The 70,876-nt window shown below is 48.0% G+C and overlaps 3 protein-coding genes across 9 annotated transcripts in view; 1 reads left to right on the top strand and 2 right to left on the bottom strand.

Annotated features, from left to right (window-relative positions):
- The window catches only part of LOC136577239 (3-oxoacyl-[acyl-carrier-protein] reductase FabG-like), a 15,592-nt gene extending 7,609 nt beyond the window's left edge, over positions 1-7,983 (bottom strand). Inside the window, exons 1-6 of one of the 2 annotated variants that reach the window (XM_066577053.1) lie at positions 7,922-7,983; positions 5,309-5,479; positions 2,312-2,490; positions 1,850-1,943; positions 1,435-1,504; positions 845-881 (exon numbers count right to left, since the gene is read on the bottom strand). In XM_066577053.1, the coding sequence (XP_066433150.1) occupies positions 845-881; positions 1,435-1,504; positions 1,850-1,943; positions 2,312-2,490; positions 5,309-5,479; positions 7,922-7,960 (590 nt within the window). In that variant the 5' untranslated portion in view covers positions 7,961-7,983. Of the gene's footprint in view, positions 1-844; positions 882-1,434; positions 1,505-1,849; positions 1,944-2,311; positions 2,491-5,308; positions 5,480-7,455; positions 7,593-7,921 lie in introns of those variants that run through there. The other variant, XM_066577054.1, reaches the window with a different exon arrangement.
- Positions 7,984-27,984: 20,001 nt separating this feature from the next.
- LOC136577240 (3-oxoacyl-[acyl-carrier-protein] reductase FabG-like) lies at positions 27,985-48,909 on the bottom strand. 2 transcript variants are annotated; one of them, XM_066577055.1, is made up of 8 exons: positions 48,744-48,909; positions 37,564-37,734; positions 33,498-33,676; positions 33,028-33,121; positions 31,922-31,991; positions 30,743-30,779; positions 28,258-28,321; positions 27,985-28,181 (listed from the first exon to the last, which is right to left on the bottom strand). In XM_066577055.1, the coding sequence occupies exons 1-8, from the start codon at positions 48,822-48,824 to the stop codon at positions 28,023-28,025; spliced, it is 855 nt and encodes a 284-aa protein (XP_066433152.1). In that variant the 5' UTR covers positions 48,825-48,909; the 3' UTR covers positions 27,985-28,022. The 2 variants fall into 2 exon arrangements, with proteins under 2 accessions (XP_066433152.1, XP_066433153.1); XM_066577056.1 differs by lacking the exon at positions 48,744-48,909 and adding an exon at positions 40,960-41,060.
- LOC136577238 (uncharacterized) lies at positions 46,429-68,525 on the top strand. 5 transcript variants are annotated; one of them, XM_066577049.1, is made up of 16 exons: positions 46,429-46,484; positions 56,152-56,233; positions 58,442-58,470; positions 58,584-58,652; positions 59,098-59,163; positions 60,723-60,818; positions 60,905-60,988; positions 61,492-61,765; positions 62,695-62,886; positions 64,900-64,928; positions 65,020-65,076; positions 66,359-66,430; positions 66,850-66,924; positions 67,654-67,743; positions 67,821-67,898; positions 68,269-68,525. In XM_066577049.1, exons 2-15 carry the CDS (start codon positions 56,203-56,205, stop codon positions 67,881-67,883), a joined length of 1,227 nt encoding a protein of 408 aa, XP_066433146.1. In that variant the 5' UTR covers positions 46,429-46,484; positions 56,152-56,202; the 3' UTR covers positions 67,884-67,898; positions 68,269-68,525. The 5 variants fall into 5 exon arrangements, with proteins under 5 accessions (XP_066433146.1, XP_066433144.1, XP_066433149.1 ...); XM_066577047.1 differs by lacking the exon at positions 46,429-46,484 and adding an exon at positions 46,643-46,754; XM_066577048.1 differs by lacking the exon at positions 46,429-46,484 and adding an exon at positions 49,440-49,613.
- Positions 68,526-70,876: the final 2,351 nt, after the last annotated feature.

The following is a 70,876-nucleotide window of genomic DNA, read 5'->3' as shown; positions in this document are numbered from 1 at the left end:
TATGCTTTAGCAAGGTGAGTGCAAGTTAGTTAGTTTTCTTGCAGCAGTTGAAGAGTACAAGTTAGTCTTGCAAGCAAGTGAGAGAGCCTAGTCTGCAAGTGAGTGAACCCCACAGACGCACATCAATCTGTGTGTGGACCGAATGGAAGAAGCTGAGTGATTCCCTGTTGCTTTTCCTGGAACCAGCCTACCCAGGATGTGCCAGTGTTACCCCTAAGCACTGAGTGAGAGGAGCCGCCATGCAGTGCTCAGTGGCTTTTCCAGATGCGAGTGTGTACCAGTAGAGAGAAGGAGAGTAGCCGGGAACAGAACCCCACAGATAACTAGGACTGTGGACTGGTCTGTCATCCTCTGAATCCTCTCTGTTGCACCACTTCTGTGTTTGCACCGTTACCCTGCTGGCATATGTAAAGTTTGGACTGTACATAGTGCTTTTTCTGCAAGTAAAGGAGCTCAACCGACCGTTCCCGGTTTTGCTAATAACGTTATTCCTGCGTGTGGAATACTTTATTACCCACATTGGATTCACCACAGATGATGGAATGGTGGCGTCACGAGTGGCAAAAAGGACCGAAGGTAAACTGCATATTGGGTTACCCTGTGAAACTCCCCCAGCAGTAACTTGGTCAGGTCCCATGCTACCCTCAGTGTAGGAGATGGGAGAGCCCCATGACAAAGCCTCCATCTACCCCGCTGTCTCCTCAGCTGTGGGCCCGCTCCTTTGGCGCTGCACTGCAGTCACAATTCTGCTATGACATCATGTCTCATTCTGTAGTCACATCCAGAGCTGCAGTCACATCTAGACTTCAGACCAGTATGTAGGACATGTGATGTTTCTACTCACCAGACGGCATTCACTCGAACTTGTTTACTCGCCAGATCTGCGTAGAGAGAGGGATTATTAGGAGCAGCAGATAACATATGATACAGGTCATAAGCAACGGCATGTAGACCAAACGGGACTGAAATACACCCTGTCAAACGACTAATTAAGGGTTTTCTTTTTTTTTTACCGTAGTCTTTAAAAGTGGGCGTGGCTTGACAGTTGCCCTCCTGTGATCCACGCATCATCCTTATTCCTCCGACGGCGCACAATAAGCACTGGCAATGGTGTCCAGCCGCCCGCAGCTGACTCACAGGAATCCATCGAGGTCGGATTTAAGACTGTTGCAGATGTCGCCTTTCATAGGCAAACTCCACACGAACACGACCGCCTCCCAGAGACTCGCCCCACATGCAGACGCCAATATTTACCGCCAGTCATATGATCGGTCATTTATTATTACATGATGGATCCCGAGAGAACAACTAATGACCGAGAGAATCAGCGAATCAATCCAGCAATGGATGGACTAAACATTTTATCACCACAAGTGCTAGTGCCAGCTGGTATCAACCAGTAGGTGTATCTATGGATTACAGGAAGTTACTCACCCAGAGCTGCACATCTGGTCAACTGGTCAACCGCAGCCTTGGACATACAGTAGACGACGGCCCCCGGGAACTGCAAGACAAGAGCGTCCAATGACTGGTGGGAGGGGGCCGGAGGAGGAAAACATCACAAGGAGGTCATGCCGCTGTGCTCTATATGGTGGCTGTACTTGGGATGTCTTATGCTGCAGTAACCTCTAGAGCTGCTGTCACTATTCTGATGTTCCATCTTGTCTTATACTCCAGTAACCTCTAGAGCTGCGCTCACTATTCTGCCGTTTCATCATGTAATACTCCAGTCACACCCAAAGCTGCAGTCACAATTCTTTAAAAACCCTTATTTCACTACTGCTGAGGATCCTTTCCTGTTTTGATCTTGCCAGAGGGGCGGAGCCTGGGAGGATCCGTCAGCGCTCACCGATCTCAGTCCGGCGACGCTGGAGACGTTCACGATGTTCCCCTTGGTCTTGATGAGATGCGGGACCGCCAGCTGAGTGAGGAGCAGCAGGGACCTGGGGGCAGAGGGGCAGTTATTTCACCGTTACACCCACATCCTGAAGAAAAGCAGGAAACGCCATTCCAGAGCCCTCTACTGCCCCTTGTATATGTCTGTGACAGACGGGCGGCCAAGACACCCAGCGTGCCCAAAACCGCCACCCTATATAAGACTATATAGGAGACTCAGTCCAGGGATGTCATGACAGATGCCAAAGAATAGCGCAGGAGAATGACGGACACCATGATGGAAACCTGATGGAGGCCGTTATAGTCAGCAGGCTTTATTTAGTGCCGTTGGTGTCCGTCTTTTGATGGATCTGCCACCAGTATGGTCATGTGACCAGCGTCGCTCACGATGGAGCATCCAAGCATCTCTTCTCACCGGACGTTTACGTTCATTGCTCGGTCATAGTCCTGCAGAGTCGTTTCCTCAATACCCTCCATGATCAGTATCCCTCCGCTATTCACCAGCACATCCAGCTGGCCAAAGTGCGCCACCGTCTGCTCCACCATCCCCCGAAGCACCGTCTCATCAGTCAGGTCTCCGGGAACCAGCAGAGGCTGCGGGAGAGGGGAGAGTTATACACTTGTAGTACCACATCTCAACACTACACCAGCACCAAAGATTTCCTATAGACAGCAATGCAACAGCGCCCCCCCAGAATGAGGTATCAGAGAAAAATACAGGAAAGAAAATAAGTGAGCCCCTCCCCCATGTTATTTAGGATACAAAGTGCCAAGCTCCGCCCCTACTCTTATACAAGCCACTACCGCTTTACACTCGCAAGGGGTCAGACAGGCATTACAGCCAGGCTGTTCATCATTTTCCGACACAGCGCCCCTTGTGTTACATTTGATGCAAACAGAAAGTGTGGGTATCTTACAAAGTATTATACCCCCATCCCTCCCAGGGAGGCCTGAGTTGTCCCTGTATAAAAAAACATTATTACTCGATTAACTAAAAAGCTGGTGGCTAGATGATCCCTCCAAAGATTGGATCCAATATGACCGACTACTCTGAACTTATAAACCTTTATAAAGTGTCCCCCGTCCGCCTCCCCAACAGCATCCGACACATTATCCTCCCTTCATGACTTCCTCCCTCTTTGAATATTCAAAATACTCTTAGAGGCGATCCAACTATAAATCCCAGATATAAGCCTGACATCTGGCGTGCCGGAGGCATCTCCAAGATGGAAGATCTGTTCGAAGGACCAACCATGAAATCTTTCATACAATTACATGAATCCTTTTAACATACAAAGAATTTTATAAATACCTTCAATGATGACGTTGTCTTCATCACTCACCCCCTGGACTACAACCTTACTCACCAAATACAAATCCTTTATATATATCCGTGGGGGGCAGGCTGAAGGCATCACTAAGGCCTATACAGCACTATTATCTCTCCCTTCTCCATCCACCCTCCCTTTTCAAATCAATTGGGAAAAAGACCTCCAAGAATCTTCTAATGCAGATCAGTGGTCACCGGCACTCCAGCTCTAACTGGAAACCTCTCATTGTACAAACCATCTGGAACTAGTAGGATCCTCCTATGGGTGTTTCCGGACTCCATAGCATTTAACCAAAATCTCACCACAGCACTCCAACATCTGCTGGAGATGCCATAAACAAATTGGTTCACTGATACATATCTGGTGGTCATTAAACCACTACGGAAACAAGTACACCTAGCACTACCCTCCATTCTACCTTTATTGGAGGCCAGGTATGGCACAACACTTTTATAAATGATCTGGAGGAGGGAATTGATGGAAAACTGATCAAATATGCCGAAAACACAAAGCTGGGAGGGACAGCTACCACAAGGGAAGAGAGAGAGATAATTCAAAAAGATCTGGAAAACGTGAACAGTGGTGGCAACTAAAAGAATGCATTTCCCCTTGTTAAATACAAAAGTCCTACATCTGGGCAAGAAAAATGAAAAGCACATACAGAATGGGAAGAATTGGGCTGAGCAGCAGCAGCACATATGAAAGAGACTTGGGTATACTCATAGATCATAGACTGAACACGAGTCAACAATGTGATGCAGCAGCCAAAAAGGCAAACACAATTTTGGGATGTATTAAGAAAAGCATAGAGTCCAGATCACGTGAGGGAATTATCCCCCTCTACTCTTCCTTAGTCAGACCTCATCTGGAATACGTTGTCCAGTTCTGGGCACCACACTTTAAAAAAGACATAGACAAACTGGCGCAAGTTCAGAGAAGAGTTACTAGGATGGTGAGCGGTCTGCAAATCATGTCCTATGAAGAAGGGTTAAAGGATCTGGGAATGTTTAGCTTGCATAAAATAAGGCTGAGAGGAGACTTGATAGCTGCCTACAAATACCTGAAGGGCTGTCACAGTGCAGAGGGATCAGCCCTATTCTCAACTGTACAAGGAAAGACTAGAGGCAATGGGATGAAACTGAAAGGAGAGGGGGAAGGGGAAGATTAGATATTAGGAAAAACTTTTTTACAGTGAGGGTGATCAATGACTGGAACAGGTTACCATGGGAGGTGGTGAGTTCTCCTTCAATGGAAGTCTTCAAACAAAGGCTGGACAAATATCTGTCTGGGATGATTTAGTGATCCTGCACTGAGCAGGAGGTCGGACCCGATGACCCTGGAGGTGCCTTCCAACTCTACCATTCTATGATTCACTTATCAATGGGCACAGAAAACTCCCCCGCCTCTGACCCGTTTATTATGTCCTACATGTTAACGGAAACTAGAATGTCTATTGCCAGAAAATGGAGATCCCCGACGTCCCATCATTGATGGAGAGGTTTCTAATAGTCAAACACAACTGCTTGATGGAACATTTGATGGCTAACAGATAAGGCCAGTTGGGAAGGTTTGGGCACTACTGGGCGAAATGGCTTCTTTTTTCAGGATATACATGTTAATGTCCTTCTACAATTTAACAACCATTGGGTACCAAAGGAGACGCGCTACTGGCTACCAAAGGTCATTCTTGGTAATTACCCCTATTCTCACCTTCTTTCCTTCCCCCTCCTCTTCTGTTTCTTCTCCTCGAACCCTACCTATTCTATCTCCACAATCTATATAGGGTGGCTATCATGGGCAAATATGACTCTACACATTCTGGAGGACGGGATGTACATCCGACTCACGTTGGGCTAGTTATTGTAGTCCTGTCCACACATCTAGAGAGGAATGTAGAGAGAAATATACGAGCATTGCTTGACCCAAACTAACGGACACAATATATACTGGACCCACTTCTCAGCGTACTACCTGCATTTATATTGGGGACTATAAATTTTGTAAACCTTGTTCTTTATACTACAGCTGTTCTCACATATTAGACAAAAATTCAATATAATATATGTGAGTAGTAACGCCACCTTCTGGTCACAGAACTCCTCACAGCGCCGAGCTGTCTCCTTTAAGTTCTCTTCATTTCTTCCATTAAGGGCCAAACGGGCCCCCAGACGGGCAAAAACCAATGCAGTACCAGCACCAATCCCAGAGCTGGCTCCAGTTACTAGACACACCTTGCCTGGCAGAGACACCACCTGGGGAGTGCGAGAGGAGGGAGAGCATTACAGGAGGGAGTCAGCAAAAACAACCTCCAGATCGCAACTTGTAGGGGAGACAGGTCATGCCTAGGGGCCAATCGAGGGCCAAGGCGTGCCACGTCCAGAGGTCCATGGTGGTGGTGGGGAGGGCGCACGCGACGTCCGAAGTGCCATGGGGAAGGGACGCGCCACGCCCAGAGGGATGTAGCGTGGGGACGCGCCACGCCCAGAGGGATGTAGCGTGGGGACGCGCCACACCCAGAGGGCCATAGAGTTGGACGTATGCAACATTCAGTGGGCCATAAGGGTGCAGGGGGGGGGGGGACCCACGCCACATCCAGGGGGCCATAGGGGGGGGGGGGCACGCCACATCCAGATGGCCATTGGGTTGAATACATGTAACATCCAGTGGGCCATATGGGAGTGGGTGACACACACACACCACATCCAGAAGACCATCACCACAGACAAAGGGGGAGGGTGATCAGGAGGTCATCAAGTCCATCACAGAAACAATGGGGCATATTTATAAAATAGTGTAAAAGAGACAGCTGGTCTGTAGTCCCCGGCGATCAGTCCCTTCACCGCAGCAGCGCAAGACGTGAGAGCTGCACTGCGATAGGTTGTCAGGGGCAATGAGGAGAAATTTTCCTTTACACTATTTTAGGAATTCCCCAAAAATGTTTCCAGGAGAGAAATACAGAAGACTCCTCTGAGAGACCCCAAGGCAGACAGCAGCAGGACGCACCGCAACATGTCTCCCCTACCTTCAGAGACCCTCAAATCACCACATTCCCCACCTGCCCCTTGTCCACTCCTTATGTCTTCCCCTCACTACTCTGCAGCCCCTCATGCACCCTGTATGTCCTCCAGCTGTGTATTCCCTCGTACTCCCCATATGTCTCCTCCCTGCAGCCCCTCACTGTCACTGTACATCTGCCCCCTGCAGCCCCCCATACACTGTGTACGTCTCCCCCCTACTGCCCCCCATACACTATGTACGTCTCCCCCCTACTGCCCCCCATACACTGTGTACGTCTCCCCCCTACTGCCCCCCATACACTGTGTACGTCTCCCCCCTACTGCCCCCCATACACTGTGTACATCTTCCCCCCCGCAGCCCCTCGTGCACCCCGTACATCTTCCCGCTGCAGCCCCTCATGCACCCTGTACGTCTCCCCCCTGCAGCCCCTCACGCACTCCATATGTCTCCCCCCTGCAGCCCCTCACGCACCACGTACCTCTCCCCCCTGCAGCCCCCCATAGACTATGTACATCTCCCCCTGCAGCCCCTCACACACTCCATGTCTCCCCATGCAGCCCTTCACGCACCACGTACCTCTCCCCCCCTGCAGCCCCCCATAGACAATCTACGTCACCCCCCTGCAGCCCCTCACACACCCGTACCTCTCCCGCCTGCAGCCCCTCTGTCACTGTACATCTGCCCCCTGCAGCCACCCCCATAGACTATGTACGTCTCCCCTCTGCAGCCCCCATACACTATGTACGTCTCCCCCGTACTGCCCCCCATACACTGTGTACATCTTCCCCCCGCAGCCCCTCGTGCACCCCGTACATCTTCCCGCTGCAGCCCCGCATGCACCCTGTACGTCTCCCCCCTGCAGCCTCTCACGCACTCCATATGTCTCCCCCTGCAGCCCCTCACGCACCACGTACCTCTCCCCCCTGCAGCCCCCCATAGACTATGTACATCTCCCCCTGCAGCCCCTCACACACTCCATATGTCTCCCCCCTGCAGCCCCTCACACACCACGTACCTCTCCCCCCTGCAGCCCCCCATACACTATGTACGTCTCCCCCCTGCAGCCCCCATACACTATGTACGTCTCCCCCATGTAACAGCCCTTCAATGTCACTGTGCATCTCCCCCCTGCAGCCCCCCCATACACTGTGTATGTCTCTCCCCTGCAGCCCCTCACGCACCCCGTACACCTGCCCCTGTAGCTCCTCACTTGCTCCTGATCTCCAGCCGCTGCCATCCCTTGCTCTGGAGTGAGAGTTGTGTTTGCTTTATTTCCTGTCTAACTTTCGTGACCTTCTGGGTCCTCCTGGACTTCCTACTTGTCTGCTTGTGTCATTTGATCTGCTTGGAGATTAACCCTTACAGCACCAGGCCAAACTTTGAAATGGAAAGAAGTTTTTCCTTCTTGCACTTATCCTCAGAATCCCTAGTTGTTGCCCCGCAGCGCTGAGGCTTCTGTACTTCGTGTTGGTGCCAGTGCATAATTAATTACATCACTTTGTCTTTTGCAGGAAAACAAAGTATTTCCGTGGCCAATAATTATTATTATTATGTTTGGGACGTAAAGGTCGTGGCCCAGAGTTTGGGCTTACATCTCTCTTGGATGAAACTCTCTCAACTGGACGGATTCCAAACCCATTCACACTCGTGGCCATCATCATCAGGTGGTTACTCACCACATACATTGCGATTCTGCATAGGAACATGCGGTTCATGCCGGAATTCCTCCTTATGAGAAGCTTGCCCTTTTGGGGTTTTGGAACCCAGGACATGCCGAGAACGCAAGGGTGTAGGAGAGCCATTAGTAACCACCTGATGATGATGGCCACGGGTGTGAACGGGTTTTGGAATCCAAGACATGCCAAGAATGCATCAGTGCTCCTATGCAGGACCGCAACTTACTAATGTGAGAGCAGTGAGTAACCACCCGATGATGATGGCCACGAGTGTGAACAGGTTTTGGAATCCTTCAAGTTGAGAGAGTTTCATCCAAGAGAGAGATCCATCAGATAACTGAGACTGAGGACATGTGTGCCTTGGGAAACCCGAACTGTACGAGAATAAGAAAAGAGGCGAGTGATGTAAGCCTACTAATAATCTACTGCTGTTGAAGTTACTATGTACAAGTGATTTCCTTATGGAAGAAGAGAAGTTTAAGTAAAAGAACAAGACCGCATGTTCTCGGTTCTTGTTGAAAAAGTACATTCTGTGTGTGGACTACTCTTTATTCAAGATGGGTAATCCACTGCTGAATTAGGAACGTTGGCGTTACTGTGACAAAACAGGAACTTAAGGTAACCCAGATTACTAAACGTGATCTCCCCCAATTAGTAACGAGGTTGGGTTCTTAGCCAGCCATTGGGAGGAGACAATAGAGGCTCCGTGACAGGTTGCTATTTTGTTACCCCTCTGTCTCCTCGGCTGAGGGCCTCGGATGCTGCGGCTCAGAGCTTGGCATCACGAACAGGATAAATACCTCCGCGCCAAGTGAATTAATAAAAAGTGGGTTAAATTTTTCCCCCTGCGAGATGCAGAGATCAAGTGAGAAACTTTATTTGAAGCCGAAAATGTATGTGGCCAGGATGCATCACTGGTTGGAGAGACACTGTGTGATGTTACTAGACAAAGTTGAGTTGCCCGAACGGAGAATTTGGAATGGAGAATTTTCGAAATGGCGCCTAGCCTTCATTTTCCTTCTCTAAAGAAAAGCCCACCAATTATTTCCGCCAAGAAGTTCCCGCCATTGGTGAAGAAAAAGTAGGGGTGTGGGGGCACCGCCCTTTTCAGAGCTGAGTATGGAGAGTGGCTGGATCCGCCAAAAGGTGTAATCTGAGGCTGTGAAAGAAGTGCAACAAGTGAAGCCTCAGCAGAGTGAGGAGAATGTAGCAGAGACATCCATGGCTACAACTAGAGCGGGGAGAGGAGTGCCAGCAGGATACCCACCACCAAAGCCACAGTTATAGTTCGGAGATGAGAGAGAGGTGATGAACTTACTACCCTTCCTTTCTACAGGGTCTCCCAGAGCAGCAGCTGTTGAGGAGAATACTCAGGAGTCGGTGAGCTCTACTGCAAGTATGGAGCTTGGAGGAGTGTCCATGTCTGATGCCGCAACTGCTGTCGTTCCACGAGAAAGTGGCCAACTATAGTTGGATTAAATGCTGGGAATACGGTCTGTAGAAATACAGCTGCGGGAAGAAAACCAGACTGGACCATGAAGTTATTTTCTACTCATACTGGATTTGTACCATCTTTATGTCCACCAGGACAATTCTTCAGCAAAACAGGCTTTGCCGAATCATTTGTTCCCCTATGTTGTGGAGTACGGCGATAAGAACTTTTCCTTTGTGTTTTTGCATGACTGAGATGATCGCCCTAAGGGACTGCGGCGGAAGTCTCCAGACTTTTCACAGGAGGACAGTACAGAGGAGGACCGAGAGGTGAGAGGCTGTACTCAGGCGAGCCCTTCTTTGTGCTCATCAATAGGGATTCGTTCCATGGAGAGTGCTGTAACGCCGACGGGCCTTTGCACCGAGTAGGAGACAGAGGAGCCTACCCGACCCGCTAGGGTGACGTGGTGCTGAGGACTTTCTTTTCCCTGTCTTAAAGGGGTTGTCCCACGCCGAAACGGTTTTTTTTTTTTTTTCAACCCCCCCCCCCGTTCGGCGCGAGACAACCCCGATGCAGGGACGTTAAAAAAAAACCGCTAAGCGCTTACCTTAATCCCCACGCTCCGGTGACTTCTATACTTACCGGCTGAAGATGGCCGCCGGGATCCTCTTCCTCCGTGGACCGCAGCTCTTCTGTGCGGTCCATTGCCGATTCCAGCCTCCTGATTGGCTGGAATCGGCACGTGACGGGGCGGAGCTACACGGAGCCCCATTGAAGAAAGCAGAAGACCCGGACTGCGCAAGCGCGGCTAATTTGGCCATCGGAGGGCGAAAATTAGTCGGCTCCATGGGAACGAGGACGCTAGCAACGGAGCAGGTAAGTGAAAAACTTCTTATAACTTCTGTATGGCTCATAATTAATGCACGATGTACATTACAAAGTGCATTATTATGGCCATACAGAAGTGTATAACCCCACTTGCTGCCGCGGGACAACCCCTTTAAAGAAATAAAAAAAAGACATTTTGGACTTTCCTTTCCTTTTTCCCCTTTTCATTTTTACCCAGAGACTACAAAGTTCTATTTCGCCATTTCATGCTAAGTATCTCTGCTTGATGGTCATTCATAAAATTTTAAAGTAACGCTATGCTAATTAAATATGCTGATGTGCAGGAGTGAGTGGAGTGATGGGAGTTAAGATTGGTGTAAATAGCCCTCAAAAAGCACAAAGATGGACAACGTCTGGTAAATAATCCGGAAACAGCCGCTGGCAGGAGGCGACACAGGAGATTCCTCATCCACCGGCAGAGAACTTCTGAGGATAAAGAGAATCAACCACATTCCATCCAAGGCCTCATTCACACGGCCGCAGGTCACACAGCATTCTCTAGCCGTGGGAGCCGCGTATGGTAGCGAGAGCACTGTGCATGACATCGTATCTCACGCACGCGGTCCTCTGAAGTGTGACTTTTTTTTTTAATTCCCTACCCTGACTCATAGCGGAGTTGAATATGTAATGTCGCCCATACGCAACTTATAGCATTGCATATGCTAGCCATAGAAAAATGTAGGGCTCATGCTGCGTGATACGCGGAGAAATAGAGCACGCTGCCACAGAGTTCACACACTCATATGAACGATCAATGAAAATTCATGTACTTTGACTCCATTCCCGCGTATCACGTCATACATCACATGCGCAATACGCGGCAACAACACGGTTGAGTAAATGAGCCCTTAGACACACGAGGAGGATGGACGGAAGACATCAGGGTGAACGGACGCTGGCAATGAGTGCATTTAGATGGAATGGATAGCATTCAAAGGAGTAAAATTGAGCGATAATGAACGACGCATGAAAATCATGCGCTTCTCGTTTGGCGGTCAGTTTCAGCTCGTTAGCGTCTTGTTGCGTTTAAACACTTCTCGTTCGCATACGAATGTGAAACACTGACGAGAAGTGCGAATGGGTTGCTGATGATGTCATCAGCGCGTTCACTCGGACAAGCGAGAATTGCTCAGTGTAAGAGCATTAGTTCCCCGGCTCTAGGTGTTTCTCGCTCCCTTATTTCTGACTAGCTCATCGTGAGCCACATATAAATTCTGCAAAAAAAATCAGAGCATGAAAAGTGTGTGTGTAAAAGACCGCCCATCTAAAAAGCTGAGAATGCCGCCCATCTCAGAAGGAGGCTCAGCGCTGTGCCCCAATCAGGGAAGCAGCTGGCAGGCTGGGCTGCGTATATCTATATTGCTCCTCAGATGCACACCATTCGGGACCTGATTGGTTATTTTGATTTACTCATTCCCGGTGATTGGTTATTTGAGTTGCCTGGTTAATAGTGATTCGTTGTTTAGGTTGGCTCCTGTAGAAGTGCTGAGTAATAAGCTAATATGCCGCAGGGCTCCACGCCCAACTCCCGTGTCAGAAGTAAGGAACTGGGGAATGTGTGGAGTCGGGGAACTTATACATCTTTTACACTGAACGTTTGTCTGAGTGAAAAAACTCACTAGAAACAGGAGGGGTATAATCTATACCAGCTGTACATATATAATTATATAGAGGAGATACCCAGGTTATACCAGCATGCTCCATATCACTACATACAGGAGATGTATAACCTATACCAGCTGTACATATATAATTACTAGCAGATATACCTGGCTTCGCCCGAGTTAATTTGGTACTGGTGTTTATCTGGTGTTCACACGGAAAATCTTATGAAGTCGTGGTTGCCTTAGAGATACCGAGGAAAAACCATTTTGCATAGTTCTCTGCGTTACCCAGGAAACACCACGGGAGGTAACCATGCAACATTTCCTTTATATAAAATGACATCAGCAAGTGAGAGAATTAGATTCCGTACGTAAAATTTGGACGCTAATTCTTTTGCACTTAGAATTGAATAATCGAGTTGGGACCCATTAACTTTTCCTATTTATGACATAATCAATGCCCTTGCCAAATTTCAAGTTTCTATGACATCGGGAAGTGAGAGAATTAGATTTCGTACGTAAAATGTGGACGCCAATTCTTTTGCGCTTAGAATTGAACAACCGAGGTGGGACCCATTAGCTTTTCCTATTTATGACATAATCAATGCTCATGGCAAATTTCATGTTTCTATTATATTGGGAAGTGGGAGATTTAGATTATGTACGTTAAATTTTGACGCCAATTCTTTTGCTCTAGAATTGAATAATCGAGTTGGGACCCATTAGCTTTTTCTATTTATGACATAATCAATGCTCATGTCAAATTTCAAGTTTCTATTACACCAAGAAGTGAGAGAATTAGATTTCGTACGTAAAATGTGGACGCTAATTCTTTTGCGTTTAGAATTAAACAATCAAGTTGGGACCCATTAGCTTTTCCTATTTATGACATAATCAATGCTCGTGCCAAATTACATCGGGAAGTGTGAAAATTAGATTATGTTCGTAAAATTTGGAAGCCAATTCTTTTGCGCTTAGAATTGAATAATCGAGTTGGGACCCATTACCTTTTCCTATTTATGACATAATCAATACTCGTGCCAAATTTCAAGTTTCTCTGACATCTGGAAGTGAGAGAATTAGATTCCATACGTAAAATTTGGACGCTAATTCTTTTGCGCTAGAATTGAATAATCGAGTTGGGCCCCATTAGCTTTTCCTATGTATGACATTATCAATGCTCGTGCCAAATTTCACGTTTCTATGACACCGGAAAGTGAGAAAATTACATTGCGTACATAAAATTTGGACGCTAATTCTTTTGCGCTTAGAATTGAATAATCAAGTTAGGACCCATTAGCTTTTCCTATTTATGACATAATCAATGCTCCTGCCAAATTTCAAGTTTCTATGACACCGGGAAGTGAGAGAATTAGATTCTGTACGTACAATTTGTACGCTAATTCTTTTGCGCATAGAATTGAATAATCGAGTTAGGACCTATTAACTTTTCCTATTTATTTTTTTTATAAATCAATCTTTATTGAGTTTTATATTTTTCTCCAACATTAAACATTAAACTCTGAGGGTCTAGACATAGTAGCACATTTACATGACATCCTTCACTGGAATGTAATACATCAAACTCTCACCTTTGTCATCCGCTGTTGTGCAACTATAATGAGGCATGTCTGTATCTCAATTAACACAACTATGTCTGCGCTACAATAGTGTTCTAAACAATTGTAAATAACAAGACAAAGGGGGGGGATACTCTCAGGGTGAGAGGTTGGGGGGGGGGAAGAGAGGGGGGGGAGAAGGGAGGGGGGGGGGGGGGATAAATACTCCTACCCTCTGTCTTCGGTCTCCTTGTTTCCAAGAGTTCCTGGGGCTCTCCCATCCGACTTGCTCAGTACTATTAATGTTCACTTCGTCCGTCTGTCCTCTGTCCGGGGCATCTCCACATTCAGCTACCACAGGAGAAGGGGTGGGATCTCTGTCCCTTACCCCTTATCCTTTCTTTGTGGCCCAAGGGGCTCTCTAATAGCAACTTTGTTATGTTTTGTTTGATTGCTTCTTTTTAGGGTATCCGCTTCCAGGGTGTCCACATCTCCACAAAATAATCCCGTCTCCCGCTTTTCCAGCTGGAGAGTTCCTCAAGGTTGCAAATTAAATCAACCTTCTCTTTCCACTGTGAGATTGAGGGGGGGGAGATTTTTGTAGCCACATTAGGGGAATCAGTGCTTTCGCTGCGTCAATAAGAATTGCAATTAATCTGTCTTTGAGCCGATGGAAATCCGCAGAAGCTTTCCACAGGAAAAATTTTTCTGCTGTTAGGACAAAACCGGGTTTTATAGTCCTCAGTATATCCTCCACCTCTCTCCAGAAATTAAGTAGTTTTGTACAGTCCCACCAGATATGTCGGAAGGATCCCGTTGTGGTGTCACACCTCCAGCACCTGTTGTGGGGCGCTAGATTGTATGCGTATAACCATTGAGGGGTCTTGTACCACCTCGATAGTAGTTTGTAATGTCCCTCTTGAAGAAGGACACACGGGGAGAGGCCGAAGGATAGCTTAAGGATGAGTTTTACCTCTGCTTCTGATAAGGATATGTTTAGTTCCTTCTCCCATGAGTTAACAAAACCCGGTCTAGAGGTTGTTGATGATGAGATAAATTTCCTGTGGATGTGTGAGATTATTTTATGACGCGGGAATCCCTTTTCTATTGCTTTTTCAAATGTAGTTGTTGGTCTAGTGGATTTGTATGACTTAAGAAAATTCTCTAGAGTCTTTAACACGTGTGCTTTCTGTAGATACGGGAGTTGAACATCCGGGCATAGTGTTTGTAAGATTTCCCCCGCTTCTTTGTGTGCTAATACCTGTATGTCTCCTACTCTTAGCTCCGGCAGTCGCTTCCAGATCCCTCAGGTCACAGGGTCAGTGGGGATGTTCATTAGTTTGCATAGGGTTCCTACTGGGGCCACTGGGGATGGGTCTGGGGCTAGTGTATTTTTCAGTTTATCCCAGGCCTCGCAGGGGCCCTTCAGCAGAGGGTGCAAATTCTTGGAGTTATATTGGCTCCTTCTTGGGAGCCAGAGGTCTTCTACCAGGGTCTCACCGTATGTGCTCTCTGCTATTTGTTGCAGCATTGGGTCTCTTACAGGTCTCACCAGCTCCAGCCAGTAGCTCAGCTGTGTGGCTCTATATACATCGTAGACACATGGCATGTCAATCCCCCCCTCCCATCTCCTCTTGATCAGTGTGTTGTGGGCTAAACGGGGTCTTTTCTGTTTCCATACGTAGCTGGAGAATGTCATGCGTATGTTTTTTGAAAAATACATTGGGTATATGGATAGGGAGCATGCGTGTTTTGTAAGTAATGGTTGGCAGAACGTAAGATTTTATAATATTTTTTCTTCCAAACCAAGATATATATGGAATATCAAATGAGCGGAGCAGGTTCCTGACCTGTAAGAGGAGTGGTTGAAAGTTCACGGCAAAGAGGTTTTCGGCTTTTTTAGTAATCTTTATACCTAAGTAGTCTATGGAAGATTCGGACCACACAAATGGTGAGTTAGCTTCTAGTATTTCACTCCGGGCCTTTGGGACCGAAATGTTTAGTATATTGGATTTGGAGTAGTTGATCTTAAAGTCTGAGATCTCACCAAAGTTCTCCAATAGAGATATTAGATTCGAGATCCCTTTTTCCGGTTCCGTGAGCAGAAACATAATGTCATCCGCAAACGCAGCCAGCTGGAGCGAGTACGGTCCAATAGAGATCCCTTTTATTCCCGGGTGAGATCTCACTTTTTGTAAAAGGGGTTCCAGTGCTAGCACGAAAAGTGTCGGTGAAAGAGGACACCCTTGGCGTGTGCCATTCCGTATGTCGAATGTGGGGGAGAGAATATTGTTGATACTCAGTCTCGCATGTGGGTTGCTATATAATGTGAGTATTGCTGATATGAATGCTGGGGGAAAATTAAATTTCTCTAGAGCGCTCTTCATGTACAACCAATTGACACGATCGAACGCTTTTTCAGCGTCTGTTCCTATCAGTAACATTGGGATCTTTTTTGATTGTGCGTATCTGACCGCGTGAAGCAGTCTGTAACAATTTTCTTTTCCTTCCCTGCCTCTAATAAATCCTGTATGTTCCCTATTTATCAGGGAAGGGACGAGGTCCTCCATTCTCTTAGATAAGAATTTGGCCCACAGTTTTACGTCCAAATTAATTAAAGAAATGGGCCTGTAATTAGCACATGATTCTGGATCCTTGTTATCTTTATGAATGAGTATTATGTGGGCTTCCTGTGCTTGCATGGGTAATCTACTTCCTTGTAGTAGGGAGTTAAATAGTTCTTTTAGTCTTGGGGCTAGTGATGTTTTGAAGGTTTTGTAGTAAGCCGATGATAGACCATCAGGTCCTGGGGATTTACCTGGCGGACTTGACGTAATTAAGTCTTCAACTTCCTGATCTGTCGCTTGGGACAGCAGGAACTGTGAGGCCTCTTCCCCTAATTTTGGTAATTTGACTGAGTTCAAGAATAGATCAATTCTCTTTTTGAGGGCCACTTGTTCGGTCTCTCCTTCCCCCTCTCTTATATTGTAAAGTTGCGAATAATAGTGCTGGAATGCTTTAGCTATTTCATGGGATGAGGTAACCTTGGTTCCTGTTTGGTTTTTAACCGAGCTAATGAAATTCCGTGACCTTGATTTTTTGAGCATGGCTGTCATGAGCCTGCTCCCTTTATTTCCATGCAAATACACCGCCTGCTTCAGGAAGAGGTGTCTCTTGTTGAACCTTACCTCCAGTAGACGCTTAAGGTCACGTCTCCTGGAAGTCAGTTCCTCCTGTGCCTTTATGGCATGTGACAATTTTGAGGTTTGCTCCAATTTTGCTATCTGCGTTAGCAGGCTATCAATCTCCCCCTGTTTAAGTTTTTTCAATCTGGATCCCAGTGATATGAGGGCCCCCCTCAAGACGGCTTTATGAGCCTCCCACACCACGGGATATTCCATATCCTCGGTAGCGTTCACGTGGATGTATTCTTCTATTAATTCAGTTAACTTGGTTCTCTCCGTCTCCGAGTCCAGCAAGGACTCGTTTAATCGCCATCTCCATTCCCCGGGCCCTTCCCAGCCTATTTTAACATCTACATGTGTGGGGGCGTGGTCTGAGATTGAAATTGTATCGATATTTGTTTTTACTACTTTTGTCAGGAGGCTCGAGGTGATAAAAACATAATCTAACCTCTGATAGGATAGATGGACTTGTGAATAAAATGTAAAGTCCTTCGAGGAGGGGTTTAGCAATCGCCACGCGTCTACGATGCCCAATTCTTGTAATGCTTTGTTCAATTTGTTTAGACGCCCCTGCGAGACCTGGGATTTCCCCCTTGATGAACCTAGGATAGGGTTCAGGGTTACATTCCAGTCTCCCCCGGCTATTATATACCCCTCTGCAAACTCCTTCAATACTTTAATCTGTTTGATTAACCACTCAGTTTGGTTGACATTCGGGGCGTACATGTTGGCGATGGTTATTTTTACATTATTAATTGTGCCTTTTAGTAGGAGGACGCTCCCCAATTCATCTGAATATTCCGCTGTAGGGACAAAGTTAATGGATCTGTGGAATAGTGTGAAGACACCCTTGGAAGCGGAGTGAGGATGTGAGCTGTGGAAGGCCTAGGAAAATGCGTTGCCTGGCATGGCAATGCATCTTCCCCCCTTAAAATGTGTCTCCTGAAGAAGGAGGATTTTGGTGTTGTACCTTTTCACAAGCTGTGCTATGTTGAATCTCTTCTGTGGCGTATTGAGGCCCCGGACATTGAAGGACGTGATGCGAAGTGCTTCTGTGGACATTTCGTTCCGAGTTGGACGGGACAGCCGGAGGAAGTCTCGAATCCTGTTCAAGAGATACAAAAGTTATAGCAATAAAATACTATAAAGGTATTGTTTCTGTGCTCTCCTATCAGGTTGTTCTAATCCTTTGTTATCTCGGCTCCAACTAGGTGGGGGATTAGCGATTTCGTTTCAATGGGGAGTGATGGAATAAGATGCTCCGGGAAGGAGACCAGGAGGAAGAGCGGGTGGGTGGGGGACTTGGAGAGGAAAGGAGGGAATAGGGAGGTGTAGGAAATCAATATAACAAATATACTTAACGGTCGGAAGTATAGCAACAAACGCCCTCTATTGAGGGCACGAACGTATGCGGTAAACTCTAGGTTACGTCCGTAAAAAACTTGGGGAGGTACTTTTATTACAAAGTCCTCTTTTAACTTCTCTCTGCCTGATCGGGTTGAGGCGCCCAGGCACCCTGATCCTTAATGGGCCAGATTTCAAGTTCCTTCTTCAGGTGCTAGTGAAATGGTTAGACCCGTAACGGGCCTCATGTCCTGTAAAACTTTGTGCTGCCCTGGATGCTGAACTGTTCAATCCAACAGTAAGGGGGGGGGGGTGTTCTGCATAATGCTGGGTGAGGGTTCTTCTCCCCTCACTCTTCCTTTTAAACTGGGTTTCAAAGACCACCATGAGGTCCTAGTTGTTTATTCAGGTATCGCCATTTTCTCCATCTTCTTTGGTTCTTTTCATTTGTTTGTTCTTTGGGGATTTTGCTTGTCCCACTAGGCTCCACGTGTCAGGTGTTGCTAATCTGGGCATTCTGGGGAATTCCGGGAGCGGCAACCAGTTAGGAAGAACAATGGGTTCTAAGTCCAAATGTTGCCAGCACGACTGAAGGTCCTCAGGTGTGCGGATGTTGTATCTCTTGCCCTTGTACGTTATTCCCAGCCCGAAGGGGAATAACCATGCATACCTGATATTCTTGGACCTCAAGACGTCCAGAAGAGGTCATAGTAAACGTCTCTTGGCTAATGTTGTGGGGGACAAGTCCTGATAGATCTGAATGTCCGCATCAGCGTATTTCAGGTTTCTGCTATTCCTTGCTGCTTCTAAGATGGCGGAGGCATCCGGGAAGGCCAGGAATTTACATATGATATCCCTCGGTGGGTCAGAGGCTGCAGGTTGTGGTCTCAGCGCCCTATGTGCTCTCTCAATTGCCATAGTGGCCGCTCTATCTGAACCCACCAGAGAGGAGAAGATTTCCTTCAGCACTTTCGGTACTGCTTCTGCCGCCCACGACTCTGGGATACCTTTTATGCGCACATTACTGCGGCGGCTGCGGTTCTCCAGGTCTTCTTGGATAAGGAGCGTTTTATTTAGATATGAGTGTTGGTCCTTCAGGATTTGCTCCATCTCCAGGGAATGTGATGTTATGGCTGCAGAAGTGCACTCTAGATCCTCCACTCGTCTCCCCAGTTGTCTCAGGTCCTCCTTGATCTCTGCTAAGTCGGCTCTCACTGGTTTCATAGCACTAGCCATCAGTTCTTTCATAAATCCCCTGGAAATCTGGGCCCCATCTTCTTCCTCCGAGGAGGACTCGTCCTCTCTCTCAGCCTCAGACATAGCAGCGGTGGCCGGCATCATCTTGCCAGCGGGTCGGGGGGAGCGCGCGCTCCGTTCTTTCAGGTATTTCTGCATACCCGTCTGGCCCCGAGCTTGGCGAGGGGTCCCCAACTGTTCTCCGCTCTTTTCTTTGCTTATTTTACCCATTTTGGGTTAGTGTAGCTTCTGCAGGGTGTCTGTATCGGCGCCTCTGTGATGGAGCTTTTAGCCTAAGCTGCGATCACCTTTCGCGGTCAGGCTCTGCTCCAAGTTTTATGTATTTAAAGCTATATCTCCCGGCCCGTGGGGGGGGGGGTCTGAACTTTACAGGTAGGTGAATGGGACACGTTTATCCGCATCTGAATACGTATCACTGCTTTTCTTTCTTTCTTACGTGGCCTCTTAATGGTAGAGAGGCAATGGTGTCTCAGGCTCCTCAGCCTACTGGCAATTATTCTTTGTTGTTTTAGGCTGAATCTTAATGCCACTGTGAGGGGGAGGGTATGCAAGTCCAGTGTGCAAAATTGCAGGCTGGGGGGACACTGTGGAGGATTGTGCAGGTTCGTTACAGGCAGTCAGTCAGAGACCACCGGACTGCAGGGGGTTAATACCGGGACCTGCTGAGTGAGCTTCCCCACTGCATAGAGCGGATAGGATGGCTGCTGCAGTTTGGTGAAGTCTCCTGTCAGCGCGCATCGGTGTTTGAAGCGGCGACTGGGGCCCCCTGGGAGAGGAGGTTTACTCACAGCTTGTGGTACGGTTCTGCCTTGCTGCCGCTGGTGCTCGGGCGCTCGCGGACCGGAAGTGAGGCTCTGCCGGTGTCAGCGCTTCAGGGGGGACCGCCGCTCTCCTTGGTGAGCGCCTCGCCCGTACCCCTGTTTCCTGGGCACGTCTGGTGGTCAGCGAGGCCGAGCGGTGAGACTCCGATCCGTTAGGAGGGCTGCCTTGTGGGTGCGAAGCGCTCCGCTGTTTCGCGCGCTTCCGGTCGGGGCAGAAATTTAGTCCCCGGCTTTCTTCCGGCGCTAGGCCTCAGTCGCCGTATGTCGCCCAGGCGCTCTTGGAACCCGCTGCTTGTTCCCGGTCCTGCGGGGGTGATGGTGGGGTGCGGGACGAGGTGTTTAGGGGTTTAGAGAAGCTGGGGGAAGCTTCTATATCGCTTTTAGCTGAGGAGCCCTAAAGCAGCACGACTGCTCAGCTTGTAGGTTAGGCCACGCCCCCAACTTTTCCTATTTATGACATAATCAATGCTCGTGCCAAATTTCCCGTTTCTATGACATTGGGAAGTGAGAGATTTAAATTATGTACGTTAAATTGCGACGCTAATTCTTTTGCGCTAGAATTAAATAATCGATTGGGACCAATTAACTTTTCCTATTTTGGAGATAATCTATGCTTGTGCCAAAATTCATGTTTCTACGACATCGGGAAGTTGGAGAACTTTTGGCGAGTCAGTCAGTCAGTCAGTGAGTGAGTCAGTGAGTGAGTGAGTCAGTGAGTGAGTCAGTGAGGGCTTTCGTCTTTATATGTATAGATATACAGGAGATACCCAGGTTATACCAGCATGCTCCACATCACTATATACAGGAGATGTATAACTTATACTAGCCGTACAAATATAATTGTATAGAGGAAATACCCAGGTTATACCAGCATGCTCCACATAGCTATATACAGAATGCATAACTTATACCAGCTGTACATATATAATTATATACAGGAGATCCCCAGGTTATACCAACATGCTCCATATCACTATAAGGGCGCCCACCCACTGGCGTTTTTTTTCACTGCGAAATTCGCAGGTTTTTTTTTTTCTGCAGGGGATCTATGGGACTTGTAATGTAAAAATTTAGCTTTGCATGTCCCATAGCCCAAAGACCCCTGCAGAAAAAAAAAACGCTGCGAATTTCGCAGTAAAAAAACGCTAGTGGGTGGGCACCCTAAACAGGATGTAGAACTTATACCAGCTGTACATATATAATTATATACAGGAAATACCCAGGTTATACCAGCATGCTCCATATCACTATATACAGGAGATGTATAAGTTATACCAGCTGTCCATTTGTAATTATATACAGGAGATACCCAGATTCTTTTTTACAAGTGTAAATGGATCAAAGCAAATCAATGTACCTTCGTTGACTCCATTCACCACCTATTAAGCACGCATAACGCACAATTAAATTACGCTCGTCTGAGCCAGGCCTTAATGGGCACTATATTTTATCCAGTGTGGGATGTAGGTGAATGCCTGAGCCGCCTCCCCACCGAGACAGCTTCGTGCAAGACCCTTCTGGGTCACTACAAATATATTAGGAGAGCAGCAGAATATATCTGTAGACTACTCCGTGGAAGGCAAATTTCACGTGGGCGAGTGCGATATCGAGCTGTGAAGTACGGCCCAGTATTCCACTCACCAGCATGCGATTTCCTTGCGGATGTGCAGCATTCCTGCGGATGTGAGGCGATTTTTGTATCAAAAATGTATCGCATCACTTTGGGGGAAAAGCGATCTTCAGCCGCAACTGACAGCGGAGTGTCTGCCATTGTTTTCAAAGTCCACATTTATGCCGCTGAGATGAAGAGACTGGATCATGTGGGGTAACATATGTCACTGCAAGTCTCCCCAAGTTTTAAATAACGGAATTCATATAGCTAGAGACTTCACTTACAGCTTTACTATCAATGTGGCCCCTCTGCCCCCCTTACTTCAGAATAAACTTAAAATCTGAAGTTCATTGGTCTTATTGGTAGCAGGCTGAAATACTTTTATTAACATGATGATCCACACAAAATTCTTGTACTGCTTGGAACATGCAGATATGATAGTACCACGTTTTTTAATAAAACTCTCTATTAACCTCCTTCATCTGGGGTAAGGCCAGAGCGAAACTCCATTTGGAGACCCTACAGCAGCCAAAAGATGTGGCAGATACGGCACTACCTGACTTTAAACTGCACTACCTGGCGGGCTAAATCAGATACATTCACCACTGGTTTTCTGATTCAGACCTCCTAAACTCTGAACATCTTTTGATACACTTCGCATCTGAAACCTCCCTCTGGATTGTACTGGAAAAGCAGGATTTACATATTAGACTGCTACTCCTATACACAGATTGGCCGATGTGTAAACAGATCACTAGGTATGAGGGCACTTCCCTGGAGACCCCGCCTATGGGGTAATAGAGTACTACCACACTTGTTAAACTTACCAGAGACGTAATTCTGGATAAATCTTGGAATCCCCTCCTTGGAGCATGTATGCAATAATGGTGTTTTGGCCTCCTTTGAGCAGCTGAAGCAGTTTTATCAGATCCCTAGAACAAGCGTTTACAGACACCTTCAACTAAGACATGCGCTCAATTCCCAGAGCCACATCCGTTCCTTTCCACCTACCCCTTTTGTGCACGCAAGGAACTAGAGGGTTGATTTTGCATATATGTACATACCTGTTATTGGTGTTAGCCGTTTAGTCATGAATGCCCCTGGGCGCCCCTAAAGGCGAGCTCCCTCCATGTTTTTCGGTTTTGCACTGCTTCTTTCAGTTGTGTGATATCCATGCCAGTATCAGCTTTGAAAGTATCGCTGTCGATTGGCGGCCAGGTCTTCTTTTGCAACTGATTTGTCCATGCATTATAGAATTTTCTTACAATGCTATTCGCATTACATAGCCAAAATAAATGAACCCCATCATCTTGTCCTCCGTGAGCCTGAGCCCCATCATCTTGTCCTCTGTGAGCCCCATCATCTTGTCCTCCGTGAGCCTGAGCCCCATCATCTTGTCCTCCGTGAGCCTGAGCCCCATCATCTTGTCCTCTGTGAGCCTGAGCCCCATCATCTTGTCCTCTGTGAGCCTGAGCCCCATCATCTTGTCCTCTGTGAGCCTGAGCCCCATCATCTTGTCCTCTGTGAGCCCCATCATCTTGTCCTCTGTGAGCCCCATCATCTTGTCCTCTGTGAGCCCCATCATCTTGTCCTCTGTGAGCCTGAGCCCCATCATCTTGTCCTCTGTGAGCCCCATCATCTTGTCCTCTGTGAGCCTGAGCCCCATCATCTTGTCCCCTGTGAGCCCGGTCATCTTGTCCTCCTCCAGCCTGGGTCCAGTCATCTTTCTCTCCAGTGATAAATCGGGTCTTATATGATTCAGGACTTCTGTGTTACTCCCGCCGTCCAGGGCATGCACAGCAGCTTTCGCCAGCACCACAACTCAAACGCATAAATCCTCCTATCGGCTTTTTTTGCAGTCCAGCTTTCACATCCATATAAGACTATGGGGTAAATGGTGGTTTTCACTATCCTGCATTTAGTTGCTATACCGATATCCCTACTTTTTCAGATTTTGTCCATGTTTAGCATCGTGCTTCGCCCAATGCTATCCTATGGCATAGAGTCTCCAGCCTGGTCAATTTTTGAGCCAAGAAAGATGAAGTCTCGCATGCATTCTATGACCTGGTTGTTGATTTTGATTTTAATTTGGCCATTTTTTGCAGTTGTCATAATTTGTCTTTAAATTCAGGTAAAGGCCCATTTTTTCACTTTCAGTTTTAATCTTCCATATCAGCTGCTTCAGACCGGCTTCTGTTTCTGCAGAGTTGTGTCATCCACAAAACGGAGATTGTTGATGTTTCTTCCACCTATTTTTACCCTGATTTCCAATTCATCTAGGTTCATTTTCCATATGATCACTTCTGCATATAGGTTCAACAAGGTGGGTGAGGGGATGCAGCCCTGTCGGACGCCTTTGCCAATCCCAAACCAATTTGTGTTCCCATACTGTGTTCTTACAGTGGCTTCTTGACTGGCAAAAAGTGATTTTATCAGCTTGACTGGATGTGCCAATACGCCTAGCTCTTGTAAGGGGCGCCATAGCTTGTTATGGTTGACGCAGTCAAAGGCGTTCATGTAGTCGATGAAGCACATGTAGATGTTCTTTGGTATTCTCAAGCATTTTCCATGGTGAATTGCAGGTTTTAAATTGCTCGCCGGAATCCTGCCTGCGCATCAGGGAGCGCCGCTTCAACTACCGATCTCAGTCTTTCCTGTATAATTTTGAAAAGGATCTTGCTTGCATGCGGCATGAGGGCTATTGTTGGTAGTTGGCACAATTCTGGGAGTCACCTTTCTTTGGTAGAGGGATGAAGATAGATCTTTTCCAGTCCTGTGGCCATTGTGTGGATGCCCATACTGCCTGGCACAATGCTGTGATGGTTTTCACTGGTACTGGCAGCAATACGTATGCTGGTATGTTGTCTATGCCTGGTGCTATATTCTTGGCTAGTTGTTTCATTGCCATAACCACTTCTGACTCCATAATGGAGGCTCCAAGTCCACAGGCTCCACCTCCTGTAATGGTCCTGCTATGTGGTTGTAGGCATATAGTTCCTCTGAGTATTCCCTCCACCTATCCTTGATACTCTGTTGGTCATTCAGTTCCTTCCCATTTTTGCCTTTGACTGTGCTGTTATGTGCCATGAAAAGTTTTCGGGCCATCTTGCCCTGTGAGAATAGACCTCGCATATGGCCTTTTATGGCTTCTGCTTCGAGTTGTTTGCAATGCTCATTCCAGTCGATTTCCTTATCGTTCCTTGCTGCTCGCTGAAAATCAGCATTTAGTTGGCGAACTTTGTCTTTGTTGCCGGCTGCCTTTACTGCTCTTCTTTTATCAGCTATTCCGAGGGTTTACTTGGACAACCAATAGTGTTGTTTTTCCTGCTTCTTAGAGGCGAGATACTTACTGGCTGTTTCCATAACTGTAGACTGTATATCGCACCATATTTCCTCTGGATGCTTTCTGATGTGTCAAGCAGTTCAAATCTGTTTTCTACCTGAATAGTGTATGATTGGGGGATTTTAGATTGTTGAATTTTCTCAATGGATCCCCTTTCTTAATGCTATGGAATTGGATCTTGATCTTAGCTGCAAGCAGTCCATGATCAGTGCCGCAGTCGGCGCCAGGAAAGGTTTTTATTGCAATGACTGAACTTCCCCAACAATGATTACACAGGATGTAATCGATCTGATTTTGATGGAGGCCATTGGGAGATGTCCATGTGTGCAGTCGGAGTTTTGGTTGCATAAACCATGTGTTTGCTATCCTGAGCCGATTATCTTAGCAGAACTGTACCTGGTGATCACCGGCTGCATTTCTTTCCCCAATCCCAAATCTCCCCGTGATGGTTGCTTCTGGCTGGCTGCCGACTTTGAAATTGAAGTTGCCCATAATGTAGTGATGTCCTTCTTTGGCACTTCTGTGAGACTGGGTAATTCAAGGAGCCATAGACCCGATTCTTCCAAAGCATATAGGCGTTTATTTAAAGCAGTCCATCTTTACATGGCAAACAGAAAAGTCCATAGACATGTTCCTCACACAGTCCTGGCACAACCAACAAAAGCACTGCACTGACCTCCACACTAATTGCTCAGGTGAGCCTTTATAGCAGTGAATCCTCCCACAATCCTTTTCAGGAGTCCTATAAAGTCATTCATTGGCTGCTGGTCTGCCTCTATATCCTCAGAGCAGACACCCCGCTGCAGCTCCATGAGTGCAGGTAAGTACAAACATAATACATTTTACTCAGAACATTTCCCTTAGCTGTAGTACATGGTTCCCAGGAAAAGATAGGGATAGATAAAGCATTAGGTGGCCAGCCTAATGAGAAAAGCAAAGAAGCGTTCACACCCATTCACACAGAAGTGTTGTATAAGTAAGGGAACGCATGCATCACAACTAAGGTTATACATGTAATGCTAATGACAAAACAAAGGAAACCTTATACATCTTCACAACTTTCTTAATGCTAAGTTAAATCTCATACATAGAGCTGGGGGTCTTTGACAAATGGCGAGAATTAATCCCCTTCACTCTCTGAAGAGGAGTGGAGTTCTGCAATGTCCTCCTACACTTCGGTCTCACTAGCAGCTAACAACAAAATGATCCAACTACACATTGTACATCAAGAGCAGACTCTTTAGGAGAATAGAGCTCCTAATACGAAATGTCATCGCTGTCAACACTAACTTTAACAATTTGATGTGGAGCTGTCCGATGGCGTACTCCTTCTGGACAGAGGTTACAGATTTCCTGGGACACCTATTGGGGTGCCATGTCCACCAAACCCCGCTGAATGTTTACTGGGTATACTGGATGAAGAGCAGTGGCAATTCCATATCTGCATTTTTCTTAGTGAGGTGCTGTTTCTGGCCTGGAGGGCTGTGGCATTGTGCGGGAGGGATAGGAGACCCCCGACGCTCCCCAATGGTGTAATCTAGTCAACGATCTCTAATATGAAAAAATAGTATATAAAAATAAAAAGTACACAGATAAATTTTACAAAATCTGGGGAATTTGGTGTGGCTTATCAACCCCGACCCACACACAAACGCATTTAAGCAACTTGTGGACTACATGAGGGCTTCGGCCCTTCCAGGTACCATATAGTTCTTCATAGGTATGGTGATTATATTCTAATTGTGTAGTGGCCCATAAATGGGTCCTACAAAAGTGCCTTTGACATTATTTGTTGGCATTTAATTTCTGAAGGGCAAGCAGGGGTTAACCACTACTTAACCTGCCCTACAACTGAGCTATTAATAATCTGCCTGGCGACCAGTTCATTTTCATTGGCTGCCGGCAGATTCAGCCCTGATAGGACAGCAGCACGGATAAACCAAAGAACCTGGTAGGCTGTTAAGCCGTGAGGTGACAGGAGTATGGAGGCCTGTGATTGGAGCGCCCGTTGCCTGGTTACACCGAAGCAGCGTGTAGTGTCCCCCAACCAGAGTCCATGTTACACCCCAGTGCAAAGTTGTTATGTGGTTGCATAAAGCATATTTTCCACATGCATAATAATGTATATTATATGCAATTTGCATTGCACTGTTTTAAACCTGCAGAACCTTGCAACAGTTCAGAATGTGCAGGGATATAAGGGTTAAAAGTGTACAGATGAGATGTGATTTTGATTATCAAGCAGACCCTCAGCAGATTTTGCAGAGTGTATCAGCTCTTGCACAACTGAATTGTATCAGTTTTTGCAAGGGGTCCTTGGGAATGGGGGAGGGGCAAAACAGCAAAGTTCAGTGTTGGGGATAGAGAGGAAAAGAGGAGAAGAAGCAGCCTGTCAGCTCAGAAAAGAGTCTGAGAGAGTCACTGGAGTCTTGATCCACCCTGCCATGTGGGCAATGCTCATTTTCTTTTGTTTGGGCCAGTCCACATTGTGAAGGGAATTACTGAGTCACTAGCTCTGAGGAAGAGGGACGGAGTTGGAGTTAAATATGAAGAGAATACGTTGTACAAGGACACCTCTGCGTATTCTGTAATCTAGCCTCCGGTAGAAACAGTGCTAGTCAGCTACCACACTTATGAATTGTCCATGCATGCGTCCTTCCAGGTACTGCGTGACAGAACGGAATTGTGAGTACCAAGTGAATATTGTAATGAAATGTGAATGGAGCCGAACAGCAGAGGTTAATATAAATTGGACAGTGCATGTAAAGAGTTGAATCAATATCTGTTAGCAAAGCTAGCCCTGTCACCCACCACAGAGGAGACATCCTCCCAAGAACATTACAGGCTATATCTTCAATAACTCTGCTAAAGCAATCACCTCTAAAGGCATGATTAGCAAATGATCATTCATCTACGGCTGTGTTGTAATTCATGTCATGCTGCATTAGATTGTTGTAACCTGAATATGCAGAACCAGTTACAGTAAAGTTCAAAATGGTTTCACGAAATCCACGGACATGTTTTTCTTCCATGTTTATTGATAATTGTACACAGTGTTATCTCGGGCACATGGCATGACGTCCTCCGTCTATTGGCATGGTTACCCCAGTGATAAAAGATGCAGCATCAGAAGCCAGGAAGGCAATTGTCCGGGCCACTTCCTCCACGGTGCCTGGCCGCCCCAGAGGGTGGGTGCTCTTGCTGTGCTGCAGGAACTGCACCGAGAAAAGGATAATCATAAGAAAATACCAAAACAGCCAAAAATCAGGTGAAATAGGCGATATTGCCTACCTGAGTGTACTGTGCCTCGTCCAGGCCAGCGCGTTGGTGCAACTTCGTCATAATGGTTCCCGGGCTGAAAGACACAACATGCAATCAGTGACGAGGCAGAGCAGACGGCCAATAACAAGACAGGATATTGTAACAGAATGGCGGTGCCAGCGCCTGACTCCAGTCACACGCTGCCGGTCTGGTGTGGCGATTTCTGCAATGGAGAGCCCCCCCTGACATGTAACAAGGGAAGAGGGGGGGTGACTGCTGACCTCCCCAGAACGACAGCAGAAACGTTTGCTGCATCTGAACTCCGCCACTCAAAAAGAAGACGCAGAGTGAGACCAGCCGTTGCACCCCCTTCGTCACTGGTCAGCACCGCTGTGGCTAAACGGGTCTGCCGCAAGAAATAGCTTGTTTCCGGTTACACCCCTATTATTATATCATGTTTTATTCTCCAGTCATACCCAGAGCTGTAGTCACATTTCTGCTATGACATCATGTCCCATTCTATAGTCACACCCAGAGCTGCAGTCACAATTCTGCTATGACATCATGTCTAATTCTATAGTCACGCCCAGAGCTGCAGTTCCAGTTACCAAGGAGCGGGCCACAGCGGGATAGATTTTTGGGTCTTGTCACGGTGGCTCTTCCGTCTCCCACTCGGAGGGTAACCGGTGACACGTCCAAGGCCCGAGGGCCGGTCTGCTTAAACAGGGGAAGGGGGGGCACTTGGGGAAATACCTTAGTCCTTTTGTCACTCATGACGCCACCGTTTCTTCTACCGCGGGGATTCCTTCTGTTAAAGTAAATCCTCTGTCACGCAGCTTCGATGGGGGAATTCCTCGTCGGTGGAGTACATCCACACACACATGGGTACTCTTTAAGACACAGCCTTCGAAAACGGATGGACGACTGGTCGCTTTACTTCAACAGATTACAACTTAGCAGCAACTGGCTTAGTGGTGCAACAGGGAGAATTCACGAGAATGCAGGAGAACCCACAGTCCAAGTTATCTGTAGGCCCTGGCCCGGGGTACACTCTTATTTCTCTCTCTTTCTCTATTGGTCCACACTTATTGGCTACTCCACGCTGCACGACCTCTCGGCCTCCTCCATCTCCTGTATCTGTGGGCTGAAGGTGCCCACAGACAGCTGCCTTGTCTCCTTCCTTCCTTAGAACTCTCTTAGAACCCAGAACAAAACAACAGCCCCTTGCACACACCTTGCAAGTACATATATCTCACAAGGTCACATGACAAACAAACGGATACATTTTCCAGACAGTCAGTTTACATACCAGACAGCTAACTCTTTCAGTGCTGCAGCTGGGCAATACACATCATTCTCCACTCACACCCAAAGCTAATAGTCACAACTGTTCTATCATGTCATAATTTATTCTCCACCCACTCCCAGACCTGCAGTCCGAACTCTGCCTTTATGTCTCGTTCTAGATTTACTTCCAGAGCTGCTGTAATGGCCTAGAGTTAACGGGGCCCCTCCATAAGCGGAAAGTGTTTGTCGAGTGCCGATGTATTGTCAGTGTCTTCTATGTGCATGAATTTGATGGGTATTGCACCTCTGCAGCACTGAATGGGTTAACGTCTGGGTTATGTCTGGAAAATATATCTTGTTGTGTGTTATGTGATCATGTTTCATATATGTTTTTGCAAGGTGAGTGCAAGTTAGTTTTCTTGCAGGAGTTGGAGAGTACAAGTCAGTCTGCAAGTTAGTCTTGCAAGCAAAAGAGAAAGCCTAGTCTGCAAGTGAGTGAACCCCACAGACACAGATTGATCTGCGTGTGGACAAAATGGAAGAAGCTGAGCGATTCCCTGCTGCTTTGCCTGGAACCAGCCTACCCAGGATGTGCCAGTGTTACACCTAAGCACTGAGTGAGAGGAGCCACCATGCAGTGCTCAGTGCCTTTTCCAGATGTGTGTACCGGTAGAGAGGAGAGTGGCCGGGAACAGAACCCTACAGATAACTAGGACTGTGGACTGGTCTGTCATCCTCTGAATCCTCCCTGTTGCACCACTTCTGTGTTTGCACCGTTACCCTGCTGGCATATGTAAAGTTTGGACTGTACATAGTTTTTTTTCTGCAAGTGAAGGAGCTCTACCGACCGTTCCCGGTTTTGCTCATAACGTTATTCCTGTGTGGACTACTTTATTACCTACATTGGATTCACCACAGATGATGGAACGTTGGCATCACGAATGGCAAAAAGGACCAAGGGTAAACCGCATATTGGGTTACCCTGTGAAACTCCCCCAGCAGTAATGTTGTTGGGTCCCATGCTACCCTTAGGGGAGGAGATAAGAGAGCCCCATGACAAAGCCTCAATCTACCCCGCTGTCTCCTCAGCTGTGGGCCCGCTCCTTTGGCGCTGCACTGCAGTCACAATTCTGCCATGACATCATGTCTCATTCTGTAGTCACATCCAGAGCTGCAGTCACATCTAGACTTCAGACCAGTATGTAGGACATGTGATGTTTCTACTCACCAGACGGCGTTCACTCGGACTTGTTTACTCGCTAGATCTGCGTAGAGAGAGGGATTATTAGGAGCAGCAGATAACATATGATACAGGTCATAAGCAACGGCATGGAGACCAAACGGGACTGAAATACACCCTGTCAAACGACTAATTAAGGGTTTTCTTTTTTTTTTTTTTTTTTACTGTGGACAGTCTTAAAAAGTGGGCGTGGCTTGGCGGTTGCCCTCTTGTGACCCGCGCATCATCCTTATTCCTCCGACGGCACACAATAAGCACTGGCAATGGTGTCCAGCCGCCCGCAGCTGACTCACGGGACTCCATCGAGGTCGGACTTAAAGGGGTTGTCTCGCGGCAGCAAGTGGGGTTATACACTTCTGTATGGCCATATTAATGTACTTTGTAATGTACATTGTGCATTAATTATGAGCCATACAGAAGTTATTCACTTACCTGCTCCGTTGCTAGCGTCCCCGTCTCCATGGTGCCGTCTAATTTCAGCATCTAATCGCCCGATTAGACGCGCTTGCGCAGAAGGGTCTTCCCCCTTCTGGTCGGTCCGGGCACGAGCGGCGTTCTGGCCCCGCCCCCTTCTACGCGTCATCGTGTAGCTCCGCCCCATCACGTGTGCCGATTCCAGCCAATTAGGTAGCTGTAATCGGCAGTGGAACGCAAGACATCCACGGTGCACCATGGGAAAAGACCCGCGGTGCACCATGGGAGAAAACCGCGGTGCATCCCTGGGAAAGGACCGGCGGCCATCTTTGGAAGAAGTTTTATAAGTTGCTGAAATGCTAGAATGGCGAGTAGAAACCTTCTTTAAACCTTCTTTACACGTGTACATTGTAATGTTTGATTTAGAAGGGGGACTGGGCAGAAAAAAAAAGTCACTTTTGCCTCGGGACAACCCCTTTAAGACTGTTGCGGATGTCGCCTTTCACAGGCAAACTCCACACGACTAGCACCGCCTCCCAGAGACTCACCCCACATGCAGACACCAATATTTACTGCCGGTCATATGATCGGTCATTTATTATTACATGATGGATCCCGAGAGAACAACTAATGACCGAGAGAATCAGTGAATCCATCCAGCAATGGATGGACTAAACATTTTATCACCACAAGTGCTAGTGCCAGCTGGTATCAACCAGTAGGTGTATCTATGGATTACAGGAAGTTACTCACCCAGAGCCGCACATCTGGTCAACTGGTCAACCGCAGCCTTGGACATACAGTAGACGACGGCCCCCGGGAACTGCAAGACAAGAGGATCCAATGACTGGTGGGAGGGGGCCGGAGGAGGAAGACATCACAGGGAGGTCATGCCGCTGTGCGATATATAGTGGCTGTACTTGGGATGTCTTATGCTGCAGTAAACTCTAGAGCTGCAGTCACTATTCTGCCGTTTTATCTTGTCTTATACTCCAGTCACTGCTAGAGCTGCAGTCACTATTCTGCCGTTTCATCATGTCTTATACTCCAGTCACTGCTAGAGCTGCAGTCACTATTCTGACGTTCCATCTTGTCTTATGCTCCAGTCACTGCTAGAGCTGCACTCACTATTCTGTCATTTCATCATGTCTTATACTCCAGTCACCTCTATAGCTGCATTCACTATTCTGCCGTTTCATCATGTCTTATGCTCCAGTCACCTCTAGAGCTGCACTCACTATTCTGACGTTCCATCTTGCTTTATACTCCAGTCACCTCTAGAGCAGTAATAGAAGGGCCATCATGATGGAAACCGGATGGAGCCCATTATAGTCAATATGTTCCATCAGGGCCACTGAGGTTATTTGATGGATCTGCCGCCAAGATGGTCAGCTGTCACATGACCAACAGCGCTCTATGATGGAGTGTGTAGCTGTCTCTCCAGTCACAGCTCTGCAGTTACATTGTGTATTATACTCCAATCACACCCAGAGCTGCAGTCACGATTATATTGTTACATCTTATCTTAAATTGTAGTCACCTCTAGAGCTGCTGTCACTGTTCCGATACTTCATCTTGTCGTATATTCCAGTCACATCCAGAGCTGCAGTCACAGCTCTGCGGCTTCAACTTATTGTATACTTCAGTCACAGCTCTGTTGCTACATTAGGTCTTAAACTCCAGTCACATTCAGAGCTGCAATGACTGTTCTGCCATTTCATCTCATCTTATACTCCAGTCACACCCAAAGCTGCAGTCACAATTCATTAAAAACCCTTATTTCACTACTGCTGAGGATCCTTTCTCCTGTTCTGATCTGGCCAGAGGGGCGGAGCCTGGGAGGATCCATCAGCGCTCACCGATCTCAGTCCGGCGACACTGGAGACGTTCACAATGTTCCCCTTGGTCTTGATGAGATGCGGGACCGCCAGCTGAGTGAGGAGCAGCAGGGACCTGGGGGCAGAGGGGGAGTTATTTCACCGTTACACCCACATCCTGAAGAAAAGGAGATCTGCAGAAATCGCCATTCCAGAACCCTCCGCTGCCCCTTATATATGTCTGTGACAGACGGGCGGCCATGACACTCAGCGTGCCCAGAACCGCCACCCTATATAAGACTATATAGGAGACTCAGTCCAGGGATGTCATGACAGATACCAAAGAATAGCACAGGAGAAGGACGGACACCATGATGGAAACCTGATGGAGGCCGTTATAGTCAGCAGGCTCCATCTGGCGCCACTGGTGTCTGTCTTTTGATGGATCTGCCACCAGCATGGTCATGTGACCAGCGTCGCTCACGATGGAGCATCTAAGCGTCTTTTCTCACCGGACGTTTACGTTCATTACTCGGTCATAGTCCTGCAGAGTCGTGTCCTCAATACCCCCCATGGCCAGTATCGCTCCATTATTCACCAGCACGTCCAGCTGGCCAAAGTGCGCCACCGTCTGCTCCACCATCCCCCGAAGCACCGCCTCATCCGTCAGGTCTCCAGGAACCAGCAGAGGCTGTGGGAGAGGGGAGAGTTATACACTTGTAGTACCACATCTCACCACTACACCAGCACCAAAGGATTCCTATAGGCAACAATGCAACAGCGCCCCCCAGAGTGAGATATCAGAGAAAAATGCAAAGGATGCAAAGTGCTAAGCCCCGCCCCTACTCTTATACGAGACACTACTGCTTTACTCTCGCAGGGGGTCACACATATACAGCACAGGTTTCCTATAGACAACAATGCAACAGCGCCCCCCAGGGTGAGATATCAGAGAAAAATAGAGAAAGGGGAAAAAAAAGTGTGAAATGTTAAAATAAGTCCTGCCCCTACTCATTTACAAGCCACTACCCCTTAACTCTCGCAGGGGTCAGACATTTACAAGTATTATAACCAGGTTGTGCTTCATCTTCTGACACAGTGCCCCTTCTGGCAGAACAAGGTCAGTAATTATTGAAAAATGTTGCTATTATAAAATCAACTCTTCTCAATCTCTAGAATCCCCGAAACCCTGCGAGCAAAGCTACAGCCTCTGTACCCCTATAAATGGTCAAACAGTCGGGCCCCCTATTTGGGTATCATTAGCCAAATGGGACCTACTAGCTTTTATAATGCTTTTGGAAAAAGATATCAAAAACTACCCTGCCCTGTAGGTCTCGTGGGTAGGCCGTAATGCCATGGTGAAAATGTTATTGCTCCCCAAAGCCCTATATCTATTCTGTAACCTTCCTGTGGCCAAACCCAACACCATCCGGAATCCAATACAATGTCTGCTAAGGTGTTACATTTGAAGCAACCACAAAGTATTATACCCCCACCCCTCCCAGGGAGGCCTGGGTCGTCCCTGTATAAAAAAACTACTATTACACATTATTACTCAATCTACTAAAAAGCTGGTGGCTAGATGATCCCTCCAAAGATTGGATCCAATGTGACCGACTACTCTGAACTTATAAACCTCTTATGGGTCCCTAGATCGACTATAAAGTGTCCCACGTCCGCCTTCCCAACAGGATCCGACACACTATCCTCCCTTCCTTCTTCCCTTTTCGAACACTTAAAATACCCGTAGAGGTGATCCAGCTATCAATCCTAGATATAAGCCTGGACGTCTGCGTGCCGGAGGCATCTCCAAGATGGAAGATTTGTTCGAGGGACCAACCATGAAGTCTTTCACACAATTACATGACTCACTTCAATTACCACACAAAGAATTTGATAACTACCTTCAATTACGATATTTGTCACTCGCTGCCCCGACTACAATCTTACTCCTCATATATGATGTGCTGGAGATGCCATAAAGAAATTGGCGCACTGGTGGTTATGTAATCTTCTTAAGCCACTATGGGAACAAGTATACCCATCACTATGCTCGATTCGACGCACTAACATTTACTGGAGTCCAGGTGTGGCCCTCTAATAATTGGCCATAGCCCCCCACCCCAACCTATTTATTATGTCCCAAGTGTTAATGGCAACTAGAATGTCTTTAGCCCGAAAATGGAGATCCCCGATGTCCCATCATTGACTGAGATGTTCCTAATTGTCCAACACAACTGCTTGATGGAACATTTTATGGCTAACAGATAAGGCCAATTGGGAAGGTTTGGCCACCACTGGGTAAATGGCTTTTTTTCAGGATATACATGTTAATTTCCTTCTCCAATGAAACAACCATTGGGTGCCAAAGGAGAGGCGCTATGGGGTGCCAAAGGAGAGGCGCTATGGGGTGCCAAAGGGGACGCGCTATGGGGTGCCAAAGGGGACGCGCTATGGGGTACCAAAGGGGACGCGCTATGGGGTACCAAAGGGGACGCGCTATGGGGTACCAAAGGGGACGCGCTATGGGGTATCAAAGGGGACGCGCTATGGGGTATCAAAGGGGACGCGCTATGGGGTATCAAAGGAGAGGCGCTATGGGGTACCAAAGGAAAACTGCTATTTGTTATCAAAGGAAAGCCGCTATTTGTTATCAAAGGAAAGCCGCTATTGGTCATCAAAGGAAAGCCGCTATTGGTCATCAAAGGAAAGCCGCTATTGGTCATCAAAGGAAAGCCGCTATTGGTCATCAAAGGAAAGCCGCTATTGGTCATCAAAGGAAAGCCGCTATTGGTCATCAAAGGAAAGCCGCTATTGGTCATCAAAGGAAAGCCGCTATTGGTCATCAAAGGAAAGCCGCTATTGGTCATCAAAGGAAAGCCGCTATTGGTCATCAAAGGAAAGCCGCTATTGGTCATCAAAGGAAAGCCGCTATTGGTCATCAAAGGAAAGCCGCTATTGGTCATCAAAGGAAAGCCGCTATTGGTCATCAAAGGAAAGCCGCTATTGGTCATCAAAGGAAAGCCGCTATTGGTCATCAAAGGAAAGCCGCTATTGGTCATCAAAGGAAAGCCGCTATTGGTCATCAAAGGAAAGCCGCTATTGGTTATCAAAGGAAAGCCACTATTGGTTATCAAAGAAGACTTGATATTGAGCATAGTCTTTTATTACTTCCTCATTTTAGGCTAATTTCACACAGGCGAGTGTGGTATTGGGCTGATATCACGCTCGCCAATATGCGATGTCCCCACAGATGCGAGGCGCTATTGTGTTAAAAACACCTAGTATCACTTCAGAGACGCAGTGATCCTAAAAGCTGTGGCAGAGGATCGCGGAGTGCTTCCCATTGTTTACAATAGAAAAAGCTTGCAACGCATCGCACTCGTCTGCCCCTTGCATGCCGTCTAGGTGCTCGCCCTAAGGGAGAAAAGATAGCGTTTCTGACCCTTGCATGCCGTGCGATGCTTTGCCAGCCCCGTTGAAAACAATGGGCGATGCTTTCCAGGTAGGACCAAAGAGAGGACATACGACAATTTTTTCCCCCACAGTGAGAAAAAAAAAAAACACTCATGTGTATGACTCCATTCAAAAGAATAGGGATCATATTCACGCAAGATTTGTGCGCCTCGCAACGTACAAATCTCAACCGATTTTCTCTGGCATGTGAAAGCAGCCTTAGGCTAACTTCATATGGGCAAGCACGATATGGGGCCGTGAATCACGATATGGGGCCGTGAATCACGATATGGGGCCGTGAATCACGATATGGGGCCGTGAATCACGATATGGGGCCGTGAATCACGATATGGGGACATATGTCAAAACAGCCTCGCATCACTTCGGATATCAGGGATATTCCAAAAGGATTGCAGTGTTTCAGTGGGAGCCCTCACCGAGCACATGGTGCGACGCTGCGGCCAGCACCATTGTAAACAATGGGGCTGTGATGCAAGATTACGCAGGGAAATAGAACGTGTCCCGATTTGTTTCCTGCATCGCGTTGCGGTGCCACGTGGGTAAACCTCGCTCATGTTTGTGCGAGATGGGTGTGTCTCGCATCGCACAAATCTTGCATGATTTTCTCATCCATGCATAGCCGACCTACGGCATCCATTTACATGTAGTAGCGTGACTGAGCCATCTTGTTGGTAATTATCCCTGACCGTATCTTCAGTTCTCACCTTCTTTGCTTCCCCCCTCCTTTTCTGTTTCTTCTCCTTGGACCTTACCTATCCTGTCTCCAGAATTTATATAGGGTGGCTTTCATGGTCTAGTAGGACTCGATGCACACATACAGGAGGACGGGACGTACATCCGGCCATCGCTGGGCTTGTTCTTGTAGTCATGTCCACGCATCCAATGTAGAGAGGAATATACCTGCATTGTTTGACCCAATCTAACGGCCGCCAATATATACTGGACCCAGTTCTCAGCGTACGGGGAGACATAACCCCGTGTCATCTCATTTCACTACCTGCATTTATATTGGGGACTATAAACCCTGTACTTTATACTACAGCTGTTCTACCATCTTGGACAAAAATGCTATAAAATATTTGATAAAAGTAGTAACGCCACCTTCTGGTCACAGAACTCCTCACAGCGCCGAGCCGTCTCCTTTAAGTTCTCTTCATTTCTTCCATTGAGGGCCAAACGGGCCCCCAGACGGGCAAAAAGCAACGCAGTACCGGCACCGATCCCAGAGCTGGCTCCAGTTACTAGGCACACCTTGCCTGATAGAGACACCACCTGGGGAGTGCGAGAGGAAAGAGAGCGTTACAGGAGGGAGTCCCCCAACACAACCTCCAGGTCACAACCTGTAGGGAAGACAGGTCATGCCCAGGGGGCAAATCAAAGAAGAAGGCGTGCTTAGGGCCAATAGGGAGCACACACCATGTCCAGTGGTGTACATTTTCCCCCTGCAGCCTCTCGTACATCTCCCTCCGGCAGCCCCTTGTACTCTCTGTACAACTCCCTCCGGCAGCCCCTTGTACTCTCTGTACATCTCCCTCCGGCAGCCCCTGGTACTCTCTGTACATCTCCCTCCGGCAGCCCCTGGTACTCTCTGTACATCTCCCTCCGGCAGCCCCTGGTACTCTCTGTACATCTCCCTCCGGCAGCCCCTGGTACTCTCTGTACATCTCCCTCCGGCAGCCCCTGGTACTCTCTGTACATCTCCCTCCGGCAGCCCCTGGTACTCTCTGTACATCTCCCTCCGGCAGCCCCTGGTACTCTCTGTACATCTCCCTCCGGCAGCCCCTGGTACTCTCTGTACATCTCCCTCCGGCAGCCCCTGGTACTCTCTGTACATCTCCCTCCGGCAGCCCCTGGTACTCTCTGTACATCTCCCTCCGGCAGCCCCTGGTACTCTCTGTACATCTCCCTCCGGCAGCCCCTGGTACTCTCTGTACATCTCCCTCCGGCAGCCCCTGGAACTCTCTGTACATCTCCCTCCGGCAGCCCCTGGTAATCTCTGTACATCTCCCTCCGGCAGCCCCTGGTACTCTCTGTACATCTCCCTCCGGCAGCCCCTGGTACTCTCTGTACATCTCCCTCCGGCAGCCCCTGGTACTCTCTGTACATCTCCCTCCGGCAGCCCCTGGTACTCTCTGTACATCTCCCTCCGGCAGCCCCTGGTACTCTCTGTACATCTCCCTCCGGCAGCCCCTGGTACTCTCTGTACATCTCCCTCCGGCAGCCCCTGGTACTCTCTGTACATCTCCCTCCGGCAGCCCCTTGTACTCTCTGTACATCTCCCTCCGGCAGCCCCTTGTACTCTCTGTACATCTCCCTCCGGCAGCCCCTTGTACTCTCTGTACATCTCCCTCCGGCAGCCCCTTGTACTCTCTGTACATCTCCCACGGGCAGCCCCTTGTACTCTCTGTACATCTCCCACGGGCAGCCCCTTGTACTCTCTGTACATCTCCCACGGGCAGCCCCTTGTACTCAATGTACATCTCCCACGGGCAGCCCCTTGTACTCTCTGTATATCTCCCACGGGCAGCCCCTTGTACTCTCTGTACATCTCCCACGGGCAGCCCCTTGTACTCTCTGTACATCTCCCACGGGCAGCCCCTTGTACTCTCTGTACATCTCCCACGGGCAGCCCCTTGTACTCTCTGTACACCTCACGTCCAGTGGACCACAGAGGGAGACGCGCCATGTCCAGAGAGCCATGGGGGCGGGGGACATGTCATGTCCCCCCGGCAGCCCCTGGTACTCTCTGTACATCTCCCCCCGGCAGCCCCTGGTACTCTCTGTACATCTCCCCCCGGCAGCCCCTGGTACTCTCTGTACATCTCCCCCCGGCAGCCCCTGGTACTCTCTGTACATCTCCCCCCGGCAGCCCCTGGTACTCTCTGTACATCTCCCCCCGGCAGCCCCTCGTACTCTCTGTACATCTCCCCCCGGCAGCCCCTCGTACTCTCTGTACCTCTCCCACCGGCAGCCCCTCGTACTCTCTGTACCTCTCCCACCGGCAGCCCCTCGTACTCTCTGTACCTCTCCCACCGGCAGCCCCTCGTACTCTCTGTACCTCTCCCACCGGCAGCCCCTCGTACTCTCTGTACCTCTCCCACCGGCAGCCCCTCGTACTCTCTGTACCTCTCCCACCGGCAGCCCCTCGTACTCCCTGTACCTCTCCCCCCTGCAGCCCCTCGTACTCCCTGTACCTCTCCCCCTGCAGCCCCTCGTACTCCCTGTACCTCTCCCCCCTGCAGCCCCTCGTACTCCCTGTACCTCTCCCCCCTGCATCCCCTCGTACTCCCTGTACCTCTCCCCCCTGCATCCCCTCGTACCCCCTGTACCTCTCCCCCCTGCAGCCCCTCGTACCCCCTGTACATCTCCCACCTGCAGCCCCTCGTACCCTCTGCACGTCTCCCACCTGCAGCCTCTCGTACCGCGTGTACCTCTCCCACCTGCAGCCTCTCGTACCCCCTGTACCTCTCCCACCTGCAGCCCCTCGTACTCCCTGTACCTCTCCCCCCTGCAGCCCCTCGTACTCCCTGTACCTCTCCTCCCTGCAGCCCCTCGTACTCCCTGTACCTCTCCCGCCTGCAGCCCCTCGTACTCCCTGTACCTCTCCCCCCTGCAGCCCCTCGTACTCCCTGTACCTCTCCCGCCTGCAGCCCCTCGTACTCCCTGTACCTCTCCCCCCTGCAGCCCCTCGTACTCCCTGTACCTCTCCCCCCTGCAGCCCCTCGTACTCCCTGTACCTCTCCCCCCTGCAGCCCCTCGTACTCCCTGTACCTCTCCCCCCTGCAGCCCCTCGTACTCCCTGTACCTCTCCCCCCTGCAGCCCCTCGTACTCCCTGTACCTCTCCCCCCTGCAGCCCCTCGTACTCCCTGTACCTCTCCCCCCTGCAGCCCCTCGTACTCCCTGTACCTCTCCCCCCTGCAGCCCCTCGTACTCCCTGTACCTCTCCCCCCTGCAGCCCCTCATACTCCCTGTTCCTCTCCCCCCTGCAGCCCCTCGTACTCCCTGTACCTCTTCCCCCTGCAGCCTCTCGTACTCCCTGTACCTCTCCCCCTGCAGCCCCTCGTACTCCCTGTACCTCTCCCCCTGCAGCCCCTCGTACTCCCTGTACCTCTCCCCCTGCAGCCCCTCGTACTCCCTGTACCTCTCCCCCTGCAGCCTCTCGTACTCCGTGTACCTCTCCCCCTGCAGCCCCTCGTACTCCCTGTACCTCTCCCCCCTGCAGCCCCTCGTACTCCCTGTACCTCTCCACCTGCAGCCCCTCGTACTCCCTGTACCTCTCCACCTGCAGCCCCTCGTACTCCCTGTACCTCTCCACCTGCAGCCCCTCGTACTCCCTGTACCTCTCCCCCTGCAGCCCCTCGTACTCCCTGTACCCCTCCACCTGCAGCCCCTCGTACTCCCTGTACCTCTCCCACCTGCAGCCCCTCGTACTCCCTGTACCTCTCCCACCTGCAGCCTCTCCCATTCCCGGTTCGTCTCTCCCTGCAGCTCCTCACTTGCTCCTGATCTCCAGCTGCTGCCATTCTTCGCTCTGGAGTCCGGGTTGTTGTGGTTGCTTTTTTTTTACTGTGTAACTTTGTATGAGGCTGACTGTGACCTCTGGCCCTCTTGGACTTCCTGCTGGCTCTCGTCATGCCATGTGATCTGCTTTGAGATTAACCCTTGCAGCACCAGGCCAACCTTGGAAGTGGAAATACATTTTTCCTTTTTGCACTTATTCTCTAGTTGTGGCCCCACAGCGCTGAGGCTTCTGTACTTCGTGTTGGTGGCAGTACCTAATTCATTTACCTCGCTTTCTCTTTTTGCAAAAAAATGCAGAAAAAAACATGATGATGATTATTATTATTATTATGTTTGGGGCGTGAATTATATTCAGGTTTATTTCATGAACCAACTCAGCGCCGAGTAACTTATTATAAGTATTTACTAAAGAGAAATGGCACAAAAACATAGAAAATCACCTCCAGGAGCATCTGTGAGATAACGACCCTCCACAGCCGAAAACACCAGGGGGTGGAAAATGGGTGTCAACACCACAAAGACGGGGGTCAATTTGGGTCAACCCCCCCCCCCCCCCTTCAGTGTAAAGAAACCATCAGTAAGGTGAAGACCCCCGCAGAGAGCAGGAGAACATGTTCAGGACCCACCAGCGCAGAGAAAGATGTCCAGAACTGCTGAGGATGAAGACAACCCACCACATTCACAGGGCTGCGGGAGACGGCGATCGGATGGCCATCACCACGTATGGTAACGAGCGCATGATTGCGTATCTCACGCACGCGGTCAGTGTGACCTCTGTCTTTTCTTTTCTTTTAATTTCCTGCTCTGTCTCTTAGTGGAGTGGAGTATATAATGGCGCCTATATGTAATATTTTGCCCATAGAGAAGAATAGGGCTCTCGCTGTGTGATACACGAAGAAATAGAGCCTGCTGCGTTTTTTAATGCACATATCTACATGCTAATGTGAACGGATCAATGTAAATCCATATACTGTCATTGACTCCAGTCACCGCATATCACGTGTCATACATCGCATGCGAAAATACGGTCATGTGAATGAGCCTGTAGTCCCCAGCGGAGAATGATGGGAGACATCAGGGTGAACGGACGCTGGAAATAAGTGCTCTGAATCTGAGGTGCGTTTAGATGGAATGACTAGTGTTCAAAGGAGCAACAGTGACTGATAATCGTTCAGTTTAAACGTGAGCCGACGAATGAGAATCGTGCGCTTGTCGTTTGGCGGCCAGTTTCAGCTTGTCTCGTTACATTAAAACACTTCTCGCTCACATAGGAATGTGAAGCGCTGAACGAGAAGTGTCCGATTCCCAACCAGGATCCGCCTGTCTAATGGTGGATGAGCAGGCGATGATGTCACCAGCGTGATCGCTCGGGCAGACGGGGATTGTTGAGGAGCGCTCAGTGTAAGAGGAGCTTTAGTTCTACATGGTCTCTCAGAAGGAGGTGCTGCCCACTAATCGGTGTCAGGCTGGGCTCCACGCCCCGCTGCCCACTAATCGGTGTCAGGCTGGGCTCCACGCCCCGCTGCCCACTAATCGGTGTCAGGCTGGGCTCCACGCCCCGCTGCCCACTAATCGGTGTCAGGCTGGGCTCCACGCCCCGCTGCCCACTAATCGGTGTCAGGCTGGGCTCCACGCCCCGCTGCCCACTAATCGGTGTCAGGCTGGGCTCCACGCCCCGCTGCCCACTAATCGGTGTCAGGCTGGGCTCCACGCCCCGCTGCCCACTAATCGGTGTCAGGCTGGGCTCCACACCCCGCTGCCTACCAATCAGTGTCAGGCTGGGCTCCACGCCCCGCTGCCACTAATTGGTGTCAGGCTGGGCTCCACGCCCCGCTGCCCACTAATCGGTGTCAGGCTGGGCTCCACGCCCCGCTGCCCACTAATCGGTGTCAGGCTGGGCTCCACTCCCTGCTGCCCACTAATCGGTGTCAGGCTGGGCTCCACGCCCCGCTGCCCACTAATCGGTGTCAGGCTGGGCTCCACGCCCCACTGCGGCTCAGAAGTAAGAGACTGGAGAACTTATACTCCTTTTTACATTGAACGATTCTCATTTTCCAGAGTGAAAGAACATTATCCGCGCCTCTTAAGACAGGAAGATTCATCGCTGAGAATCCTTCACTTCTTCTGTGTTCTTGTTCCTTTGTGTACACTGAGTGACAAGTGACCGAGCCAACCATGATTGTTATGCCGGCTAAAAGTGAACGACGAGTGAGAAGCGCACAATTCTCATATACCAGCCCTGACTCACTGGCCACTAATTCTCTAACTTCCCAATGTTACACATTCATGAAATTGTACCGCACAAACATGGAATCTGACATGACCAGTCCTTAGGTCATAAATGGGAAATGTAAAGGGGCCACAACGTCAATATTCAATTCTACATCTGAAAAAGGTTACAAAAATCCACAAAACATGAGAGTTCTTTTAGCAGAAACCATAAAGCCTAGGGAAATGATTTGTGTACTGAGGAGAATCTATCTCGCCTCTAGGTGTGCACCCTGAGGAGAATCTATCTCGCCTCTAGGTGTGCACCCAGAGGAGAATCTAGCTCGCCTCTAGGTGTGCACCCAGAGGAGAATCTAGCTCGCCTCTAGGTGAGCACCCAGAGGAGAATCTAGCTCGCCTCTAGGTGTGCACCCTGAGGAGAATCTAGCTCGCCTCTAGGTGTGCACCCTGAGGAGAATCTAGCTCGCCTCTAGGTGTGCACCCTGAGGAGAATCTAGCTCGCCTCTAGGTGTGCACCCTGAGGAGAATCTAGCTCGCCTCTAGGTGTGCACCCTGAGGAGAATCTAGCTCGCCTCTAGGTGTGCACCCTGAGGAGAATCTAGCTCGCCTCTAGGTGTGCACCCTGAGGAGAATCTAGCTCGCCTCTAGGTGTGCACCCTGAGGAGAATCTAGCTCGCCTCTAGGTGTGCACCCTGAGGAGAATCTAGCTCGCCTCTAGGTGTGCACCCTGAGGAGAATCTAGCTCGCCTCTCGGTGTGCACCCTGAGGAGAATCTAGCTCGCCTCTCGGTGTGCACCCTGAGGAGAATCTAGCTCGCCTCTAGGTGTGCACCCTGAGGAGAATCTAGCTCGCCTCTAGGTGTGCACCCTGAGGAGAATCTAGCTCGCCTCTAGGTGTGCACCCTGAGGAGAATCTAGCTCGCCTCTAGGTGTGCACCCTGAGGAGAATCTAGCTCGCCTCTAGGTGTGCACCCTGAGGAGAATCTAGCTCGCCTCTAGGTGTGCACCCTGAGGAGAATCTAGCTCGCCTCTAGGTGTGCACCCTGAGGAGAATCTAGCTCGCCTCTCGGTGTGCACCCTGAGGAGAATCTAGCTCGCCTCTCGGTGTGCACCCTGAGGAGAATCTAGCTCGCCTCTAGGTGTGCACCCTGAGGAGAATCTAGCTCGCCTCTAGGTGTGCACCCTGAGGAGAATCTAGCTCGCCTCTAGGTGTGCACCCTGAGGAGAATCTAGCTCGCCTCTAGGTGTGCACCCTGAGGAGAATCTAGCTCGCCTCTAGGTGTGCACCCTGAGGAGAATCTAGCTCGCCTCTAGGTGTGCACCCTGAGGAGAATCTAGCTCGCCTCTAGGTGTGCACCCTGAGGAGAATCTAGCTCGCCTCTAGGTGTGCACCCTGAGGAGAATCTAGCTCGCCTCTAGGTGTGCACCCTGAGGAGAATCTAGCTCGCCTCTAGGTGTGCACCCTGAGGAGAATCTCGCTCGCCTCTAGGTGTGCACCCTGAGGAGAATCTCGCTCGCCTCTAGGTGTGCACCCTGAGGAGAATCTCGCTCGCCTCTAGGTGTGCACCCTGAGGAGAATCTCGCTCGCCTCTAGGTGTGCACCCTGAGGAGAATCTCGCTCGCCTCTAGGTGTGCACCCTGAGGAGAATCTCGCTCGCCTCTAGGTGTGCACTCTGAGGAGAATCTCGCTCGCCTCTAGGTGTGCACTCTGAGGAGAATCTCGCTCGCCTCTATTTGTGCATATACTGAAAGTCTGTAGAGTACACAAGGATGCAGCCATGGACTGCAGGGATGGAGCATGCCTTTAAGATCGCTTCCACACGAGCAACCTTATCACACAACTTTTTCGCAATGCGGCAGTGCTACAAATTGAATGTATGTAGAGCCCATGCTCTCTTATGGGTTCTTCCACATGAGCAATGTTTGTAGCTTGAGACATTGTGGGACTACAAAATTGTGCCATGCTCTATACAGCAGCGATTTGCAATTTTTTTTTGTTAGGCCATGTTTCTCTATGGTGTCTTCCTTTCGGTTGCATCACATCACAAGAAAACGTGGTTAGTTTCAGGGTAGAGCTTATATTTTAAGCCCCCCTCCCCATGAAAATCCTTGCACTTGGTGCTAAAAAGTCACAATATCGCCGCAAGAAAACGCACCGATATCGTACAGCACACATATGCTATATTGCTGTGATTTATTTTGCAGCAATATCGTTGTCGACCATGTGGAAGCGGCCTAAAGCTAAGAAGGGTCAGCAACCTCTAGTCTGGGGGTAAATTTGAATTAAAAAAAGGGCATTAACTTTAAGGGTAAAAAGTGAGGAGAGTGGGAGGGGTGGCACATTCTGCAGAGAGACATTGGTACATGCAGCCTGAGGAGAATCTAACGCTCCTCTATGTGTATACTTATTGTATTCCTCGGTTCCTCTGAAGATCAGCATGCTCCATATCACTATATATAGGAGATGTATAACTTATACTAGCTGCACATATAGTGATATGGTCCATATTACTATACACCACATATATCCAGACTTAGGGTGGCATCACACCTGCATACACAGTACATGAAGTATACATAGTACATTGAGTACTCACAGCAGGGATACAGTTAGTCAGCACTGCACCTCAAGCAGGTTAGTATTCCTATGCTGTATTTTTTTCCTATCCCACCTCTAACGCAAGGGGGCGCCCTGCTTCTTTTTGCACTCTGTTATTAGCCACTTCAGAATGGGGATAGGCCATCTATAGGAGTGGTGAATGCAATTTATCACTTTCTGTTGTCAGCCATCTCACACTGGGGAGAGGCTGACTGTAGAAGATGTAGATGCAATCCATTACTTTCTGTTATTAGTCACGTCAGGCTGGCGAGAGGCTGACTGTAGCATAGGTAAATACAATCTATTACTCTCTGTCATCAGCCATCTCAGATGCTGAATGTAGGAGAGGTGAATACAATTTATTACTCTGGTATCAGCTATCTCAGAGGCTGACTGTAGGAGATGTAAATACACTACATTACTTTCTGCTATCAGCCATCTCAGGCTGGGGAGAAGCTGACTGTAGGATAGGTGAATACACTCTATTATTTTCTGTTATCAGCCACTTCAGGCTGGGGAAAGGCTGACTGTAGGAGAGAGGTGAATACACTCTATTACACTCTGTTATCAGCTATCTCAGACTGGGAGAGGCTAATTGTAGGAGAGGTGAACACACAGTATGACTCTCTGCTATCATCCACTTCAGGCTGGGGAGAGGCTGACCCTGGGAGAGGTGAATATAATCTATTACTCTCTGTTATCAGACATCTCAGACTGGGAGAGGCTGACTGTAGGAGATGTTAATACAATCTGCTACTCTCAGTTATCAGCCACTTTAGGCTAGGGAGAGGCTAACTGTAGGACAGTACACTTTATTGTTCCGGGTGTGACCTCCCCCTCCTCCGGCTTCTCCTCGCCTTTCACTTTCACTATGACAGCTCTGCTTGTTATATCCAGCCAGAAGGGGATCACTACCGGAGGCTCCGGCGAGGGAGAATACAAGGTATAGCCCCCCGAAATATACTGTATGTAAGAAGCATGGCAGTCAGGGTTGTTGGGACTTTCTTCCTGCCCCGAGAGGACTTGTTACATTTTAGGACTTTGGATATAAATCTGCTTCATCCTGATAACACCCCTGCACAGGAGAGAGCGCCCCCTGGGGGTCACACCCAGCTCTGCTACATCCTGATTATACCCCTGTAGAGAAGAGAGCGCCCCCTGGGGGTCCCAGCTCTGCTACATCCTGATTATACCCCTGTACAAAAGAGAGCGCCCCCTGGGGGTCACAACCAGCTCTGCTACATCCTGATTATACCCCTGTACAGAAGAGAGCGCCCCCTGGGGGTCACACCCAGCTCTGCTACATCCTAATTATACCCCTGTACAGAAGAGAGCGCCCCCTGGGGTCACACCCAGCTCTTCTACATCCTGATTATACCCCTGTACAGAAGAAGGCGCCCCCTGGGGACACACCCAGCTCTTCTACATCCTGATTATTCCCCTGTACAGAAGAGAGCGCCTCCTGGGGGGCGCACACAGCTCTGCTACATCCTGATTATCCCCCTGTACAGAAGAGAGCGCCTCCTGGGGGAAGACACCCAGCTCTGCTACATCCTGATTATCCCCCTGTACAGAAGAGAGCGCCTCCTGGGGGGCGCACACAGCTCTGCTGCATCTTGCTTATACCCTTGTACAGCAGAGAGCGCCTCCTGGGGGTACACCCAGCTCTGCTACATCCTGATTATATGCTTGTACAGGAGATAGAACCCCCTGGGAGGACACACCCAGCTTTGCTGCATCCTGATTATGCACCTGTACAGAAGAGACTGGGCACACCCACTTCTGAAACATCTGTACCTACACTCTGTCACAAAGCCAAGTCACTAGGACAGGGGTTCTATCTAGGGCCACATCAGCCTTAGGGCGAGCACCCACTGGCGTTTGCGTTTTCGCAGCGTTTCCCGCGATTTTTCCGCGCGTTTTTCGCGGCGTTTTCGCGGCTTTTCCATTAATTTCCATTGACTTTCATGGGTGCATTAGGAGAAAAATAAGGACACATATGCAACTGACAGTTCCTATGTTAAAAACGCAAACGCAACGCAAAAAAAACGCCAGTGGACAGGAACACATGTTATCTCTATGCCTGTGCAGGAAAAACGCAAAACGCAGGTAAAAAAACGCCAGTGGGTGCTCGCCCTAGGGTGACTATCCACCAGCGTTTTTTTTCTGCTGCTAATTTGCTGCTATTTTTTCTTCCAATTGTCAATGGGACTTCCTAATGGAAAAACCGCATCGCGACGCAACGCAACTTAGCTTTTTTATCATTAGAAAGTCCCATTGACAATTGGAAGAAAAAATAGTAGCAAATTCGCAGCAGAAAAAAAAAACGCTAGTGGGCAGTCACCCTAAGGGCTCCACTGGCGATAGTAATATCGCTGCGAGAAAAATCGCAATGTTAAAATCGCATTGCAACGCTGTAAAATCGCAAGCTTTTGCGTTGCGAGAATCTGTTTTGCCATTGCACTGTATAGGCGATAGAAAAATGCAAAATGCAAAATGCTGAAACAATCCTCCTGCTGCGATTTGTAATCCTCGCATCGCAGCTTGCCATTAAACACCGCTAGTGGAAAGGTTGTCATAGAACAACATGTGTGGGACTTTCCTGCGAGCGCGCACTGAGCATCACACTGAAAATGTGCGATTACCTCATCAGTGGAAAGGAGCCCTTACAGTTACCCTCAAAGGGCCAATTGTAATTGCAAGACAGTATAGTAATCATGACCCCAGTAGTATTAGGGTCCTCCATAGTGACCCCCATAATGGACTCAGAAGTAAAGAACCCCCTGTAATGACCCAAGTAATAATAGGGTCCCTCACAGTGGCCCCAGTAATATGTGTCCCCTATGTTGGTGGCCCTAATAATAATAGTGTCCCCCATGGTGGGTCTAGTAATAACAGCGACATCCCTATTGGCTGCAGCCAGCATACCTACAGGCATTCCACTCCGCCACCCTGCAGCTCCAGTCCTGCGACAGCAGTCTCTTCCGCGACCGTTGACCTCTTCCCTCAGCATCCGCACTGCATCTGTGGCGCAACAGAATGGGGGGTGGTGATGGCGGTGGCCCTGCTATTCCCCAAACGGCAGCGGCCAACACAATATTAGGCAAAAGACTTTAAATGATGATCGCTACTCGTGATCGAGTAGGGGATGATGGTAACACATAAGTTCGTGATGCCAGCACCCAGCCGGCTTTGGGTAATCCTTTCCCTGGGCGATGGTGTTAGTGTGGTACTTGTAGTGCAGGAGGCAGAAATGAACGGTAAACTAAAACAGTTTATTTCTTTGAGAGCCGTCCTCAATGTAGGCATCCATTACATGAGGTAAATCTTCACAGGCAACACACGTCCTGAGGGGAATTATTCTATGAGTGCAGCAACCACATCTGGGCTCTAATCGTGTGTCTCTTGTTAGTACTCGCACAGCGGGGGGAGGTCATTACATCATCCTGGTCCCCTCCATAAATGTCATACATGTCATGTCTCGTGTTGGTGCTCTGTGCTAATCTGTCTTGTCATTCTAGTATGTGTATTGCACAGCTGCAGCATGTGAGAGGTTAATGTCTGCCTGTAGATGTAACAGTTCTATGCCGTCACATGGTATGAGAGGCTATAAATGGGAGTGCATGAGAGCGGGAAAGGGTCCATGTCTTCTGGGTTCCTAATGAAGAGTGCCAGCTACATGGGGGTACCTTTAACCCTCGTGTAGTGAAGAATGGAAGAGGAGAAGAGGTTTCCCGGAGTGGGTGTTTCTATGATGGAGTGAGCAGAAAGCAAGAGCGTTTTCCCAAGGCCTAGTGCAGAGGTACTAATCTATAATTGTTTCATGCCCGCACGTCCTGACATCTGGCACCGCCCGGCGGAGGTACTCTACAGTCATTGCTCACACTCAATCGTCCTGAAGTCTGGGTCGGCCGTGTGGAGGTACTCTAACTGATCTAATTCCTGCACTTTCCAAACTGTCATCTGTGCCTTGTATTGCTAAAGTTTATTTTACCACTAAACGTTCTTCCAGGCCCTGACCGTTCCCGGGGGCCTGAGGTACTATACTCCTGACTGTGGCTCATTTATTTCCCTGCCGATGTTCATGCCGAAGTGGGGAGATCGGAACGGTGGTGTCACCCGTGACAACTACAATCCCTGTCTCCCAGTTTATTGGGCATCCCCATGTCAGGGTGTCCGGAAGAGGCCCAGCGCTGCCCTTGGCCGGGGCCATGTGCGTCCCTCCGGGAGGGAGCGTGGTAAATGTCGCCATGACAAGCCAGCATCTTACCCTCCCCACTCCTCAATGTAAGTCTCGCGTCTGGGATCACCCTATGGGACGCTGGACTAGAGCTGCTGTCTGTGTGAGTGGAATGCTGCACGGTTGGTGGGCCACATAAAAATGAGGTAGTGGGCTGGGTTTGGGTCTTGTGTTTGACATGTATTCCCTAGACAAAGTTGTCATTTTGCTTCAGAACCCGACATGCAGTTCCATCTCAGCAGATCTGTAATGATGAGAGTTGTAGTGATTAGATGAACGGTCTTTTCACCGGAGGTGCTAAAAGTAGTTCCCCCCTTGGCCTATAAGAGGCTCTCGGAGGCTCCCTGTATGTAGTGATCTCTTCTTCCGCTTGTGTAGAGCTTGTTGACCACTAGACGCCTCTACGACCCAGAGAAGCAATTTCACTCCGTTACCAGAGTCTGAGAGGGGGGCATATTTGGTATTTCAGCCGCACTTCAGTAGCGGTGAGCGATTCCAGCGACCTGATTGGTTGTTGGGTACACTCCCCCCTTTGGAGATGTGCACGAGTGGCCGGCCCGTTAAATAAGCAGCAGCAGGGCCGTAGGAGGGTCGGCAACTAACCCCAACCCTAAACCCAAACCCTAAACCCTAACCCCACCGCGGGTCTCGTGAAGTAGCAATCGTGCACATCTCCAGGGGGGGGGGGGGTGTACCCAACAACCAATGAGGTCGCTGGAATTGCTCACCGCTACTGAAGTGCGGCTGAAATACAATATATGCGAGAGGGGGCGCATTATTGGAATATGAGAAGCTGGATGGTCGTATGGACAAATTGTCCCCCACTGGGCCGTTCAGACCAGACTGTTAGGAGGTGTTGGGACCAGTGGAAGTTAGAGGAGGTACAACAGGGTACTGGAGCCTCCATGCTCAACGATATCACATCTTGCATCCAAGCTAGAGGTGGTAAAACAGGGTACTAGAGCATCCGTGACCCCCGTATCACATCTTGTATACAAGCTAGAGGTGGTACAACAGGGTACTGGAGCCACTATGCCTGCCCGTATCACATCTTGTATCCAAACTAGAGACGGTACAATAGGGTACTTGAGCCTTCATGCCCACCCGTATCACAACTTGTATTCAAGGCAGAGGCGGTACAATAGGGTACTAGAGCCCCCATGCCCCCCCGTATCACATCTTGTATCCAAGCTAGCTGCAGTGCAGCAGGGTACTAAAGACTCCATGCCCACCCATATCACATCCTGTATCTAAGCTAATGGCTGCCCAAAAGGGGAACTAGAACCTCCATGCCCACCTGTATCATGCCTCATATCCAAGCTAGAGTGTGTACAACAGGGTACTGGAGCCTCCATGCCCACCCATATCACATCTTGTATCCAAGCTAGAGGTGGTACAACAGGGTACTAAAGCCTCCATGGCTGCCTGTATCACATCTTGTATCCAAGGCAGAGGTGGTATAACAGGGTACTAGAGCCTCTATACCCACCCGAATCACATCTTGTATCCAAGCTAATGGCTGCTCAACAGGATACCAGAGCCTCCATGCCCACCTGCATCATGTCTCGTATCCAAGCTAGAGGCTGTACAACACAGTAGTGGAGCCTCTATGCCCACCCGTATCACATCTTATATCTAAGGCAGAGGTGGTACAACAGGGTACTAGAGCCTCCATGCCCACCCGTATCACATCTTGTGCAGCATCCCAGAGGGTAACTCCAGACACAGGGTATACGTTGAGGAGCTGGGAGGGTAGAGTGGTAACTAGTCACGGTGGCACTTACCAGGCTCCCTCCCAGAGGGACACACGCAGCCTTGACCAGAGCAGCACTGGGCCTCTTCCGGACAACCTTAGGAGAGGGAAGGCCAATATATATGGAACAGGTATGTGGGTTTGTCACGAGTGACGCCACTGCTCCTTTACCCACCGGTATGACCCTCGGCGGTAATAAAGAGAATGCACACAATCAATGTTTAAGTACCTCAGTCCCTGGGTACAGTCAGGGCCTGGCAAACTTTACTTGAAGAAAATTTGAAACAAGGCACAACTTCAAAAGACAAACGAGTGCAGGCAAGACAGAAGATTTGAGGTCAGGGAGGAAACACAGGATGACACCGGTCCTGCAGTCTCAGTTATCTGTCAGGAACTGCTCCTGGAAGGGGAACACTTCGGAGGAGGATGGGGGTAGGGTCACTCCACAGACACTCTTACAGGACAGTACCTCTGCATGGTGATCTTGGCCTTTTCTTCTCACATGCACTCTCAATCTCTCTTACTTCTCACTTTCTAATGGCTCCTGGCAATCCACAGTAAATCGCTCTGCTTCCTCCATCACTTCACCACGAGGGTTGAAGGTACCCCCATGTGGCTAGCATTCCACTCAACCGTTGAAGGTGATGAAAGGACTGAACCCAGAAGAGCCACACCTTGCTCTCAGGCACTCACATTTATAGACAACATAGATCACGTGACATGACATACATTGATACTTTCCAGACATCTCCCAGTCTCATGCAGACATTAACCTCTCACTTGCTGCAGCTGCGCAATACACATAACAGGAGACTAGACAATTTGCACAGCGCATCTATACAAACGACATGTATGACATTTATAGATGTATGTATGTATGTATGACATAGACTTCTGGCCACTACACTTGTATCCAAGCTAGAGGTGGTACACAACAGGTACTAGAGCCTCCCTATAAGGGGTCGGTTCTCCACAATAAATGATCCTTCTGCTCTGATATTGTAATTACTTATACTGAGTTGGGTTCTGGATGCAGGATCCCCCAGCGGTATCTGACCTTGGCCAGTGACCCCGTGCACCTGTCAATCATCTTCATTATTTGTGCTGCGTATGGTCTGGACATATCGTCGTCGGACATGTGCAGTATAGATTTCCCCACGCCATCGCTAGGCAGTGACGTGGAATACGCGGATGGGCCACAAGTCGGACGGGTTCCATTGACTTCAATGGAAACCGTCCATGAGGACACTGCACTAAAATAGAGCATGATGCAGAATCCAGAGCGGGCGTCTGATATCAACATTGTTTTTCCACTCGTGTACAGGTAAAAGCGTTTTAGCATACCATGCTATGGAAGGTATTTGCTGCAGAACCCGGAGGCAGACGCCCGCTATGGATTCAACAATGCAAATTTGCCTGTGTGCAGCCGGCCTTACTTATATCAATGCTGCAATCACGCAGAAAAAAGTTTATATATATATACTTCTTCTAGGGGGAGCTTTGGTCTGACAAGGACTGTATGTGGATAGTGAGATAACATGATGTGTTCGCACTTGTATCCCCTCAGGGTCTGTGCTGGTTGCAGCCCGCGCCCCTCAGGTGTGTGCGGACCGTACAGACTTAGAACTGGAAGTTTTATGTAAACGTTTTCTTGTAACAGAAAAGTTCCTATCGGGCGCCGTGCCGTCTGCTTGCCTCCTGTCACTTCCTGCTGCAGGAAGAGGTGAGAGGTTTCAGATGTCTCCTTAGACCTCACCCAGCACGCAGCGCTGCTGCATATGCAGCATGCTAGATGGGACGTGGATGATGAGAGAGGTAGTTGCCCTCAAGCAGGTCACAGCGGTGATCACCAGCAGCGGTGAACTGATAATAATAAGTGGGCTGGTAGTTTGTCGTGACGCCAGCGCTACACAGCAGAGTTGCGAGAGAAGCGATCAGGCGGAGACTGGGGGTTGTAGTAAAAGCACATTGCATCGGCTTACTGAACTCCGCAGGTTTATAACTCACCGTTTCTCAACATACAATTATTTACAATATTCATCAACCGTACGATGGCGGTAAGGCCGGCTCACAGGAGCGGGTTAGATTCTGCATGCGGGGGGCCCTCAGCGGATCCCAGGCCGTGACCCTGCGTACGGTACTTTGCTGTACTGCAGGTGACCGCGGAGGCTCACAGTTGGTCATGTGCGGTACTGTTTTTTTTTTTCCCTCTTTGTTTGTATTTCGGGCACCGTTGCTTAGCGATGGCGTGGGTACCCCCAGCCGATACACAAGGTTAATTGCATATGGGCTGCGGGTTGGATATCTCGATTGACCTCAATGGCGACCATCCACGTGGATTCCGCGACTAAATACAGCATTCCGCAATTTTTCTCCCGCTCATAGAATACGCAATTTGTATCCGCGACTGCGAAGGAAGGAAATATCGACACTACAGCCTTCCAATGCCTGCATTTTGCCACAGACGGCGTTCATGGATTCCTCAATTAAAATCTGCTTGTGTGAGACCCCCCTAAGGTCGCCGGCATATCTGAGGGGTGTTGGAGGTCAGCGTTTTTTTAACGCTGCGATCTCGCTGCTTTTTCAACACGATTGTCAATGGGACTTTCTAATGTTAAAAACGCATCGCACAAAAATCGCACAGCACAAAGTTGTGATGCGTTTTTAACATTAGGAAATCCCATTGACATTTGTGTTAAAAAAAAGCAACAATATCGCAGCGTTAAAAAAACGCAAGTGTGTGGGAGCCTTAAAAAAGGAATAAATGGCTTTTAGTGAACAGGTGACTTCTGTGGCGGTGCAGACTTCGGCGCTGGCCTCCGTTTACTTCCTCCTAGATGTTGTGCTGGCTCGCTCACCCAAGGAACCAGGCTCACAAACGAGTCGGAGCCCAGAGCGGGATCAGTCTTTGACCGCGGCTTGCGATCCAGTGCACTTTCGTCTCCTGTTCTGCGGATGACCACGGACGCTCGCCGTCAGTCATGCACAGTACCGCTGTTTTTAAAAAGTGTTTGTTTTTCCAATGTGCCATCAGAAGGCGATGACACGGGTACCCGCGACCTATACGCAATGGTCGGACGTCTTCCATTAACTTCATTGGAAGCCGTCCATGCGGAGTCCGCATAGAAATAGATCATGCTGCGGAAATCGCAGTCATTAACCGCTCATGTGAGCAGACACGCGAAGGCTCTATTTTTTTCAGTGGGTGTAGAATACCGCAGATCGTCCACGCGGGTGACAATCATGGATTCCGCAATTCAAATCTGGTTGTGTGCAGCCGGCTTAAGGCGCTTGGGCGCTCTCTATTACGGTTAGCGGATCACTTGTTACTCCAACGGGAAGAAGGGCCTCTCCGGACTCCTCCCTTACAACTGTCACTCATACCAGATCTTCTCCACTCTCCCCGGTTTCTCCATCCCGCATCTCTCACTGACCATACGTTTGCTCCGCTCGCTTTCCCTAGAACGACTCCCCCATCCCCTGCGCACTTCCGGTCTTCCTGTGCGCGACCTTTTCTTCTCTCCCTTCCCTGACCAATCATTCTCTGTCACACAGCAGTCAATCAGCCGATTCCAAAAACCTTCTTCTAAAGCATACTGGCCAATGAGAAATGGGGCTGCCAGCAACCAATCACAAGGGTCTATTGACCGCAGGTGCCAGTCAGATTTCACAGCGTTCTCTGTTTCTCGACATATCACGCAGCATGAGCGCTATGCTTTACTATGAGCAGCTGTCTATATACAATATATTGCATGTGGGCAACATTACATACGGAGCCGTGCTGTGTAACAGAGCGGGAAATTAATAAAAGTCACACTGCGCATGACGGCGTGCGTGAGATCCACGGTTGTGCGCAGTACGCTCACTGCCATACGCGGTCTCTGCCGGCTCACACAGACCGGTAAAACGCTTCGGGTGGATGGTTTTACGCAAACGGTTGTGTGAATGAGGCCTTAATGGGCACTACATTTAACCCATTGTGGGACGTAGGTGAATGCCTGACTGCCTCCCCACAGCGACAGCTTTGTGCAAGACCCTTCTGAGTCACTACAAATATATTAGGAGAGCAGCAGAATATATATCTAGACTTGCCTGCTTTATTTCCTTTCTACTGATACTTTGTCACATCCAGAGCTGCAATCACAGTTCAGCAGTTCCATCATGCCTTCTACTCCAGTCACATCCAGAGCAGTACTCACATTTCTACTTTATGGTTTCTTCTGCCCCCTGCTGGTGCAGTCTTTGCTCTTCTGCAGTGCACTGTGGGATATGCACAGAGCAGGGGACTTGCGGTCTCTGCTGCTCCTTGGCGTCTCTGAAGTTTATATCCATTTGCTCGTCCTCCAGGGCAGCCGCTGAGAATCCGTTGTCTGAGATCTGCAGGATCCTCACTGTTACATGGACGCCCTCGCGGAGCGGATCGGGAGAGGTAAGAGTGGAGCTCCACCAGAACTTCATCAACCTCCTTCATAATGTTATATGGGAGCAGAAGGAGGTGGAGGTGGGTGAATGAGGGGGGTGTAGTCATGATCAGGGGCGTAACTATAGAGGGTGCAGGGGATGCGGTTGCACCTGGGCCCAGAAGCCTTAGGGGCCCATAAGACCTCTCTTCTCCATATTGGGAGCCCAGTACTATGAATAAAGCATTATAGTTGGGGGCCCTGTTACAGATTTTGCACCAGGGCCCAGAAGCTTCAAGTTACGCATCTGGTCATGATGTTATATGGGAGCAGAAGGAGGTTGAGGTGTATGTATGGGTGAATGAGGGGGGTGTAGTCATGATGTTATATGGGAGCAGAAGGAGATGGAGGTGTGTGTAAGTGGGTGAATGAGGGGGGGTGTAGTCATGATGTTTGTTGCTTCAGTATGGGGTGACATTTGGGTATGTGTGCTAATATACATCATAGAGCTTGTAGGACTTGGGGTGCAGTCACATCGGTGAGTGTGAGTCATGCCCAGCATTCTTGGGCGAGTCTCACAATATACGAAACTCGCTTGATTGTATGACCATGTGAATGCACCCTAGAGCATACAGCAGGGGTCTCTGGGTGGTCCGCAGGGGTCTCTGGTCAGTTTCCACCCAGAGAGCAGATTGAGCTTGAATGAGAGAAGGAAGCAAGTGGTGACCAGCGCCAAAGAGCCCTGCGGCGTGGAAGGGGCAAAGCCCCAACTGCACTTTCTCTTGGAATAGTCACACCCAGCGGGTGCTCTGCATATCAGCTTGTGGCGGCTGATACCAGCTGGTATCTGCCAGATACTAAACGGCACTTGTGCACTTGGACTGTGAGTATGCAGATCACAATATACGATAAGCGCGGTTGCGCTGAAGGTCTTGAAGCTTCGCTTACAATCACTCAGTAATTTTTTTTTTCTTTTGTCCAGAAGACCGGAGACGGCCTTGTTATTATTGCTGACATACAACCCCAATTCCCAAAAAGTTTGGACTCTGTGTAAAATGTAAAGAAAAAAAGAATGTGATGATCTGCAAATCTCCTCTAAGCATAATTCACGATCGAACATAGAACCCGCGTCAGATGAGGAAGGCAGACATTTTCCTATTTCATTTAAAATAAAAAAAATTTGAAATTATTGGCAGCAACACATCTTCCAAAAAGAGGGGCGGGGTTAACAAAAGGCTGGAAGAGTAAGTGGTGCTAATGAAGAACAGCTGGAGGGTCAGTGTTCTACTAAGTCACATGACTGTGTGTATAAAGAGCATGTTAGAGAGGCAGAGTCTCTCAGAAGCTATTATTTTCGGTGACAGCCATATGAGGGCTTGTTTTTTGCAGAACCAGTTGTATTTTTTATAATGGCGTCATGGGTCGATATATAATGTACTGCATGACTTTTTTGCAATTTTTTTAGGAGGATTGGGGGAAAAAAAAAGAAACCCTGCCATTTGTTTTGTTTTTTTTTTTGTTTCATTTTTCTGACATTCGGTGTGCAATATGATGCGCTCACCTGATTCTCCGGTCAGCACGATTACGGTGACACAAATCTGCTTTTTTAAAGATTTCATTTGCTAAAGCCTCTTAATGGTTGCCATGAAATGACACATTAAGGGGTTAAAATTGTTACTAAAGCATTCTGGTTTGCACAGCAAGGCTATCTGATGACTATCCCTACACAGAGAACCTCCTCGCAGCCCTCAGCCTCCAGTAATGTCCTGGGCCGAGGTTTAGGGACCCTTGCATGCAAGCATCCGGCGGTCACAGGGGCCTCCATGGTGGATAGCGAGTCACCTCAGTAAACTACACCGTCTTCAGGGGAAAGTTGGAGGATGATGGGGGCGGATAATTGAGGAGGTAGGGGGAAGATGATAGTGTTGATAGATGATGGGAAGACTATGATGGAGGAGATTATAATTTGGTGAAAGGAGGATAATGGGGAGGATGATAGGGGGAGGTTGGGGAAGGTTGGAGGATGAAAATTGGGGGTGGGTGGATGATTTGGAGAATGATGGCACTGGGGAGGATGATTGGGGAAAAGGTTGGAGATGATGACATTGGGCAAGTAGAAGAATATGGTAGAGATTAGCTATGGTAGGTGGGTTTACAGAGTGATGGGGGGGGGGGGTAGAGGCGGGTCGGGAGCAGTTGGGGGTCATTAGATAATATAATTTTTATTTCTATTGCAGCAAAGCTGGGCCCCGCCCCCCTGCCGTATGTAAGTGTCCACGTGTGCTGCTGACGTATACTATATGTTATGTTACTCTATTACTCCAATGACTACATCATTATATATGCTGTATAGACTTACCACTTGTGTTGCCATCACAGATCTTCGTCATTGTGCTTCTTCCCTTCTACACATTGTTCTCCAGCCATGAAAACTCCTTGTTGTTTTCTGTAAGTATTTTCTGTGGTGTTTGGGGTTAATGATGACATCACGGTGCCAGAAGAGCGGCACATCCTCCAGGAGCCCCAGGCTCAGACATGATAGAGCCCGTGAGGTCCACCAGTGACCTGGAGCTGCCGGGACCGATCGCTTTTTACAGGGGGGGTCAATGACTTATTAGTAGCATAATAATGCTCGGCGTCACCCACCTTTCCCAGACTCCTGAATAACAGATATGACCTGTATATTGTCCTCTAATGCTCAGTATCACCCTCCTTTCCCAGACTTCTGATTGGCATATTTTGCCCAGTGATGAGACTGGGGGGCGGATGTCTCCAGGGGACCCGGTCCAATCCCCGTCCCCTTACAGTTATGGCCCTCGGTCTGAGTCACCTGCGCTGCGGTCGGTTTGTATCTCATGTCGCTTCTTGTAAGATATTAATTATTTCCTTCCAGGTGTGTGTCATTATCACAGTCACCGTAAAAGGTTCGCTGCTCTCATGCTGGATCCTGTACAGAGCGGTGAGTTGTGCCGGACAATTGGAACCGCATGCCTACACTGTGATTTATAATAACAAGATCTAGAGGTAAAGCCCCCCCCAGGACTCCTGTAGACCCCATGGAAGCAGTAAGGTCCAGCACTCCCTCCACTGCACAGGACCTCCAGCTCTGGATCCTCCTGGTTTACAAATGGAATGCCAGAACTGCAGTGAAGACTGACACTGAGCAGAAGTGTAGAAGAAGCAGACAGAGGTTGTGACTCTGTTACTGGGTCTTCATCACAACATGCTGCAGATTACAGTCGAACAGGCTCTCGGATTCAGTGGGCACTTGCAGTGGGGTGATATGCTGGATCCAGGGGGTCCCAGTCATGATTTTTAGTGATCAGCATGAACAACCTACATGACCGTGCAGCGGGAAACCATGGCTGCTATTTAATGGCCCTGCCTACCCTGATATGCCCTGTAGAAGTCACATGACAATGCTGATAGTAGAAACATGGGTGTGGTACCCAGGCAAATTCCAAATATACGATAATCTAATATAGGGGGCATAAAAATAATAAACTAACACTACACAGTACTTTCAGCTAGTCCGCCCTGAGAGATCATACAGAGACCCGCCCTGAAAAGGGTGACCCCGTCCAGAGTCTAACCCTAGCAGACCCTGGACAGCAAATGCTGTCATCAGCCCAATGCATTTCACCTAAGAAATGCATTGGGCATTGATGGGACATTTAGAAACAACAGATAATGCCAGTGAGCATGAAATGCAGTATCAACAAAGTAAAAGGATCCCGGTGCCAGCGCAGTGCCACTGATACTGGGATTCTTTCGCTTTGTTGATACTGCAATTCTATGCCCAGTGGCATTATCAGTTTGTAAATGTCCCATGATGAGCCCTGCTTTCTTTGGTGAAACATTTAGGGATGATGACAGCATTTTTTGTCCAGGGTTTGCAAGGATCATACTCCAGACGTGGTTGCCCTTTTCAGGGCGGGGTCTCCGTATAATCTCTCAGAGACGCATTTTGCGTCCGTGTAAATGGCACTAAAGCCTGGAAGGACTACTAGTCTGGGTGTGTTAGCAAACTCGCTAAAAGAGTCTGGATGCCTTTCTTGGGGCGCTACAATATTACGTGTTATATCACTGATTGCTCAGAAGGGGTGGTGATCCGGGGATTATTCTGATTGCCAGATCGCAGTCGGAGAAGGAATTTTTTTCCCCCTAAAATGAGAAAAAAATGGCTTCTACCTCATTGGGGTTTTTTGGATCAATAGGCTGGGTGGGTAATAGGCTGAATTGGATTGGCACATGTGTTTCTTCAGCCTTAGATACTATGTTACTACTATCAGCATTGTCATGTGACTTCTGCAGGGACTGCTATGGAGCTGGTATTGTAGTAAGACAGTTCTTTCTATATATCTCCTCTGGGGGAGGGGGTTGGATAATGTTTCATATATTACTCCCTGGATATTTTTGGGGTCTGGGGGCCCACATTCGGGTAGTCTGGTAATAGTTTTTATACATATGGATTACTCATTTTAGTGCAAACCGATTTTTATATTTCTCCTCCCGCAGACATCTGGGATCCTGCAGGTGACGCTGGTGTCCTGTGTGATGATCGGCCAGATAATCCTCCTTCAGTCCTGTCTTCAGTCCTCCCTCCTTGCCTTGGTGAGTAGTAGCCACCGTTCACACTGAGCCACATCCTGTATAATCTCCAGCTCTGTAATAACCAGCTCTTTTGTCTCCTCCTGAAGATCGTCCTCATTCCTCCGTCCACCTTCACTGGCATCTGTATCTTCACGTTACATCTATGGGACCGGAGGGATGACAACCACAAGGTGAGCGCTGGGACGTGTGATACCTCTGACCACATGTGGGGGGGCTCATAGTGTTCACACCGTGCCGCAGCGTTACGACCTGCCATGATAATGGCTATTCCATTATACTTTGAAATAGTCGTACCGCATATGATTTACCTGCTAATTAGAGAGGCAGGAAGATACATGAGGGAGGGCATTGTGAGCGCGGCATATTGCTAGTTCCCAACATGTTTTATAGCCTTCAGAAATGCAGTAGCTGCTGACTGCCACCTGCAGCAGGGGGCGCTGACTTGCGTCTTCAATATCATGTGAGGCTCTGCTTGCATCAGTTTGGAGGCTTCGTTGCAGATGTTTTAAGGAACTATAACATTGCATTAGTCAGCGGGGTCTATCAAGCTTCACCGGTGTCCGTCATGCAACGGATGCTTATGTGCTTATAGTACTTGGGTGCAGGCCGGGTGTGTACTAATCAGTGCCGGGTCTCTGACTGTCTCTTCATGTGTTCTTCCTTTTTATTCCAGGACCCCTCGCCTAGTCCCTGGAGCAGACAGGTTATCGGGATATTCTCCCGCAATGCGCCAGAGGAATACGCCTGGTTGAGCTCCATGCTGAAGAAGGTGGGGAGTGTAGTTTCTTTCACTATCACCAACTCGAATTCTCATCAGTTTGAACAGCAGGTCTCCCAGTGCACGTTCGCCATCTTGTATCACTCAAAGACGCGAGGACGGGTCAATATCACCAATGTGACGGACTCTCTGTATGACCGCGAGCTGGAACACATGTCGCTGGTGCTCGGTAAGCTGAATACAACAGTTGCGCCATCCTGTGTTGGTGTTTTCTGCATTCTAAAATAGACTTTGTTGAGGTGGCATTACCACCAGACATCACGCCTATACAAATCCCCATTCACTAGCATATGTACGTATTACAGGTGGCCAGAAGGCAGCGCCTGGTCCTATATGATAAGGGTAGATGAAGTGTCCGGCAGGCTGGAACCTGTGGTTTCTAAGATCTTCATATACGAATATAGAATTCGCCCCATCTCCATTGCCATTATTGAACCACAATCCCTGAGATAGGAGTACCCTCCATTAGTTGACCTCCTCTACATCCCTTATGGCAGAGAACATTGGCTTCATCTTCAGGTTTGGTCTTCTGTAACTTTGAAAGGAGATAATCCAAAGATGGCCTCCACTATTAGGAAGTTTTGAAATGTCAGTCGCATTCAATCTCTTTGGTCTTCAGTCCTAAATAAATAAATAAGAATCCATTCTGGAAGAGATTTGTGGTGCCATAGTCCACACGCTGTACATTGGACTTTACTGCTGTGTGATGTAGTGTCAACTGAACAAATACTCTTCATAAATTATAGGAATCGAAAAACATGGTGGCTTTCCTCCAAAAACAGCGTCACCCTTGTGAGCTGCATCTAGAATTGCAGTTCTGTCCTGGTAATGCTGTTTTGGAAGAAATCCCCCAGGTTTTTCTAATCTTTGACCACCTTTTTTAAGGCATTTCTGCCTCATTAGATGATCCTAGAAGACCTTGTCCTACGTCATCATAGGACTCTGCAGGCCGGATGGCAGGAGATTTACTGTTGGAGTATTTTTGGGTCTTTTGTGTTGTCTTTGAGAGCTCTGAACCACCAAAAGTGTGGGGTGATATAACGCGCTCCTCGGACCTCCATCCCTGGTTTACCACATTAATCTCTATTGTCCACACAGGTAAGAGTAATGTGATTGTTGTGGCCGACGACATGGATGACAGCAGCCCCCGGACCGAAAACAACATCCTGACGAAGCAGATGTCCATCTCTCAGCTCAGCCGCGGCCTCTATCTCTTCTCCGCCAAGGAGAAAATGGATGATCAACTGATGAAAGCTAAAGTGCAGCCATTATATGATATACTCTCCAAAGGTACAGCCGAGGTCTAGGTCCAGAGAGGAGATGGTGGTGGGGCTATCCGAGCAGCCATTATGTAATATATAATTTCCAAAGTTACAGCTAGGGTTTAGGTCCAGAGAGGAGACGGTGGTGGGGCTATCCGTAATATAATCTCCAAAGGTACAGCTGGGGTTTAGGTCCAGAGAGGAGGCAGCGATGGACGCGTTGTCTAAGTGGCCATTGAAGTTAGCTATGTTGCTGTAGAAGAAAACTTTCATCTGTACAGAATGCAAACCAACAAAGATAACTGCAACCCAATCTCAGAATGCCTCGCCCATTGTTTTAAATGGGGTCGGAAAACACATCGCACAATGAGAAACATTTGCCGATTCTCTGCCACGGATTGCTACTTCACTGAAGTGATGCGAGGCGTTTTTAACACAAAAACACCTCTCATCCGTGGGGACATCGCACATTGGCGAGCACAATATCGGGCCGACTCTCACAGCCCGATATCAGACTCGTTAGTGTGAAATTAGCCTTATTTATATGATCACATCCGAAGACCCGTAACTGAGTCCAAACATTGGGAGTGAAGAATTCACCAAGCCAATGCTGATGGTACAAATAGAGACATCTTCGTCCTACATGGACCACACAGCCTTGACATGTGAGCAGTTACCAAAATGTTGAGATTGGCTCAATAAAGAATTGTTCATCTGCGATCTGGACAAATGAGGCAGACGCCATCTTTACTGCTAGAGGGAAGGGATATCTGTAAGAGCAAAAATGGGGCAATCGACATCTCTAATTCTAGGTCCCTTCTTTTGAGTACTTGTGGTGTCTTCTGAATGATCAAACTCCTATGTACTGTACACTGACCTTTCTCTTGATGTTGTGTAATGTCTGCACTCTCAGTGGAGACTCTTCTGCCTTGTTTCTGTATCAATGAGACCATTATGTGACACATTAAACATTTATTAAAGCTGCTTTTGGTCTAAATCTTGTGGACTGGAATTTTCAGTGGACATCCAAACATTCGGCATCATCACCCTTCCTCGTAGTTCGGATTCTTTCTTAAACCATTGCACACCCCACCAGTTGTAAACCATCAAGTCTATTGTGTCCCAGCAGGTAGGGTTGAATGGATGGTGGAGTATGATCTCTCATCTAGAAGGTAAGGTGGAATAGTTTAGTAGAGTATGATTCCCCCATCTGGAAGGTAGGGGTTCCGTATCTCATCTGGGAGGTAGGGCTAAATTCCTTGGTGTAGTAGGATTCCTCATCAGGGAGGTATGGTAGGACAAATTCACTTAGTGGAGTATGATCCCCTAGCTGGGAGGCTAGCATGAATCGCTGAATAGAATACTATCCCTCATCCTGGAGGTAGAACTGAATGAATAGTGGACTACGATCCCTCATCCGGGAGGGAGGGCTGCATCCCTCGGTGTAGTACAATCCCTCATCTGGGCGGTAAGGCTGAATGGATGGTAGAATGCAATCCCTCACCTGGGAGGTAGGGTTGAATTGCTTGCTGAAGTATGATCTCTCATCCTGGATGTACGGCTAAATGGATGGTGGAGTACGATCTCTCATCTGAAAGGTAAGGTGGAATCGCCTAGTACAATATGATTCCCCCATTCAAAAGGTAGGGCTGAATTGCTTGGTGGGGTACGGTAGCTCATTTGGGAGGTAGGGCTGAATCCTTGGGTGTAATACGGTTCCTCATCAAGGAGGTACAGTAGGACAGAATCACTTGGTTGAGTATGATCCCTTATCCAGGAGGTGGGGCTGAACCGCTTGCTGGAGTACAATCCCTCATCCCTAATGTAGGGTTGAATGTATGGTAAAGTATGCTCTGTCATCCGGGAGGGGCGACTAAATCCCTTGATGTAGTATGATCCCTTATCTGGGAGGTAAGACTGAATGGATGCTGGAGTGTGATCCCACATCCCAGAGGTAGGGCTGAGTCTTTTGGTGGAGTACGATCATATTTTTATGGCCTTTTGATGAAATAAAGAACTCAAATTTCTTTTCTCCCCTCAGGGTCGACCAGTGATGTTGTATGTGATGTAGTAAGTACATCTCCCATCCATCATAAGATCTTCTAAGGCCCCTGTGTTATCTTACTGCTTCTCATACTAATGGATTGTTTCTTGTGCTCAGGTCTCTGTCTTCTTGGTCGTCGCCCCCTGGTTCTACTTCATCTATTCCATCTACCATGTGAGTTGGAGAACCTAGTAGCTTCCTCGAGACATTTATGATGTTAAGGATCAGAAGATTTAGATTGATTCTAAATAATGGAGCCTTATTTATCAGCCCTGACGGTAAGACTGTCCTTGTCGCTCATTGCAACCAATCAGAGCCGAGCTTTTGATTTACCACTGCAGTTTAAGAAAAGAAAACTGGTTGGTTACGATGGGCGGCAAGGACAGTTCTGACAAATAAGGCCCAAGGTGTATTAGGAAGATCATGTATAATGTATTAGATGCCACAACATTTTCTGCAAACTCACTTAATGGCAATTTGTAACATCATAAATACACTTGGGGTCCGTCCTCTGCTTTCTGGGTTTCCTGAGCTCCACAGGGGGCACTCTCCAGTCCTGTCTCCGAAGGGTCCATGGGAACACCATGCTCTGTGCTGCTGTGAACTCCATCTGGAGTGGTCAACGCCGCGCTATCTGTCATAACCCTGTGTAAAGAGTACATTGGGTGGGGGAGGGGTGAAGCTCTAGGTGCAGGTTGAATGGAGCATAGCGAGTATTGCCTTGGGGTAAAACCACAGAATGATGAAAAAAATGTCTGAAAATGAACTGTTCCTACAAAACCTATCTGGATTCAAATGGGATTGGTTGTCCTGAGGGAATATGTGTATGTCCTGTTTGTATCATACGTCATGTGCATGTCATATGCACTGTATGTAGTGTGTGAGCTGTATGTCGTATTTATGTTGTGTATGTATGACATCAGGGGCATAACTATAGAGGGTGCAGGGGATGTGGTTGCACCCGGGCCCAGGAGTCTTAGGGGGCCCATAAAGCCTCTCTTCTCCATATAGGGAACCCAGTACTATGAGTAAAGCATTATAGTTGGGGGCCCTGTTACAGGTTTTGCATGGGGCCCGGGAGCTTCAAGTTACGCCTCGGTATGACATCATTACTTACATAATGTATTGCTGGGTTTACTCATCATGAGTTTTTGGCCCGATGTAACAAGCGCCAAACGACATGTTGATCGGCGCTTGTTTTATTTTTTTTTTTACACCGGCCAACAATTGGCTTCCGGGATGAACAATCGTGCGTTTGCTCGTTATTTAGTTGATAATTTGTACCATAACACAGCCTGAATGTCGGCCGAACGAGCATTCCAAGCAACGCTGGGCCCGATCAGCCTGCGTAAATGGACCATCATTGGTTTATCCGGTATCGGTGTATCCATATATCCAACCTCCTGTAGAGTAATTAGATCCTCCTGATCGTTAACCTTTTCTCTTTCCTCTTCAGGTGTTTTTCTTGATCACAACAAACCTGAACGGGTCGTTTCTCATGTATTACTCCACTTGTGCAGCGAATCATGTGAGTAATGGGAGCAGCCAGGAGGAATCCTGGGTCCGGACTTAGATACATTATATATACGCACATATATACTCCCCCAGCTGCCTGTGGACATTCCCATTAATTATCATTCGTGTTCGTCATTCTCTATGGATATTACTACGTGACGTCTCTACGACTTCGGGGAGGTTATATGTCAGTGCCAGCTCTCCGGGGTGGGTATACATGTAGGTTGTGTATTACATGACTAGTTCTATATAATGGGGTTAGTGGTATATTGCGGTGCTCATACATAAGACATATAACCCCTGACCTCCCCGTATGACTTCCTGAACATGAGAGGCTGCTGGTGGGATGTGTTGTACTTGTGGCGCGTTTTGAGGGAAGACGTTTTCTTTTCTACTCCTTTTCGTTACACTTGGTTTAATTTTGCCTCCCAGCGCGACTCTGTGCTTCCATCTACGTATCCCATCCAGAGGCAGAGAAGGTTGCCCCACTCACGGGGGATAAAGAAGGTAGGTGGGGCCTATATGAGGCAGAACATGGCGGCTACTGGGCAAATGTTACATCTTGAAGTGCGCAGTTCATGCCGGAAAATTGCTTGATGTGTCTCAATTACTGCCAATCAGCGAGGAGACGGCGAGAATCTCTCAGTAGTCGGGTGACCAAGACCACATTATAGGCTGAGGATGAAGCTGCCTGTTAGTCGGTGTAAGGGTGCACTTACTTTCCCTGTGGCTGATCTGGGGACTGACTAGTCCCTTGTATAGATCGGCGGTTGACACCTGTATTACATGATTAAGTACCTTTATTTTCGGGGTTACCTACCTCCATTGAAAAAGAGTTTTCCCACGACTTAAAATTGTCTCACAACCACTCTTTTCTTCCTGGGTGCTGCTAACCAGGACATGTGACTGCTGCAGCCAATCACTGGCTATACAAGGTCTTTGTTGTGGCTAGTGATTGGCTGCAGCAATCACATGACCCACTGAGCAGCAACTAGGAAGCAAAGAGTAGCTGTAAGGCAATTTTAAGTAGGGGGAAAACCTCTTTAAGGGTGGGTTCACATGTCGCAGATCTTCAGCAAGTCAGTGATTTGTGAACGCGCCCTGAATGTTGCTTATGTTTAAACATTAGCATTTTCCATTTTAACAAATCTGTAGAGATTGGAAAGGGGCAAATCCTTCACAGTATGTGCGGACACCTCACTCCACACATTACACTAAGGACCTTCTCTTTTATAGGGTGCCCGTATGGCAGGACGCATTGCCGTTCTGCTTCTGATGGTGGTGGAGCTGTCCTCTCTCTACTGGGTGACATCACATATAAACATGGTGAGTGTGCCCGTGCCCTCCTCACCCACCATGAATGTCCATCTGATCCTTGATGACATGGTCTACCTTCTCTGTAGGTTCTGCTGATCACGCAGTCACTTGGGACTGGAGCTTTGACCCTTAAGATGTCTATGTTGTGACCAAAGGTCAACCAGGTATGTCAATGTAAAGGTGTGAGGCCTCTTATCTGAATCTGGGTAATTATGACAAGAAATATCAGACTTTCCAAGGATGATGATAAATGAAATGGGTCGGGCTGCGGATAGTCCTGCCCTTTGAACCATGCCCTGCCCACTTTTTAGAAAAGTAGCGAGGACAGTTGAAAAAGACCAAAAGTCAAGGTTTTTTTGCAACTTTTACAAGTCATAAATGTCTCTCTTTTCCCACTCAGTCCATTAGTGCCAGTCTATGGGCCAATCTCTCTCACCCAGTCACTCCAACCTGTCTTCTCATTCGCAGTAAAAAGACACCAATTCCAATTTTGAGAAGTCGTATCCAATATGAATTTTTTTTCTTCTTCACCAGGAAATTCCAGAAGAATCAGCCAAAAAGCAGAACCTCAGGGATTTGTACTAAGAAACATGTGCAGCGATGGCGGTCATACTCCATAGTACAGATATCTTCACCCTAAGACCATTCCTACTGAGCTGAGTGCTCTCAACACTCCGTTATACGTCCTCCAACCCTCAACTCACTTACAGCTTTTACTTCAGAAAAGGGAATTTTTATAAAATAATTATATATAAGTGTGAATATAAGAAAATAAAATGTCCATTCCACCATCTTATAGCGGTCATATTATTATCCACAAAGGGCAGCATTATAGCAGGTCTACATTTATCGATAGGGGGCAGTATTGTCATTGTTCTATTATTGTATATAGGAATAGTATTATAGTGGTTATATTCTTGTACATATGGGGCAGTATTATAGTAGTTATATTCTTGTACATAGGGGGCAGTATTATAGTAGTTATATTCTTGTACATAGGGAGCAGTATTATAGTAGTTATATTCTTGTACATAGGAGCAGTATTATAGTAGTTGAATTCCTGTACATAGGAGGCAGCATTATAGTAGTTGAATTCCTGTACATAGGAGGCAGCATTATAGTAGTTATATTCTTGTACATAGGGAGCAGTATTATAGTAGTTATATTCTTGTACACAGGGGGCAGTATTATAGTAGTTATATTCTTGTACATAGGAGGCAGTATTATAGTAGTTATATTCTTGTACATAGGAGGCAGTATTATAGTAGTTATATTCTTGTACATAGGAGGCAGTATTATAGTAGTTATATTCTTGTACATAGGGAGCAGTATTATAGTAGTTATATTCTTGTACACATGGGGCAGTATTATAGTAGTTATATTCTTGTACATAGAAGGCAGTATTATAGTAGTTGAATTCCTGTACATAGGGGGCAGTATTATAGTAGTTATATTCTTGTACATAGGAGCAGTATTATAGTAGTTATATTCTTGTACATAGGGGGCAGTATTATAGTAGTTATATTCTTGTACATACAGGGAGCAGTATTATAGTAGTTGAATTCCTGTGCATAGGGGGCAGTATTATAGTAGTTATATTCTTGTACATAGGAGCAGTATTATAGTAGTTATATTCTTGTACATATAGGGGGCAGTATTATAGTAGTTATATTCTTGTACATAGGGGGCAGTATTATAGTAGTTATATTCTTGTACATAGGAGGCAGTATTATAGTAGTTATATTCTTGTACATAGGGGGCAGTATTATACTAGTTATATTCTTGTACATAGGGGGCAGTATTATAGTAGTTATATTCTTGTACATAGGAGCAGTATTATAGTAGTTATATTCGTGTACATAGGAGCAGTATTATAGTAGTTATATTCTTGTACATAGGAGGCAGTATTATAGTAGTTGAATTCCTGTACATAGGGGGCAGTATTATAGTAGTTATATTCCTGTACATAGGGGGCAGTATTATAGTAGTTATATTCTTGTACATAGGAGGCAGTATTATAGTAGTTGAATTCCTGTACATAGGGGGCAGTATTATAGTAGTTATATTCTTGTACATAGGAGCAGTATTATAGTAGTTATATTCTTGTACATAGGGGGCAGTATTATAGTAGTTATATTCTTGTACATACAGGGAGCAGTATTATAGTAGTTGAATTCCTGTGCATAGGGGGCAGTATTATAGTAGTTATATTCTTGTACATAGGAGCAGTATTATAGTAGTTATATTCTTGTACATATAGGGGGCAGTATTATAGTAGTTATATTCTTGTACATAGGGGGCAGTATTATAGTAGTTATATTCTTGTACATAGGGGGCAGTATTATACTAGTTATATTCTTGTACATAGGGGGCAGTATTATAGTAGTTCTATTCTTGTGCATAGGAGCAGTATTATAGTAGTTATATTCGTGTACATAGGAGCAGTATTATAGTAGTTATATTCTTGTACATAGGCGGCAGTATTATAGTAGTTGAATTCCTGTGCATAGGGGGCAGTATTATAGTAGTTATATTCCTGTACATAGGGGGCAGTATTATAGTAGTTATATTCTTGTACATAGGAGACAGTATTATAGTAGTTATATTCTTGTACATAGAGTGCAGTATTAAAATAGTTATATTTTTGTACATAGGGGCAGTCTTATAGTAGTTATATTCTTGTACATAGGGGCAGTATTATAGTAGTTTTATTCTTGTACACAGGGGGCAGTATTATAGTAGTTATATTCTTGTATATAGCGGCAGCATTATAGTAGTTATATTCTTGTACATAGGGGGCAGTATTATAGCAGCTATATTCTTGTACATAGGGGGCAGTATTATAGTAGTTATATTCTTGTTCATAGGGGCCAGTATTATAGTAGTTATATTCTTGTACATAGGGAGCAGTATTATAGTAGTTATATTCTTGTACATAGGAGCAGTATTATAGTAGTTATATTCTTGTACATAGGGGCAGTATTATAGTAGTTTTATTCTTGTACACAGGGGGCAGTATTATAGTAGTTATATTCTTGTACATAGGGGCAGTATTATAGTAGTTATATTCTTGTACATAGGGGGCAGTATTATAGCAGCTATATTCTTGTACATAGGGGGCAGTATTATAGTAGTTATATTC

This window comes from Eleutherodactylus coqui, chromosome 8, assembly GCF_035609145.1.
Source record: "Eleutherodactylus coqui strain aEleCoq1 chromosome 8, aEleCoq1.hap1, whole genome shotgun sequence".
Lineage (NCBI taxonomy): Eukaryota > Metazoa > Chordata > Amphibia > Anura > Eleutherodactylidae > Eleutherodactylus > Eleutherodactylus coqui.
Note: the sequence above shows the minus strand (reverse complement) of the source record. Positions and strands in the feature narration are given on the sequence as shown.

Excerpts from the sequence above, each read along its gene's own strand:
- LOC136577240 (XM_066577055.1), bottom strand. The coding sequence starts at position 48,824 with ATGCTGAGGGAAGAGGTCAACGGTCGCGGAAGAGACTGCTGTCGCAGG. Across the intron at positions 33,122-33,497 it reads GTAATGAACGTAAACGTCCG|GTCCCTGCTGCTCCTCACTC; the intron begins GTGAGAAAAGAC and ends CTCTGCCCCCAG. Across the intron at positions 30,780-31,921 it reads GACCAGATGTGCGGCTCTGG|ATCTAGCGAGTAAACAAGTC; the intron begins GTGAGTAACTTC and ends CTCTCTACGCAG.
- LOC136577238 (XM_066577049.1), top strand. The coding sequence starts at position 56,203 with ATGGACGCCCTCGCGGAGCGGATCGGGAGAG. Across the intron at positions 58,653-59,097 it reads AAAACTCCTTGTTGTTTTCT|GTGTGTGTCATTATCACAGT; the intron begins GTAAGTATTTTC and ends ATTTCCTTCCAG. Across the intron at positions 65,077-66,358 it reads TCATCTATTCCATCTACCAT|GTGTTTTTCTTGATCACAAC; the intron begins GTGAGTTGGAGA and ends TTTCCTCTTCAG.